This window comes from Wolffia australiana, chromosome 5 (assembly GCF_029677425.1).
Source record: "Wolffia australiana isolate 7733 chromosome 5, ASM2967742v1".
Taxonomy (NCBI): Eukaryota; Viridiplantae; Streptophyta; class Magnoliopsida; order Alismatales; family Araceae; genus Wolffia; species Wolffia australiana.
The window spans coordinates 14,292,173-14,364,046 of record NC_135839.1 but is presented as its reverse complement, the minus strand read 5'-3'; the positions used below and the strand labels follow the sequence as shown (position 1 = coordinate 14,364,046).

General features: G+C 40.4%; 5 protein-coding genes across 10 annotated transcripts; 3 read left to right on the top strand and 2 right to left on the bottom strand.

Moving 5' to 3' along the window:
• Positions 1-7,987: 7,987 nt before the first annotated feature.
• Positions 7,988-11,252, bottom strand: LOC144703337 (endoglucanase 19-like). Its single transcript, XM_078575490.1, has 8 exons — positions 10,874-11,252; positions 10,243-10,455; positions 9,928-10,128; positions 9,744-9,833; positions 9,511-9,675; positions 8,793-9,429; positions 8,650-8,724; positions 7,988-8,577 (listed from the first exon to the last, which is right to left on the bottom strand). Exons 1-8 carry the CDS (start codon positions 11,066-11,068, stop codon positions 8,282-8,284), a joined length of 1,872 nt encoding a protein of 623 aa, XP_078431616.1. The 5' UTR covers positions 11,069-11,252; the 3' UTR covers positions 7,988-8,281.
• A 19,054-nt stretch (positions 11,253-30,306) lies between these two features.
• On the bottom strand, positions 30,307-35,352 carry LOC144703336 (uncharacterized). Of its 6 annotated transcripts, none has more exons than XM_078575486.1 (11): positions 35,214-35,352; positions 34,685-34,887; positions 34,366-34,608; positions 34,196-34,255; positions 33,077-33,244; positions 32,796-32,901; positions 32,198-32,380; positions 31,433-31,592; positions 30,839-31,089; positions 30,657-30,740; positions 30,307-30,508 (listed from the first exon to the last, which is right to left on the bottom strand). In XM_078575486.1, the coding sequence occupies exons 4-11, from the start codon at positions 34,208-34,210 to the stop codon at positions 30,444-30,446; spliced, it is 1,032 nt and encodes a 343-aa protein (XP_078431612.1). In that variant the 5' UTR covers positions 34,211-34,255; positions 34,366-34,608; positions 34,685-34,887; positions 35,214-35,352; the 3' UTR covers positions 30,307-30,443. The 6 variants fall into 6 exon arrangements, with proteins under 6 accessions (XP_078431612.1, XP_078431610.1, XP_078431611.1 ...); XM_078575484.1 differs by lacking the exon at positions 35,214-35,352 and adding an exon at positions 34,936-35,115; XM_078575485.1 differs by lacking the exon at positions 35,214-35,352 and adding an exon at positions 34,936-35,115 and having other exon boundaries at positions 34,685-34,866.
• On the top strand, positions 35,324-37,606 carry LOC144703335 (inactive leucine-rich repeat receptor-like serine/threonine-protein kinase At1g60630). Its single transcript, XM_078575482.1, has 2 exons — positions 35,324-36,659; positions 36,722-37,606. Exons 1-2 carry the CDS (start codon positions 35,324-35,326, stop codon positions 37,333-37,335), a joined length of 1,950 nt encoding a protein of 649 aa, XP_078431608.1. The 3' UTR covers positions 37,336-37,606.
• A 4,797-nt stretch (positions 37,607-42,403) lies between these two features.
• LOC144703334 (Zinc finger (CCCH-type/C3HC4-type RING finger) family protein) lies at positions 42,404-44,129 on the top strand. Its single transcript, XM_078575481.1, has 3 exons — positions 42,404-42,490; positions 42,616-43,484; positions 43,929-44,129. Exons 1-3 carry the CDS (start codon positions 42,454-42,456, stop codon positions 44,028-44,030), a joined length of 1,008 nt encoding a protein of 335 aa, XP_078431607.1. The 5' UTR covers positions 42,404-42,453; the 3' UTR covers positions 44,031-44,129.
• A 14-nt stretch (positions 44,130-44,143) lies between these two features.
• Positions 44,144-47,185, top strand: LOC144703333 (Pectin lyase-like superfamily protein). Its single transcript, XM_078575480.1, has 6 exons — positions 44,144-44,430; positions 44,527-44,885; positions 45,386-45,506; positions 45,587-45,761; positions 45,899-45,969; positions 46,389-47,185. Exons 2-6 carry the CDS (start codon positions 44,556-44,558, stop codon positions 47,024-47,026), a joined length of 1,335 nt encoding a protein of 444 aa, XP_078431606.1. The 5' UTR covers positions 44,144-44,430; positions 44,527-44,555; the 3' UTR covers positions 47,027-47,185.
• Positions 47,186-71,874: the final 24,689 nt, after the last annotated feature.

Below are 71,874 nucleotides of genomic sequence, written 5' to 3'. Positions count from 1 at the left end.
GGATGCACAAGCACTTTACCATGTTAGATGTGCCTACCATAAAACTAATCTTCAAAGCATTAACAAGCTAACATGAGGCCTTCTCATACATAGTATGTAAAAACATGATTCTTATAATATATTGTTTATATCCATCAAGGAAGATGATCAAATCATGCATGAACTAAAAGTGTGAGATAACCAACTAAACCCCTTTTGAATAATTTGGCTGGATGAGATCCAAGAGGATCATTCATGTGACATATTGGCAAAAGATCTCTTCCATTAAAATAAAAAGGGTGGGTAGATAAAATCACCTAGCTATATTTGGTAGTGATGAACCAAGTGGAGTTTCCATTCACCAAGGGAACAAATTATATCTCTCTAACGCAAACATCGAGAAGGGCGATGAACTTGTTTGTTGAGGAAAATCCAGTTTATTCTATCAAAGGCCTTCCATATATCAATTTGGATTATGATGTTTCACCTAGGAAGTGATTGAGTTAGTTCATGAATTATCATAATATCACCATGGATTGACCAACCCTTGACAAAACTGAACCACTTAGGGGAGACGAGTCTATCAACAAATATATTAGGTCAGTTTTAATAATTTTATATATCATTTTATATGAAACAATGGAAAGACAGATGACTCAAAAGTTTAAAAAATAAGCTGGGTTATCCACTTGCTAGATAAGTGTAAGGAAAGTGGTTTTCCATATTTTTCTAAATACTTTGTGAATTAATATTTCCTTGATATATTATACTAAGTATGGATGATATCGGAATAAGCTTTAAAGAAGTTTGTGAAGAACCCATCAAGATGTGGTGCCTTGCTCTTCCTGATCAACAATAATATACCCCTTATCTTGACTCATGTAGGAATTTCCATTAGAATGGTGTTTCCTATTCTAACACCAAGTATGGGATAGATGATAATATATCCACGGTCATCATGATTGGGTGGATGTAAGAAGGATAAGTAATGAATACCAGCCTCCACCAACCTATCAAGATGATGATTTTACAAATCTAAGAGGGATGTATACTTATTTCTAGATCTATGTCAAATCGAGGCATAAAATAAAGAGGTAATTCCATTACCCTCTTGAGAGATAGTGTATATCATATCCTCCCCTACTATACACAATTCTTGGAGCTACTCGATGATCCTAATATTTTTCTTACAATATGTTTATCCTTAGCTGTCCTAACGTTGGTGGTCTACCCTATCAACCTTTGTCTTCAAGGCCTTTACTTATGTGTGTGATTCCCTAAATACATTCTTGTTTCACTATTTTAAGTGCAGTTTTTTATTTGATAACTAAAGTTCTCCATATGTAAAGTACAAGTCTCGCAGTGCTAGTGGTGATGCACATGGCTATGAAAAGCTTCATGCCAGACCCATATTCTCTAAAACCAGAAAGGAATTCTGGGGACTTTAAAGCTCTTGTCAAGAATAATTAGGATTTTTTAGTGATTAGAGTAATAATGATGCACAACATAACAATAGTTTAGCATCACACCATATCTAAGTCGTGCTAGTAGTATGCAGATCCACAAATGGTGTATGATTTTTAAAGTCATTAAGTGGTGTGGGGATGTAAGGCTGAGGGTGTTTAAGATGAGGGCCGAAGGGAGGGGGATAGTGGTACAAGAAGGTAGGTAGTGATCAGTGGGTTATCAAGTGGTGATGGAAGTCTGCCTATTCCAATCATTCTCATCCTCAACGCACACTCCAATTTTTGTCCCATTTAATGCATCCAAGAGTGAGAATGCATTAGATGTCCAGGTAGGGAGAAAAGCCTCTTTTATGCTTACACAATGGTGAGGAAAGAGGTGAAGTATCTTTACCCTTTAACAGGTGTTTTGAAGTGCTTTCATATCCATTCTCACCCACTTTTGAGATGTATATGAGGGTCTGAGAGAGATGGAAGCTACCTTGGGCTGAGCAGGGTCATGTGAGCAGGTGATAGGGTTGTTCATTTTTCTTGACACAGGTGTAAATCAAGCAATAATCAAAGGGCGCTGAGTGGAGTAGAAACCATGTCCCACATTCTGTGCCTATAGAACATTCTCATTACAATGCAGGCAAACGAGGAATACTGATAATCACAAATGACATACTATTATAATTTTAACCTCTTATATTTTATTTGAATAGTATCATTTAAACGAACGTAAATACATGTTACTATTAATTTAAATAAATTATTGCAACTGTTTAAAAATATTTTATGATTCTTCTTGATTTTATGACACGTTAGTGTAACTATGTGATATTTCAAATAATTTAAATTCCAAATCTAGATAGATAAAGTGGGAGAGTGACCTAGAGAGAGAAAGTGGAGCGAATTGGGGGAAGATTTGTTTTAAATGGAAGTTGAATTGTACGTGGAAATCTAAGACAGTAGGTGAAATGCAAAATATGATAGGATTATGTTTTTTGTATTTTTCTCTTGAACTGGAATGAAATGCAATGCTCTTCACCATTCAAAAACCTCCAAGGTCATGTAAATTTGTCCCATGCCTTGGCATTTTGGAAACATTCAAGAAAGAGTTCAAAGATAAATAATAAACTTAAAAGATAAACCCAAGAATTACCTCCAGAAGCAGCTGTTACGTCCTTTCTGGCCAACTAGGTTGGGGAGAGCTTCCTCTGTCTTTTTCTCCCTCTTTCTGATGTTTTATATAATCCAACCATATGGATGCAAAGCGGGTCAAATACGAACCTGCCCTCCAAATTATTTATCTCCACTGTTGGATACCTTCTCTCTCCTCCACAGGAGCATCAGCCGGATAAAAATCCATTTTCCGCATCATCAACGGCCCTTTTCTTGTTTTCTTCACCAATGAACCATGTGCTACCACCTGTCCTAAGAGTTAGAAGAAAATTAGTCATAAATTGTTAATAGACTAAATGAATATACCTAATTGATGGCTGGGAGCGTGCCACATACCGTGATCTGCATGGGTGTCACAGCACCATTCATGCAAAAAGGCAATTCCGAATTTCCTATTCAACCTTGTTATCATTCTTTTGTGTGCATTTATTGGGTGAAAATAAGAACATTTTTTTATTGGACCATGTCACCTTAATTATTGCATTTAATAATAATAAGATGGATCTCATGCCACACAATACATCTAAAAAATGCTAAGCATTTATCGAATAATTATGGCATCGCGAAATCACAATGCCATAGTTATTTTTTGCCCATGATTGGCAGGGCCAAACATTAGCCAAAAAATTGGTGAAGTTATGCAGGACACGTAGCGGGAAAGATTTAAACCCCTAAAAATACTTATTAAATGAATTTAATAAATGTGAAATACATTTTCTGACTTTAAAAAACCCTGGTCAGAAAATTCTGAAAAAATACATGATTACTTCCAAAAAAAATTCTGACATGAAAATGTTGTTTCTCGATGAAGCTTAAGTCAAAAAAATATGTAAAAGTACCTTAAAATCTGCAAAATTCATGAAGTCGCAATCAATGATATTTTAATCACTTTAAATCATCCTAACTTGTAAATATGGACATTAATACACAGATATTTATGTATGTACATGAGTTTTCAAAGTTATTTTGCATGTTATCATGTACCACGCTGGCCATCCGCCACATGGATTGGAGTGAGATAATCAGATGGCTCAGATTGCTCTGACTTTAGGTGATAATATCTAACAATCTGGAATGAGTTTTAGGCTGAAATTATGCGAGTAGTTCACTCATAACCTCCTCTGTCCATCCATCTTTGATCTATAGATAGACTATCCATTCTCTTAAGAAAAGTGCCCTTGGATTTTGTTCCTAAGTGTAATTAGTTGTGTGACTTTCTCATTAAAAATCTCAATTGAGTCTGTCCTTGCATTCCAAGAACAAGTATTGAAGGAGTAACCTTCATGTCACGACTCACGTAGAGAAATATCCACTACGCCTGTTGGGTACGTGATGACAAGGTTAGTATGATCTTTGCCTTTTTCAATTATAACTTCTTTCATCAACTCATGACTTCTTTTACCAGAATTTGATTTACTACCTTCAAAATTAACCATAACTTTGATTTTATCAACTACATTTATAATTTCCCTTCTAAAATTTTGGATCCCCTACGCCCATTTCAATTGATATCACAATACTCAAAACTTTGAATCTCAATCTAACTCTCAACCCCAATTTTAATCCACACGTGAATAACAAAAACTTGAATGAATCTACAATGAAAATGATGAAAGAAATGGAGCATAAATCAAGGATGATGATGATGAATCAGAATGAAAAAACTTCTGAATTAGCCCCAACATGATCAAGCAAGAGGTCAGGGAGCTAAGATAAACTCCCAATATTTTCAATTTATATTCTACATTTAATTAATCCTAGGACTATATTTCATCTTGAATCATTTTTTATGTCATTCAATGAGAATAAAAATGAGGAATGTGGTCTTATCGTGCTAGGTAAAATGGTCAAAAGAATTATTTGTGTATCTTATGAAAAATCTTGAGAATGAGGTTCAAGGAGATCGGAATGAGCATGATGAAGTTCTGGAAGAAAAACCAAGTAATTAAACATCTCCAAATCCATTCTGAATCTATTAATAATAATTTGTTTGAACATAAAATTATCTCAGATATTCATTCGTTGTTTTTATAAAAACATGATGCCAATATTTTTAGATATTTAATTAAGTTAAGTATTTCCCTAAATATTAGTCACTATCTATCATTAGCGTCTCTATTATAGTGGCCACAATATCAATGATTCTTATTGCATAAGGATGATCCTCCAGTGTTATTCTTTTAGGATAGTTCGATTTTTGTCTCGAGTATCCATCAAACATGAAATTTTAGAATGCATATTTAAATATTAGTGATCAATGTATTATGATCTCATTACAATTCACTAAGTCATTGTATCTATTTAGGGATTTTTTTATAAACATCAAATAAGGATGACAATGAGGAAAGATTTACATGAAGGGTGATGGCTTGACGGCCAAATACTATCCACAATTTTATATGAATATCATCTTATGCCTTTATTGCAGTATTTTCTTATTAGAACTCAATGCTGATAATTATCTATGGGCTGATTAACTCCATGGAAGCTACATGTAATTATTGTTCTGTTTTAAAAAGGGTATTTTGGTTTTGGGCATTAAAGGGGGAAGTTATTGGGGTGTGGTCCACATCCTGGCTCCATCCACTAGCCGCTCAAATATCCCTCTTAAAGACAAGCAAATAATTCAAACTATGGATCTCTCTAACAATGATAAAAGAGAAAGAAATGGCACAGAGATAAATTAAGAACTAGACGAAGGGTATTTCAGTTATCATGCCTTACGTATAAATACTATTTTCTTCTCACTTTCTATTCATTTTGGATGTGCTATAGAACACATGGACTAGAGCCCAAGGTGTTTTCTAGGATCCAGGTTGTTACACTTGATTGGAGTTTTTTATTGTAGATCTCCAAGATCCAACAGGCCAAGTGCTTTATTGTTGGAGGAAAACACATTTTTTGGGCAAAATACACAGACCCAAGGTAGGCCTTCTAGATTCTAAATTCCTTGATTCATATATCCTATATTCAATAATAATACCAAAAAATATTCCCTTTAGCTCTTCCTAATCCTCAAAATACAAACCCTAATTGAAGCATTTTCCTTAGATTTGGACTTCTTTATTTTGCAATAAAATCAAGATCTCCTTAATCTGTCCACATTTCCTCATATTTTCATTTCTCATATCATACCTCTAAACCCTAAGTACCCAACTATACATTTTATCTCCCAACTTTAATAGTGTTTCCCCTTAGATCTTTGAAATCTTGGTTGTCACATATAAAACCAATATATCTTTGATCCTCTCAAATTTATCAATATTTTCTCTCCTCCTAAATTACTGATATATTCATAATCATGATAATGTAGAATTTCTCCATTTATAGAACTGGAATCTTGATTTTCTTGAAATAACATGTCTTCAAAATCAAGAATTTTCTTCTATCTTTTATCCTGAGGATCAATTGTTCATCTTTTAGTTCTACGGCACAACTTCAATTTGGGCTTCAATCATTGCTTAACCTGATATTTCCATATGATTATTATGCATTACATCCACATATTAATTTTTTTGGGGGAAATGCTGTGTAACGTAGTGTGGGATTTTTGTAGTATGGATCAAATGGGCTTTGAATTGATGACTTTTGGTTTAGGACAAAAATATGGATGAAATTTTTTACTCATGAACCTACTTTATGTTCTTTACCTATCCGTCATCCATATGCACCCTACAACAGCCAACGTGCCCTTGTCATTCTTGCCGTTTGTCACATTTGATGCACACTACAATCTCTGCACTTTGGTGTTACACCTTCACTGCGACCACTATTCACTGTCATCTCAGCTTCCCACTGTCACCACCATTTCTAAGTCAATTTTCATTCCAGGTGTTACAAAAAATAATATATGTTCCAATAAGTGACTGATGGTAGATGGAAAAATTAATTTTGTAATTCAAACAAACCTCTTGCCTTTCAGAGAGATTTTGTGAGGAACATTTTTTCTAATTACTGAAAAGGATATCAAAATTTGTGAAAAACGAGAATACTCAGTAGTAGAAATTATATTCTGAATTTGCTAGGGTATTACACTAGGATTGAATTGGTGATAACAACCGATTCATATTCTACCCTTAAATATCATCGTTTAGATATGTGGCCTAGTAGAAATATCTGGCAAGGTGGTAATTACAGATTTTATTCTACGCGTCACAATAATTTATTGTTAGTTAGGTTAGTATTCTCAGCCTCAACCTTATTTAAATATAATTCATTAACTACCACAGTTTCTGACGACCACTTTCTTATCTTTTTGCTGAAACTTCCACGCCCCATTCCATCGTGAATCTTTAATCTGGTAAATGTTACGATCCATTTTTCTTGATTATTCGTGATACAGCACGTTGTTTTTCACTACCCACTGTTCCATTCCATGTTGAATCTTCCAGTCTTTCATTTGTATTTTCGTGCGCTAAATCTTAGCATGCTTATGCTCGATCCTAATTTTTTCACAGTTTCATCTATTACTCACATTCATGTCGCCCCTTGAGAAGTTTGCCAAGGTGGATTATTTGATCTGAGATTGTTATCTGTTGGGAATGGAGTATTGATCTCTTTGGATCAGACTCGGTGAAAGAAAAATATAGGCCTCCATTCGAGTTAGCAACTCAAGAAAGTTTCTTTCTTTTTTGCTGTAGTGTTCTTCCACTGGAGTGAATCCATGCTTTTTACTTGTGTTACTATTACATATTTAATCTCTAAGATTTTCAAGTCTCACGCGATATATTCTGAACTTTAAAGTCATCAACGCTAAAGAGATAATAACCATAGCGGTTAATATCCCGGGTGCTCCATCATTCTTGTTTCTCTACAACATTGAATCAGTTCTCCAAAGAAGAGCAATCATGTGCTCGATCCGAGGGAAGAAAAGGTAAAGGTTGTTGAAAAATAGTTTACAATGAATTTACTTTAAATATAGTCTACCCAAGATTCGTCCATTCCAAAAAAATCAAACACAGTTCATTCCATTGAGGAAATTTACTTAGTGAGGCTTGATGGGCCATCACGTCTCCCATCCCATTTCAACCCGTTTCGAAACCCTAGATGAGTGCAGGGAAAAAGCAACAACCAGTGACAGAAATGGGGTCAGAGGGCGATGAATCACTTAATCAATGGTGACTCCTACTCCGATGTTTCACTGTTTTATAGACGACTTTGTTTGGTGGACTACCCAAAGTTGTCCACCATTCTTAGCTTTTAGCTGGGCGACTCCTGTTTATGTTGAAGTTGGATTTTGTTGGCAGCAGCAGCAAGAATCCCACCAACCAGCCAACCCAATTAATCACTCACCAGCCTCATAATAAAGTGTTGTTAGAGTCGGTTAGATAAATTTTTCGAAAAGAGGAACACTTTCCGGTCCTCTTTCGGCTACAAAGAAATCAAAAGAAACAAGGCCACAATATAAAGTTTCAGAACAGTACCTCCAAAGCAACAACAGTAAACATAGAACAGAGAAACGGAAATCTTTGACCTAAACAGAGAGCAGGAAGAAAGAGGAGGAGCACCCTTCCCTTGTCGTCCCTTCACATCTTCCTTCCACACCCTCTTATTTCTCACGCTATACTAGTTATGACACAAAAAACGCAACGGGAAATTAAAAAACTGATCCCGGGGAGGAAGAGGCAGCAGGCCTGACCTCAGTGCTGACGTCATAATCCGGCGGCGGGCGTTTCTTACTCAAGGGTGTACCCGGAGACGCTCACAGCCGCGGGGGAGGCCGCGTGAATATACACGAACTCGAGGCTCTTCCCCTTTGGAATTGACTTCAGCCACCACGGCAAGCGGTATCCGCCTTCTTCCTCGTCTTTGGTCAAGCCCCACAGCGGGCCGTACAGTCCGGCTATTGTTAGCTTCAAATTCTTCGCTGACTTGGTAGATTTGTTAGAGATTTTCACAGAGTAGCGAGAAAGAGTCTTCCCCCTTTCCACCCACGACGCCGTCATCACTTGTTCTACTCCGAACACAGAATCTGCCGAAGGAAGTTGCAAACTTTCAAAGACTTATCCTTTTCTCAAAGAACCCACCACCGCCCCAAACTTACCGGAGTTCGAGCTGACTGATTTCTGTCCGGCGTGGTCTGCTCTCGCCGCCGGCTTACCGGCGTCGGGGAGGAGCACTGCAAACGCAGCCAAAACGATTGATTTCTTCCCATTTTTCTCAGCTAAAAAATAATGAATTACGTACCGGGGAGGAGCTGGTTGAAGCCGGCGTTACCGGCGTGGAGGCGAGCGAGAACTCCGAGCAGCGGCGCGCTGTTATAAGTGGCGGGCTCGGTCTGCTCGAAGTTGTCTCGCTGATCGACGAAGTTGTCATAAGCATCGGGGCCGCCGACGATAGCGCCGACGAGTAGATTGGGGTCGCTAGCAGGACGTCGGTACCAAGTGTCGTAACCTCCGCGGCAGCTGACGAAAGAAGGGTTCACCTTGATGGAGACGATAGACGAGCCGCGGTGGTGGACTTGCTGCGGATAAGTAGAGCCGTAGCCCACCATGTAGCTCGTGGCTCTGGGATTGTCCCCCAGAATGTAGTCCACCTGAGACTTAGCCAAAACGGCGAGCTCCGCCGGGGAAACGTCGCCACCGCTGCAGCGAATCTGGCGCTGACCCGCGGAGGAGAGATAATCGGCGTAGACGCTCAAAGAGAAGGCCGCCGTGGAGACAAACTGGAGATTATTCCACCTCTGACGGAACAGTAGTCCGCCGGGCGTCCTCCGCACGTTACGGCTCCATTTGCCCGCGCAGGCGCACATATAGAACTCCGCCTTCTGCTGGTACCGCTCGAAGACCGGCGCGCGGCTACCCGCCTTCCCCTGCAGCAAAAACTGAACCGAACCCAGAAGAGTAGAGCCAGAAGGGTCAGCGATGGTCAGCAGAGCGGACGTGGGTGTTGAGCAAGATCCGACCTTTGAGACCAGGAGCTGCGCGCCGACGTACTTAACGTCCCAGCCGAACTCGCCCATAGCCCAGCCCGTCCCGCCGAGGGAATCCCCGTTGCCCGCGAGGTAGTCCAGATAATACTCGTTGTTCGTCGCCTGGTACATCCACGCCGCCGCCCAGAGAAGCTCGTCCTGCGAAACCAGAGACCCCCGTTGAGTCGCGCTAGACACGAGCCCGTGCGTCGGATCGGCTCGCTTACAGCGTATCCGCTGACCGAGCCGTAGTACTTCTGGGCCACCCTGATGCTGCTATCGTACTTGCCCCGATACTTATCAGCAAATTGGAAAAGCTGCGAAGAAGATCGCAAGCATGTCGTCGTCAGGTGCAGTAATAAATGAAGGCAACGAGTAGAGAGAGAGAGAGAGTGGGTCGTATTTATTAACCTGGGTCGCGTGGCGGAGGAGCTCGTTAGAGTAGGTTGGGTCAGAGCGCCGGAACACGATAGCAGCGGCGGCCATGGCGGCGGCCGTCTCGCCTGCGAGGTCCGAGCCAGGGTTGTTCACGTCGACCCTGTACGCGTTTCGAGGCGTTGTCATGTCCTCCGGCCGCTGCCAGCAGTAGTGATCTGTGTTACCATCTCCCACCTGCAATTAGAAGAAATTACAGGCAGTTAAAACTCTTTACAGTTCTAGAGATGAAGTTAAACCGGAAAGGATGAAGCATTGATGATATTCTTGGGGATAAAGAAGACCCATTACCTCTCCGTAGAGAACGTTGGGCTCGGGATGTGCCTTAATGAGGTAATCGGTCCCCCACCTCACGGCTTTCATGGCGTGGCCGAGCTCTCCAACAGCGGCCATCTGCCTGCCGTATTCTATAATGCTCCATGCCGACATCGTGACCGTGAAGGCCATCGGCAACCCGAATTTCACGTTGTCTCCGGCGTCGTAATAACCACCGACGAGGTCCACCTACCCGTCCAGAATCACGGAAATTCCATACTTAATTCGGAGGATAAACGAGTGTCTGAATAAATAATTCGTTGTTGATCTTCCGGTATTAATATATTCTTAGAGTAAAAAGAATTGGGGATAGTCAAGTGGGCGGAGAGAATAGGAAAAGTTAAGAGGATTGGTTTTCATTTAAAGATTCATCTTCCCTCTTTTGAGAGGGAGACACGAGGACAATCGAGGAAAGGGACCGGATGATGGGACATGCGTTTCCGGGGACGAAGGGATGAGACCAGATATCCTTATTCCCCGACATCCGCTCAAGAAATTAGAGATGAAAGAGAAAACACTAACCGACCGTAACACTCAGAAGCCCAAAACACGCGAAAACCATCAAAATGAAGAGAGAAAATTAATCAGAGTTTTTCATGAAGCTTACTCCGCTAGATTTCCCGTCCTGCAAGCCAGAATGAGACCGCCAGTGAACTCTCTGGTCCGGAGGAAGATAGCCAGATCTCTGCGCTTCGAGGAACAGGAGGCTCTTGGTGAGAGCACCGGCGTAGTCGTGCCCAGCCATGGCAGACGGCACCAAGAGAAGCATTACCGCTAGAACAAACCGCATCGAACGCGCCATTGCTTCAGAAATCGAAGAAAACCAGTGAAATCGACCCGTTTAAAGGTTTCTTCTCCTCCTCCCTCGAGATGAACAAGGCAATGTAGCCGACTAAAGAAGCTATCTCGCAGACTGGAGAGAGGAGGGAAGAAGAAGGCCGCAAGCGGCGGCCACGGCAGAAGCTGAAGCCCAAAGAGAAGCGACGGCTATCTATCTATTTATCGGAGAAGCGGCCTTGCATACTAATTAAGGGAAACCAGTTAACCTACCAGTAACTACTAAAAAGTAGTAAATATTATTTAAAAAATTTGACAAAAAAGTAAGCGGGCCCCACCGCCCGTCGACGAATCTCAGCCGTTGAAAATCCGATCCGACACCGGCACGTGCCGCTCCAGTTCGCCCGTGTCGGCGCGGCGCGGAGTTTAATGCCCAGGAGAGCAGCCTTCACATGGCCTTTCGGCCATAAATGTATGAAATTAATTTGTTCTTGAACAAGTTAATCTTAATTATAATAACATATAATTCAAAACTTTATCAAACGATACATAAATCGTTTTTTTTTTACTTTCCCCGCATTGTTCTAGAGACTTCAAAGGGCCCTCGTTTTAGGGTTTGGATTAGGAAAGTGTCTGTATCATAATTAACTAGTATTTGGACCGCGATTTTATGTGCATGCATATGTGGCCTGTGTTTGTCATCTAAATTTATGCCCATTAACGGGGTGGCTATTTTGGAATATTTAGCATTCATTAGTGTATTGCATAAAATGAGAGTGGATATGAAAAGGGAGTAGTGTATTGTGTCATGTTTAACCTTAATTAGGGTGTGCAAAAAAATATCGTCCTCACTCCAGAGAGTGGCCGTTAAATGTCGTGTTAGATTTCTTTCTCCTGTGGTAGGTTATTATAAGGCGACTAGAATGGCAGGTTACCTGCAGCTCTTCTTCTTAGTCCAAGAGTTTCCACAATATCCACCTCGTTCATCTTGTGGCAACTCATGTTTTTGGTCTTAATATGTGCCCGAAGAATTCCTCAACACCTCAAATATCCTTGTTTTGGGAATGATTTCCACATAGGTTTGATCACACTAAGGGAGGGCATCCAAATGAGAGAAGGCAGAAGAAGGATGGGCATCAAAGGAAGTCATGGTTGGGTATCTGTTAGAGGCATTATCCTATTCATATTTTAGTGTATTTTTTTAGGGAAAATTATTTAATTTAATTAATATTCATGCGTCTAACAAACCTGTAATGTATCTCCATCAAAGCTCATGTACTAGTTTAGTTAATAACCTGATAGTGCGATAAAATTGTATTCATTGACATGATTAAGTAACCATGCCTAACGTCTATATTAATTAATCATATATTGGTATGCTTTACTTGAATATGTCGTAGTATTACATGCCATATATAATTCTATTTATTCAATCTTATGACATTAGTGAATTTTCAATTCTAAAAAACATAATATTCATGTCTTTTCCTCAAAAAAAAAATATTCATGTCTTCGAATTGATTCGTGTGATGTGATTGGTTAACATTTAGTTATTAAGAAAAAGTGTTATATACTAGTACGTCATTTACTCTCTTCCATAAAATACTGCCTTCACTATAAGATCCACTCAAGGAAGACTAATAGTTTTGAAATAAAGGGTATTTTATATTTTTTCTAAATGGATATTATGATTTGGTCATGAGTAATTATAGTTTTACCATTACCATGCCATGTCACTACATTTTAATTTTTGCATTAGTTTGAGGTTAATGTTTGACCTCTCTCAAGGTCTAACCATTTGAAGCTAACCATAATTATTGAGTTAAGTTATTTTAGGACTTAAATAAAGGGATAAGGAAACAAAGAGAAAAAGAATACAAAATGAGAAGAAACAAATTCAACTAATTTTAGGGGTATGCATTTAAAGATGACAAAATTTACAAATCAAAGGGAAACATTATTAAAAAGGGCCTCATAAATTAAAAATGAATGAACTTTCAAGGTTACGGTAATTTTATGGATGTTTAATGAATATTCAAGAACTAGTAAGGCCCAAAAGCAAAATGAGAGAGTGTTAAATCATATGTCCATACACGATGCCTATGTGGCACATAGGTAGCCCATATGTGGCCCCTAATGTAATAACAGATATTTCCATATGGGACTGCAATTTTTAAGTTCTATGAAGGTAAATGCGGAAGAAATGTGAGATATTGGATGAATCTCTAATGCTCAGGGCTTGTTCAAAGGGGAAATCATGATGGATCCCATGACATGCACTATGGGCTCACTCTTATGGTACTTAATGGCATCATCTTGCCAGTTTGCATTTTCTTTAAAGAAACAGATGGTTCAATCTCTCATGTTCTTATGAACTTATTAAGATTTTTTCCTCTTGATAAAATGTACCCTAGAAAGACTTTGTTCGTGTTTTAGTGTCTATTCATTTTGCTTTGGTCAGAAATAGTGTGATTTGCATTTTTGACTTGATAACATTCATGTTGGTGCGAAAGTATCATCAATACATCAAAGGAGGAGGGAGAATAATCACCTACAAACTAGAAGTCTCCAAAGGTGAAGAACAAGATAATAAGCAATCTTTGAACAAGATTTTAAGGCCTAGTTCATGAGAGTTCTGAGAATTAAGTATATAAGATTTGTTCATTTTACTTTAAAATGATCTGATTTCACAATTAGACCAGAAATCTACGAAATTAGATCCTACAACTACTACCTCTTCCAAATTAAAATTCATTTTTAAGTGGTTTAATCCATGGATTCGTTTTTATCAGAAATATATCATTTTCAAATTATTTTTTCATTTAATTTTTAAAAATTTCGTTGAGCTTTGCTCCCATGAATCTTTGTTTCACCACTACAGTCACGTGAGAGTTGAGATTTTTTTACTTTCGAGAGCCATATTTCAATACTCCAATATCTGTTTGGCATTATTTTTGTATATTTGTAATCATATATTCCTCATTTTTTCATTTGTATCTAAATCATCCATTCTGATATCAATCTATCATCCAATTCCTTGACTTTGATTGAATACCATAAATCGACTCAATTCTAAGGATTGACTTCGAAATCAATAGTAAACTTACATATTTTCTAAAAATTCCTATCTTTATAAGATAAGTATCATTCATATGTCTAGTTTCTTAAAAATGTATTGCCATTTTGACCCCGAATTTGATGGAAATACATGTAGTTGATAAGCAAATCATACATTCTATATCTCATTCCATGTTCATGAATGAAATGTATTAATTATAGCCTACTTGTGATGCTTATAATGAAGTCCACGAATACATGATAAGACATAGTGAATTATTATAAGATCATAATACAGATATGAATATTCCTAAAGATGAGTTCCAAAAATTCGAAGGATACTCATGAAATACATTGAATTATCTAGATAGAACAACATTGTCTAGCCTCACTCATATGATGAGTACAGCCGGTCCGATAGCCATAGCGTGGAGACACTAAGAATTGATAAGAATTGATAAATCACTAAATTGATATGTAAAAATCCCTAAATGGTTTTATAGAGAACGATCAATTAAGTTGGCTCACATTATGATTGTGTAAATGGTCCTTAGAATTGGGACACCAAAGAAGTATTGTGGATGAACAATTGTACTTTGCCAATAACCTATGGGTTCCTAATCAATGAATTCTAGATAGTCTTCCTTCGAGTACAATAAGAAGTTTACGAAGATGATTGAGTTGTCAAGATGGGATCATCTTCTCTTGGTATAAGAGGAGAAAACTCAAGGAGGATAATGTCAAGTTCTCCTTGGCCAAGCTAGTGAAATATCGTCGAAGAGTTCTCTGATGATTCCCGAATGCATCAGTACTAACTCGAATAACCAAATAAGGTTTGACAGTTGACCATATCCTAAGTTTCCCCAGGAGTATGATTAACCATAACTGTATTGTTTAATATTTCTGGTTAAATGTATTGTTTAATATTTCTGGTTTATTTTAAAATATTTATAATTTTCTTAAAATCATAGAGTAAGTAAGGGTCTAATATGATGGACAAAGTATTGAATAAGCTAATGATAACTTAAATGTCTATTTTTTAGTATTTTTAAACTTATTATAAATATGAATCTAATTTTAAAATAATAAACTAATGAAAAATTATTTTAAAATGACATCAAGGAATGTTGTAAAATATAAATTTTATTTAACCTAAATTATTAATATTTTATAGAATAATTTTTGGAACTCAATAGAAAATTTTAGTTTAAATACCTTCTTTAGCGCTTCCACAACAACGTGTGATAGTTGAGAGAGATGAAAGAGATACTCCGCTAGTCGCGATGAAGATTGATGGAGGACCATCCAGTCAAGCGTGTCCAAACTCATCACCAGCCACTTCGCGGAGACCCAGCCGACATGAAGAACCTAAAATTTCGCTACCAGTTTAATAATTTAGGTTAAATTTTATTTAACCTAAATTATTAATATTTTATAGAATAATTTTTGGAACTCAATAGAAAAATTTTAGTTTAAATACCTTCTTTAGCGCTTCCACAACAACGTGTGATAGTTGAGAGAGATGAAAGAGATACTCCGCTAGTCGCGATGAAGATTGATGGAGGACCATCCAGTCAAGCGTGTCCAAACTCATCACCAGCCACTTCGCGGAGACCCAGCCGACATGAAGAACCCACAATTTCCCTTTGTGTTATTTCCTTTTGAAGGGCTCACTCCTCGTGTATGGGCCCATCTTTGGTTGGGTTAGTTTCATTTCGTCGTCATTAGCCACCCCACAACTGCCTCTATTTTAATATAAGTAAATGGAGAGTGGTGGACGTGGGTGGTAAGGCATGTTGTTTGAAAAACCATATTGGAGAATCAGAAGTTGCAATTTTTTTTCCTTTGAGGGAGTTATCTTTTTGACAAAAGAAGAAGAAGAAGAAGGTGTTTCGCCTATCGCCCTAGAGCGACCGATTGACCGTTCTTCGCCTCTTTTCCAATGAGTTGTTCATCGAGCAACCTCTTGTGGGTCCACACTTCTGGGAACTCTATCATCGGTGTTGACCTGTGCCATGGAGAACAATTTTCTCGTGTGGATTTCCGTCAAAGCTTATCTCTTTCTTCCACATCGCACAACAGTACAATCGATGATCCGTCGATGGAAGTTGCCATCTCCAGCCAACGGAGGTTTTGAACCATCGCCAATCATTCACCGATGTCACTCCACTCGAGAGCTTACCCTCCATCCCCCCTACTTTCCCCTGTTGACCACCACTCCCTCTCGAAGACGGTTGGAACGTCCTGGACTTCTCCCCCCAGATGCAGCATTGGTAGTCTTTGCATGTGCGGGTCTTGTGATTCCTGCCAAGGTCCCCCTCTACTGAGTTGCGTCACTACAACATCCCCAACACTCTGTATCGATGGTGTCGTTCTTCCACCGGCTATGACTTGCTAATCTTGGAAATATTACATCGACGGCGACACACTATGTGAACGATGCCGGTGATGTTGGTCGATGCCGAATGATCTGTTGGGTTTGGTGCCTTGGTTCGGCCATGGAAATCACATTCCATGGATGCAGAAGTGTGTCGATTGATTCACAATTGATATTTAAAATATGACATTGAAAGTACCTTTTGGGGAACTCATTCCACCCTTGACTTTGCCACTCTGAGATCGTTATGAAGCCGTTCATGCGTCTGGCCTCTAGAAGTATCTACGTGATCTCTCGGTGATTGGATCTCCACGTCTTCTTCTTTTCCTCTTCTTGAAAATCTTGAAGATCTCCTCACTATGAAGACACTCTTCCTTGGATGAGTAGAGAAGAGAGTGGAGAAAGGGAAGGGCTCTCAAATCAAGCTTGCATGGGTGCTTAACATGAGACCCCTTTCCTTCTTTAGACTTTACTTAAGGTTTTTCTCAAAAACCCTACAAAGTAAAATATATCCACCAATGCCTTATGACCTTGTGCGTGTGAACCTCTTGGCCCATGTATTGTTCTAGTTAATAACTTTAATGTAAGGATCGATTTAACCCAATCGATAGGTTAAGTTTCCAGCCTGTAGGGTGCCAAGCTACACCTCGTGCTCTAGCAGATACCGAGTTGTCTCGAATTCTCTCATGGAACCTTTAGCGTTATCGGTTACCGTTTATGTATAATCCATCATCCGCACCTGATTCTCGAACGAATTAGGGTATGGTTTATCATCAAACTCTAATCTGTCATTCGATTAGTACTGATGCGTAACGGGGATCATTGGAGAACACCTTCTCTATATCCTCACCATCATGACCAGAGATTTTTCTGCATCGTCTTCCTTGAGTCTCAGTCTCCTTTTATACCAAGGGCGGATGATCCCATCTTGACTACTCAATCATCTCTGTAAGCTTTTTACTACATCCAATCTATAACTTATTTGAATCCCATGAATAGAGGCTCGAAAGTCATAGTCAAAACGTAATCGTCCACTCATGAGATGTCCTTGGTGTCTCAGGTAAGTGGATCACTTATACAACCTTGACTTGAATCAACATGATTGGAATTTAGGTATAATACCATTCGAGGATTCGTACTGATCAATTCAGTGAACTCTTTCTCTAAAGAGTACCCACTATATGTGCTTAGTGTCACCACACTAATAGCCATAGGATCAGATATACTTATCGTATAAGTAGGATCAGCTAGTGCTACTCTATCTGGATAATTTGATGTCCGTCTAGACTATTCATCGAATAGGAATATTTAGAATACATGTTTAAAGACTAGTGATCATTGTATTATGATATCATCATAATTAACTAAGTCATTGCATATATTCATGGACTTCATTATAAAAATCACACGGAATAATAATGAACGCAAATATTTTATTCAAAGAACATAAATAAACATAGTAGTGTGATTGGCTTGACGGCCACATAATATCTATCATGATCTTTGAAGAGACACATCCATAAAAGATCCATTGTGAATGCCGACACACTCCGACACTTAACCAAAGTTGAATTCCAATCACGTGGACGTCTGCTCTTGAACATAACCAGAAGGTATGTCTTCCCATTTCTGCCTTCCCCCATTAATTTACAATATTAATTGGATCTTTTAGTGCCGATTTACGAATTTCTCCGCTGCCATGAATGATTTTACACCTGTTTAGGAATAGCCATCATTTGTTTGTGATATAATTTATCATTGACAATTTTGGACTGGTATCACTCTTGGTGACTGTGTGGATGCTCACGAACAGTGAATGTCTCCTACCCATCAGCCGTGAGCCAAACACCGGGCCATTAGGAGCCCGTTCGTGCCTCGACTCCCCCTATCGCTTATTGCAATAGTGTCCAGATGACCATAGATCAAGTACTTCTCATAATTTTACTACACATTCATATGATTTGATCTTATTTTCACACGCTTACTTGTCTACCCCTGTGGTGTAACACAAGCCACTTAATCCCGGCTGTCGTGTTGCATCAAAGATGATGGCGAATATGCACCAATGAGCAACGAAGAGGGGCCAAATGATGATGATTTTTTTCATCGCCGATGTGATGGATATGGAAGTGCATATGCAGCAATGAGCATTAGAGTTGGAGCTTTCATGGATGATAGTAGAAACCTAGGTTGTCGGCGATGATAACCTTGGAAAAAGGATGAAGATTATAGTAACCATTTTGTCACATGCACAATAGGTCGAGTGGGTGCATTTTTCTTCTCATATATTAATATCAACATCACTCCTTTAATCATTTACAATTGGCGTGCAAGAATGAACCCAAATGAGATTTTGAATGAGCAAATTGCTCTATTAATCATATTTAGGAAAAAAATCCAAGGGTGTCTTTTCTACAATGATTGGGGGGGGGGGTGTTTATTTATAGGTCCAACATGGTGGATAGATAGAGGAGGCTAGTCTAAAAATATCCACAAAAGTTTAGAACAAAACTCCATGATCATTAAATATCATTCTTTCAACTTGGAGAAATCTAGCCATCTGATTTCTCCTCTGAATTGTATTGCATATTGCTAGCGTGGAAAAGACCTGAATTAACGGGAAAGTCAATTACTTCATTAGAAATACTTATAAAAATTCAGAATCATATTTTTCAACCTATAAAATTATTTGCTTTATGACTTTAACCTAAGAAAAATCCAAAAAATACTAAAAATCGAAAAAAATCAGAATATCACATTGAAAATATAAGATGCCCTTAAATTTTTTTAAAAAAATCTAAATAAATATTTTTTGACTTGTCAAATTATTTTTTCATAAAATTATGTTAATCATAAAATGAAGAAAAAGTAGAAATTCATTCTAAAAGTTAGACGAACTATTTAAATGAGAATCTTCATGGATTTATGATAAATAGTCTGCTTTAATAACACTGATTTATGATAATTTAAATTAGAATAAACACATCAGTAAATTAAATTACTACGAAAACTAGGATTTGATAAGTGATTATCAGATTGTCAAGTGGATGACGGATTATATGTACTCTATAACCAATACACAAAGTGATACAAACTCCTTTGTATCTTATAGAGCATGAGGTGTATCTTGGAACCTCACCGATGGAGACTTGACCTATCAATTGGGTTACATAAATTTGATATTAATTAGTTTATTTTATGATATGGTTAATTTGGAAGGCCCATAAATGTTATTGGGCTACTTGAATAATTAATTAGAGTTATGGGCCTTGAGGGTCACAAACAAATGGTCTATTAGACGTTGAAAGATATACTTAAATTTCAGGGGTTTTATGGAAAATACCTACGTGGTAAAAATAGGGGAAGGCCCTTAATGAAATTCACCCGAGCCAGAATTTTTCAGAGTTTGGTGGCGCACGCCATCAAGGATCATCGACAACGTTGTCTACGCCGCCCGCCACCATCATCGACAATCGGGTGAAAATATGCTCGTTATTGCATTTTCATTCGGATCGTTTTAGTCGTGTTTTGTGTTTTCCCATTCTAGTCATCCTATTTTTGTTGCACTACGATGCGTCCCATCTACGCCACATGTCTGTGCCGTGAGGGAGGTGGGTCCTCAGCAATTCGGACCCCTCCTCCCTCATTTCCCCTTTGTTTCTTTTTATGTTTTCTTTTTTCTTTATTTTGTAATGGGGGAGCCCATTATATAAGCCCCCTCCCTTTGTTGACCCACTTAAGGGCCCATTTCCTCGCCCTTTATAAGTGAAGGGAGGGATGACCTAAGAGGTAGACCAGGAAATAATGAAGTTGAATTTTGTGTTATTGTTCTTGGTCTCCCCCCTTCATTCAGAGAAGAAGATACATAAAGGGAAGGAAGAAGAGGAAGATCGAGAAGGGATAGGAGGAAGAGCTTACCTGCTTGTAGGGTATTCTGCAACCTATTCGCAGGGTGGACGTATTGGCTTCTCGCTGACTGACGGCCGTCACAATTGCAAGGGGAATTTTTTCAGCGATTGCTTGATCGACGCCATTGCAAGGGAAAATTCTTCACTGCTGTGCGCACTCAATCTGAATCAAACTCAGCAGCTTGTTCTGAGAATGTGCATGTCACAATTTGCTGGGTGTTCAAGAGCTTGAGCCGCCTACGAACGTGAACAAGCACACCGGAGATTCGTTCAGTCTAACGACCAATTCCCACTACGTCAGGGCAAACGATGGGAATAGGGGTTGTTGAACGATTCCCCCGTGTCTGTGAGGATGATGATCGCTGGCCTGAACGTGGCAAGCAAATTGGGATCGGTCCCGACGCCTCTCCTCGACTCAGCTGATTGCACAACCATTGAGTTGAGACTCATCCAAGAGTTAGCGATTGCCGACTCGAGGTGACCGTCATTCCACTCTTGGGCAGCCGAGCAGCCAATTCAACCATTCACACCTTGAAATCGGGCTTCCAACAAGGCACGTCGGAGGCTACTGGTACTCCGGGACCCCGATCTTAACCCTTCCCAAGCTGAGTACCTTCAAGTGACCACATTACACCGGGAGTCACTACCTTGAGGTTAGTGCTCCCTAGTGCCGTGTGAGCTCGGGTGACCGACCACACCACCCCGCCAGCCATCACGCCACCGGACGGGTATTCAACCTCGAAGGTGAATCAACCGTTGCCAGCCGCTCATCGAAGTTGCCCCACTATGTCAGTCTTGTGCTTCCACCACCGACACGCCGACTACGAACAGTTTTTGGCTGGAGCCGCGACTGTAGCCGCTCTCGCTTCCTCTCCTCCGCCCCCTTACCAAGCGCTCCAACAACACCATTGCCCGTCGAGCCGCCGTTAGCTCTCCGGCGCCTTTCCGCCAAACCCGTGATGGAAATATATGTGGCCGGCAAGCCAATCACACATTCCACATCTCGTTCAATGTTCATTGATAGAACATATTCAGTAGAGTGCACGTGTGATGCTTATAATGAAGTCCATGAATACATGATCGGACTAAGTGAGTTATGATGAGATCATAATACGGAGATCACTAGTCTTTAAGCATGCGTTCTAAACATTCCTATTCAAAGGATACGCGAGAAGGACATCGAAGTATCCGGATAGAATAACACTATCTAGCCACACTCATATGATGAGTATGGCCGTTCCCGTAGCCATTAGTGTGGAGACACTAAGGATAGATAGTGGGTGCTCTTTAGCGAAATGAGTTCACTGAATTGATATGTACAAATCCCTTAATGGTATTATACCGAACTGTCAATCAGGTTGATTCACTTTACAGTTGTGTAAGTGGTCCTTAGACATGAGACGCAAAGACGTCTTATAGATGGACGGTTGTACTTTGGCGATGGCCAACAAGTCTCTGATCATGGGATTCTAAAAAGTCTTAGTTCGAGTACATCAAGCAGTTCACGAAGACGATTGAGTGGAATAAATCAATCCAACATTAATTAATCAATATGATGATATAGTTAATTTATTTGGAAGTCCAATAAAGATTATTGGGCCACTGGATTCATTTACTAGATTGATACATGGGCCTAACAGGTCACACACAAATGGTCTTTTGGACGTCGGAAGATATACTTAAGTTTTGGGGGTTTTTATGAAAAATACCCACTTAGTATAAATAGGGGAATGCCCTGAATGAAATTCAACGAGGCCAGAATTGTTCAGGGGGCCTTCCCCTTCTTCTTCACTCTCCCCACATCCCCTCTCCATCCCTGATGTGATCGAGGCGATGTAAAGATGCCGATGGAGAAAGAACGGGGCTCGTCAACAAGGAGGAGATTCATTGTGCCGAGGATCGCGTGGATACGTCTAGAGGCTGCACACATGAGTAGCTTGACTCGTCTCACTCTGGGATCCAAGAAATCATGAATGCGATCTGTGGAAAGGTACTCATTTCAATGATTTTATTGATGTCATTCGATTCGTTCAAGTCTTCCACTGCGAATCGTTTTCATTTATTCATCCATGTCAAGGCCTCTAGAACCCAACAACCCGCTCCCACCGCCACCGACTGTCGATGAATTCTACACTACGGGCCACGAGTTGACGAGGTACGTCATCCTCTCATATAGCTCGTTTACTTATCTCTTGTAGTATGATTTTGATTTGACTCCACCGAGCTCTGACTAGGTAGGTGAGAGAGGAATAATTGAGAGAAACTACGACAATTTGAGCGTCTTACTTGTACGGTCGAGTTTGTTTGTTATGTGCGACCCCTACGGAGGCCACATAACAATGAGGTTTGGCCGTAGGCATCTTCCTCACTACAATGAGGTTCGAGAGGCCACAGTCACCGTCACCTGGCGACCCCGTCCAAGCTCGGAGCTCGGTGCCTCCCTCGAGTCAAAGCCTACACAAACGACATGTTGGATGCATCTTCATCACGTTGAAGTTACATCAACCCCTTAGCTTTTTCACCTGTCGGACAATGACACCGTCGACGTTCGATACCACTATCTATCTCGGTACCGAGCCATCATACTCGGTGCCAACCAGACGACGTCCGGCATCAGGGCTCTTCCCTTTTTCTCCCTTCTCCCCTTATATCCTCTCCATTCCTGATGTGATTGGGACAACAAAACAACAATGATAGAGAATGAAAGGAGATAATGAAGGTGGAGGAGGATATTTTATGTGCAAAATATCACATGGATACATCTAGAGGCTCCACACATGAGCCGCTCAACACATCTCACTTGAGGATCTAAGAAATCAGTATGTGATTCGTGCCTCGGGTATTTGATTCATCCTTTTGTAGTTTTCGTTGTAACTCTGTTTTACGTCTTGCACTTCAAGGAATCCAATTGATTCATTCAAATGAAGCACACAGAGCACAACACAATTCACCTAATGTCAATGGGTAGGCCGAAGTCAATACTTTAAAGTATGTATTGGTTATATTTTTATTTTATAAGTATAAAATTTAAAATAATTATGCTAATCTCGATACTATACTTTTTCAAAAAACAGAAAAAATAGAAAAAAACATCCCTAAAAAATAAAATAGTAGACTTGATCAACCTATACATATGAAATGGTTCACTCATTCATTTTTATATTATTTTTAGTTTGATTTGTATTTTTTTATTTAATTGGATTACATTATTACTTAGTAAGTTCATTATATAATTATTACTTATTCTTCATCCAATTTAACATATTTGACCCTATCAACTATATTAAAAGTCAAACCTAGCTCACTATGGATTCAACTTGTATTCATCATCTTACTCACATTTATACATCCTGAGTCAGTTCATTTTTTTTTCAACAAATCATGTGTTAAAATGAACACATCATTTCCTCCCATCAACCTACCAAGGATTTGAATGAACATCTACCTTACATCAACATTAATGGATGAGTTTTTAGCCTATTTTCTTTGTGGTCCAACTCAGAATCAATGTTTCCCTTTCGTTATGGCAGTTACAACAGAACTTTGGTTTGTGAGTGTGATGATTTTTCTAGTAGAAAAATTGTCATCTAGGAATATAAGAAATCATTCCATTGGCTAACAGAGGGTGACAAGAAGTGGTATGACATCGCTGTCAAGACTAAGATGTTGAAGACAATGTTTTCACATCATTCCAAGGTAAATATATTATTTTCACATCATTTTTTCTTATTAGATTTACTACATGACCAAAATGTATTAAAATTTAATTTGAAGAGTCAATTGATTATAAAATGTGACTCTCATTAATCATTTAATCCTTATTAGAGTCGATTTCTGCCCAGAGATTGATCCAGGTAAAAATTAAATTTTAATTAGTTTCTAGTTTAATACAAATCTAGATTAATTAAAGAATAATTAAGGACATAATTTGACTCTTATTAACTCATTAAAGGATTAAAGTCCATTTTTATCAGACTTGCATCCTTACTAGATTCACATTCTGTTCATACCATGACTATAAATAAAGTCTACTCATCATTAGAAGTCCAATGTGATCAAACTCACAATACGACCATATCGGGATCATCATGTGCTTGTTAATATGATGACACTTTTTCTTCGACCATCTTTGAACTGACCACCAGTTTTGTTTTCTTTATCTATTTTATGTTCAATGTGTGGGCAATGATCAACTCAATTAATACACCTAATGAAGTATTCTGTCATTCGAGAGTGTGGCATTCAAAACCATAGGGTATTCTCCTCCATTTTCAGATAGTTATATTTTCTTTTCTCTTTTATAGTTTCATACAAAAATACAAAATAATAATAATAAATGGATGTCATTACAACATAAATTTAACCATTTAAACTTGATAAGACACCAATTTAAAATCAGTTTAACCCAAATAAAATGGAAAATTCATATTATTCGTATTATAATGCTCTTGTTGTGAGATTGTCAACCTAAGCTAATAAATCCAACATTAGGCTGTGTTAAAATTTCAAACCCAAATCATTTGTCCGTGTTAATACCCACACACTTAGAAAATCGCCAGAAAATTCTTTTTTCTGATTTTTACACTACGATTGCTGAGGAACTTACAACCTCATCTTCCTATATTTGTATCCTCTTTTATTGAGGGCAAACAATTAAAATTGCATCCACACATTCATCTTCATAGATGTGTTGCTGCATCTAAGTAAATATTATTTGGAATTCTGTGATCAAGACTCAAAGGTCATAGTCAAAAACAACCATCTATCCACTCAATGTGTTTAGTATCTCATGTCTATGAACTACTTATACAATCTTGAGAGAAACTGATCTGATTCACATTTAAATCAATTTATTTGATAAATTTAGTGAACTATTTCCGCGAAGTGCACTCAAATATCTTTCCTCAGCTTCCCCGCAGTAATGGTCCTATATCCCCGTACAGGAGCAACTATAATCATCACATTAACTGGAAAAGTTAGTGCTCTTCTATCTATACTTTTAGATGTATATATTAAATATTCTATGAACTAGATTTTTCCCAATAGATGTTTAACGATAAGACATTACCTTGTTATAATGTCATATCAGGTTAACAATACTATGATGCAGAGATCATGGATGAAACCTTTTGTGTGAAAAATGGAGATTTAATTTGTAAACGATGTGGTTAGGTGTGTCAGACCTGGTAGCCAAAGAAAATTTTAAGATTAAAATGGCAAAAAATGTAATGGGAAAGTGAGATAGATGTCAACAGGATAAAATTTTGCCTTTAATCCATCTATTCAAAACACATGGTGATATATGATTCATAGGAATGGAATTTGGCGTGAAACATGAAGCTCCAATTTTGGAGTATCTAAGATAACTGTGACACATCAGATCACAATGATTTACTCATAAACAAGATAATATCTTTGAAATTTTTTAGGATTATGCTGACACGTGTGATCTGACACATGGATTATTGTAGGAGAGATAAAATGACCAACTTTTGAATGCCATATCTGACAAAAAAGATCCAGAAATAGTTTTTAGCTGAAATTTGAAGGAAATCATTGTGATCTGTCACTAAGCCCTTTCATATCATTATCTATCATTATTCCGCTATCCTCCCAATTCAGAAAATAAATTGTATATAGATTTATCATAATGTGTGTATATATTTTCCTCACCTTCTCATCTCACCGTCATTCTTATTGTTTTATATTTCTTAGCTTATAATTATCCATTATCATCCCATGAATACCATTTAAATTCGTTGATTCTCTAACCACAGTGATATGTGGAGACAACATTTGATCATCACGATCGAATAATTTTACTAAGAGTTAAGTTCTTATTTAATTTTTATTGATTAACTGAATTATCAATTATAAATTAAACACAAAAAATGGAGTTCATCACATGTGTGTGATAGTGAATAATATTTGTATTAATAGATGATTAATAAATAATTGAATGTGTGATTTCCTTTCAAGACTTATATAACTTCATCATGTAGTGCATGCACGCACAAATGGTTACGCATTGGATCAAGAAATGGTTGATGATAACCAATCTCCTAGTACCTCTGATTGCACAACCAAATTGTATTTTCATGGCACTAAGGTCATGCAAAATCCTAGCCACATATGTTCAAACCATAACCACTTTGCAGCTTGTCAAATGGCAACCACTATCACTTGGGCTCTTGCAGCTCAACATGAAAAGTGAAACTTGAGGGAACAAAGATTGACATGCACCACCATATTACATGGCCATATATGAAGCATCATATTAGATATCTCATATTTGTAAGATACCCAGACTACAAATGTAGATGAAACTCTGGAGCTTCGGATGGATATGATATGGCCTTCAAGTAAGTCACACTTCCATGTCTCATTTATGTTCATTAAATTAAACTCTATTTAATATTATTCTCTTGTGATGTTGAAAATGAAGTCCTCAAATATATCGATGAGTGAATTATGAGGAGATCATAATACACAGATCACCAGTCTTAATCATGTGTTAACAGTCTTAATATTCATATGCTAAGGATACTTGAAATAGACATCAAAATATCCAACTAGAATATCAATATGATGATTATGGTCGGTGTCGTAGGCATTAGTCTGGGAACACTAAAGATACTTAATGGATGCTCTTTATGGAGAAAGTTCACTGAGTTGATCCATAAGGATTAAATATATTATACATGGTTGATTCATGTCATTGCTGTGTAAGTGGTACGCAGACCTGTGAGACCAAATACATTGTGTGGATGGAAGATTGTATTTTGTCTATGACCTAGAAGTTCATATTCATGAAAATCCAAACCATCTTAGTGCAGGTGTAGGAAAAAGTTCATGAAGATGACTGAGCGGTAAAGATGGGTTTGTCAACCCTTGGTGTAAAAGGAGAAAGCTCAAGAAAGATAATTCGATGAAGTCCTTGACTAAGGTAGTATAATATTAGATAAATAGCCCTTCGATGATTTATCATATGATTAGGGTCTGAAAATTCACCATACCCTAGGTCTTCTTTGGAGTGTCAATCAGATGACGGTCTATATTTATGTGGTAACTGATGATAAGAAGGCTCAATGACAGAGTTATCACACTTCTTCATGTCATACTCCTTTCCATGAGAGCGTTGTTGATATACCCACTAAATCTTCACTAAATTTACTAAATTTCTCTTAGAGACAGGACTCCCGTGAAAAATTTCCAGGGAATTTTATGAAAATTTCTCGAATAATAGAAAATAAAGGGGGCACCCTCATTTAATGCCCATGCGAGTCACTGTTGAGTCCCCATTCTCTTTCCTTTCACTTTCTTCATAAGTGTTGTTTCTAATGAAATTGAATGGTTGCTCTCAAATTCCTTGCTGCTCATTTCAAAGGATTAAAAATAAGATTCAACACTTTGAATATCACATAGATACACCTAAAGGTCGAGCACTCACCCTCCCGCCTAACAGATGTCCCGACATGCTCCTCGACGATGCCACCTGGTGATAGCAGGAGAGCTCTACACACTCCATGCGTCATCACTACTACGGGTGGACCCAGTGAGACGTTGGCACGAGCCCCATCTTTGAACACCTGCCAGGTATCACTTATGTACCTTTTTCTTTCCTACACATGGCGTGGACAAGTAGGATTCGAGTCTAATTGGGATACTTATACGCTCTCCATGCATAAAAACGCTGATAAACAATCCACTTCATTTATAAAATATCCGTGGGTGGGGTCTACGGCATGATCGGATCGGTATACAGGTACAACCGCAGGGTTGAACGTACCCGACACCGTGTATTTTTTCAATGATAAAAAAACCAAGAGGTCGAGCATCTAAATGGCTTGAAGAAACTCGTCCGAAGAATCAAGTGATTACACATGCACTGATTGCACAATGTAATACTGAATAAAAAATTAGTCTTAAAAAAATGATCGTATAACCTAGCACAAGTCCCGACAAACATCCTTCGTGAGGATTCAGCCATTACGATCTCATCCTATAGTTGATGTGTTGTGCATGTTCATCTTTTCTCTCAGTCCTATAGAGTGTTTGGAAGGACATCATGATGTGTCTCATGTTCTTAAGTGGTATATGTCATCATCTTCATGAGCGGAACCAAGAAACCAACATACTCACCAATCATGCAGTCAGGTTTCAAACCTGGACACTTATTTTATCTTAACATGATCTACCTATAGAAGGATGTGAGCTATATCATCTCAAATGCCTCGGCATGCAGGCCATACGCATCTGTCACACACTCATTCCCAAAGCCTAAACAAGTGCTGAATCACATGGGCTTGTACATGGATAGTGTGAGTCAATTGCCATCCGATTAGATCATAGTAACAACATGGAACTACAGCATGAATATCTCTCCCTTCATCACTCAATGTTAGGACCTGGGGGAGGAGGAAAAAATACATTGGCATGTCCAATGTTAGATGCTTGATGATAACAAATCAAGGTAAGACAGCCAGTACTGCATTTCCTTTTGTGCTCGGCATGACAAGTGGCCCCACATATAGTTCGGGGTATTTAGGCTTATGCCATGCCTAAAACCATTATCTGAGTGTTCACCTTATCACAAATAAAAGTCGGCTGGGTGGTGGGCAGGGATAGCTGGATTAGCACCTGGCTCCCTATTTAAGGAATAGAGGCTTAGGAAGAAGAGAATTCCAGAGATGAAAGGAATTTCTCATGCCTTTTTACAGAATAGTGTCGAATTCCTTATCACCTACATCCATCCCTCAAGTAGGATTACATATGCTTGGTAAAATCTACAGTATACCTATTTCTTACTTATTAATATCGTTTCTAAATTTCAAATTTACACTCAATACCCAGGTTAGCAGTACTTTTATTTGTGATTATATTAGTGCCATAAATTAGACTAAGAACATCAGAATGTACTCTACATTGAAACACATTTAAGTGATGTCAGTTCTATAATGCTATACGCCCAATGGAAAAAACATGTAGACATCACCACTATAGCATTGACTGCAGACGCATTTCGTACCATTGATTCATGACTTGTCAAATAAAGATTCCGTATGATTCACGTGAAACGCATGTAACTTATGATTATGACCGAGTCTTCTCCGCTTTTTACTCGTGTTTCCATGAAACCTTTAATGCTTGTCAAATCAATTCGCAATTCTTGAGAAATTTGGGCTAACTTAGCTTACGTTTACCTTGATTGCAGTATAAGTTTTAATTAAAAGCTGAACATCGATAACGCGACCTCAAAAAATCCAGAAAAATACTAGAAAAAACTACGGAACTACGTTGAACTTGTGATTGAATTGAGAAATGAAATCGCGAAGCGTTGGAATTCAAATGGAGTTAGAGGCAGAGAGAAAATCATTCTAGTTAAAATTTTGACAAAGTTCTGGAGTTGTGATAGATGGGAAGTCAACGCTTATATCAAAGCGTTTCCAAAGTTAAAAACAGGGCACCCATTAAAATAATACAAACCTCTAGAAGCTTCGAGATTGTGAGACAATAAATTATCGTTTTGATTTGTGTATCCTATTTTGCCAAATTAAAAAGGGCTTAGGCCTTGGCGGAATATTGATAGGATATATAGTTCAGATAGAGAGAGAAAAAAAGTACATAAAACAAGATTAGAAGTCAACGTTACATAAAAATATTATATCAACATATGCCTAAATATAATCTATTTGGAGACTAGATTGAAGACGTGTTCCCCTACAATATAAAGCGCTGCCAGATCTGCTTGAGAAATTTAACTAAATAATCAAATTTAGTAACATTAAGCCGGTTGCTTTTCTTTCTAGCAGTTCCCTCCAACATCGGCAGGAAAGAGTAATGAAAACTTGCAGACATTCCTGTTCCATCTTCCTTAATGTTCTCTCCATTCGCGTTGGCAGTATTGTTTGACAAAAAATCGAAACACGCCATAAATGAAAAAAAATATATAAATTCAGTCAGAGAGGGAGCCAAAGACATAACGGACGTTGAAAATCCCACTAAACCTAGGCACATACCCCGGATAGAAGAATGGGAAAGCAGGGCTCACGGTCAATTTAAGTCTTCTCTTCGTCGGACTGGGAGGAAGGCTCGTTGATGTTATCCGCAAAGTAATCCTCAACTGTTTTGGGAGAAATTCATACAGTGAGAGACAGAAAGGGATATTCAAAGTTTGCCACGACTTTATTTATAAAAAATAGCCAATTGAAAATATTAATTATACTAAAACTTGCTGAGAGAAAAATTAAATAAATTAGCCAATTCAGTACCTATGTCATCGTGATCCCCGTCCAGCATGAGGTCAGCATCTGGCAAGAATGGGGAACCCGTGTAATTTGCCAACGGCCCAAGATCTACAACAATTTTGGAAAACAACCAAGATTTATGGAATTAAGACATTAAATTGTGGGATCTTCAAAAAAAAATTCAACAGTAAGGAGACAATCATGACCTTCAAGGTTGGTCAAATCCGCAGTTAAATCAGTGAGGCTGAGGGTCCAAGGAAGCTGGCCACCAGATCTGAGGGGGTCCTTGGACGTGCCCGGGCTGACATCCATTCCCATGTGAGATGAGAATGCAGAATCAAGGGCCGCAGAATCCATTCCAATCCCAGTCATGTCTGACGGTGTGAAGGGGAACGGTGCGCTTGATGCCACCGATGATGGGCTGACAGCCATCTCTGTCTTTGATGACATGGCAATACTGTTTGAATTGAATTTGAATTTATTTTTCTAAAAACACGATAAAAAAATATTCTTCATTTTGTCATCTACTGTGTCCCATGCTAACATGTCAAAAGAACGTGTTACAAAACTCAAAATGGATATTCTATTCCATTTTACCCCCAAAAAATCCTATTTAGGAAGTCATATAATTTATTCCCATGATGGGGTAGAATTTCCCATCATGTTATTTCAAACAACATAGCCTATGTTACATAGGAAATTACACGAAGACTGCGCGCTTTGATCAACATAAAATTATGGCAAATTTTTGAATGCCCATGAAAAAGTAAGTGTATGTTAAAAAAATGAGGGTATCATACCCGTTTCCCGAGTTCATACGAATCGGCTGGAAAGAAGTCTGAGCTGGCACACCGTTGACCACGTGACAAGCAGAGAGTCCAATCGGATCTAGATGAGGCTGAACAGCAGCTGGCATTGCAGGCTGCTGTAGAACTGGATACCCAATTGGTACGGTGTTAACTGCAAAAAATAACATAGTTTAATCATTTAAACGAAAGTATATTAAATTGAATAAAATTTTAACGAGCAGCTTCGGAGAAATAGGAGAAAAATCTGAAAGTTCCCGCTCTGGATTCGAATAATGCATTGTTTGAAGGAAAACTGATACAGATCATTGACCAGAGTTTGGTGTCGTTCGCCTAAACATCGATGGACTTGACCATGACAAACATATCATCAACCCCCAACCCTAGGTAGCCTGGCCTCACCAATGAAGATGGGAAGGGGATAATGGCATTAAAAACCAGAGTTTGGTTTCCTCACTGTCATTGTTATCCATTTCCCAAATTTGTCATTATAATAGTTATCGTTATCCAACACTAAACAAATTCCTATCATCATCCGTCATCCAAGCCGACCTATAGATGATGACGATGACAACTTTGACATTGTCTGCTGTACCCTAACATTGACTACTGGTTTTTAACTTGTTCATGCAAAAGGCCATGTAAATGGCATTCATAAAATAAAACATTTACCAAAAGAGAGGAAAAACGTGACAGGATAACATCACTGTCGTGTGTACGTTTAAAAATAGACGATATAAATGATGAGAGAAAAGTTACCAGCCATTAAATGGACACCATTCTGTGCGGGCACCAAAGGGGCTTTAGGAGTCGCAGGGTGATTAAGGAGATGGCATTGGTGTTCAAGCAGATTATTAAACAATATGATCTGCTTCTTCAGCAGCAGCCTCGTATAATACGCCCTGAAGAACTCCGAATTTTCCTCTTCAAGTTTCTGCCACACTGAATCCACGAAAAAAAAAAAGGTTCAGACTAATGATTCTTGCAATTACCATGAATACAATTCGGCTATATCCCTTTGAAAACTTACGGAGTTGAACTTACATCTGATCCACTAACTTCACACTTCTATAACTAGGTATGATAGGTAAAGCGGAATAGAGCATATTCGTTACAACAAATATAAGCTGTTCATCCTTTGGAAATTTCTTCGTAACTGATAAAGATATCTTTTGGTCAAACATGAAAATCGAAACATAATTTCATCACAAAAGCAATGACACTTTCATTACATTACCAAGAGCTTGAATGACTAGTCTTTTTCTGACAGTTCACCTGACATCTTACGTAAATTCATTTAAAGGAAAAAATTAAAATCCATTTGATAAGTGAATGTTTAGGAACATGAGATATAGACCTAGCGAGGTAAATCCTGGCTCTATTTTCGCTCGATTCCGCAAAATTTTCACAACTTCACTCCTGTTCATATACAGAAGCAGGCACCGTTCAATCAGGCTTTGGACCTGCAACCAAAATTTCAGTCTCAAGAAAACTGGAGGGAAGCGAAGATTCAATTCAATGACCTGGGCTGAAGTTGCAATCATTTACAAGAAAATACATTAAAATTGACGTTGCGCATCCTAAGAGGAAGCCCCATATTAAGTACCATTGACACCAAGAAAGTGATAATTTTCATACAAGTTCGATGTCTTCCCGAGAAACTTTCTTGTGGTTCTCATTGTTCTGCACTGAGGCTCCATCAGAATCTGCCATACGAGCATCAGGTCCAGGGCTGATTTGTGGACTAATTGAGCTGGGAGATGCATGAGAGGACAGCTTGACTTCATCACTTGTGGCTTGCATTTCCTATACATATTCAAAGATAGTTTACAACGAAATTCTCACCACCTACTGAATATTGTATCGTTTTACAATTACATTTTCTAAGTGACTAAACATAGACATTTCGAATGTTCAGAACTTTTAAGTTAAAACGATAGCCTAGGATAAGGTTCTCATCGTCTCAACATTTAGCCATTATCGTGTCAACATCTGCCGCTCTATAACCTAAAACAAAGCACAACCCATTACGTAAATATTTTATCGTGAAAATCCCCCCGACTGTAGAGCGACAGCCAGTTAAGATTCATATTTGATACTGATCAAGATTATTAGTGTACAATGGGACATTTGCCAATTCCCTATTCTATTGCGCAGAATATGAGAATTAAAAACTGCAGTTCGGTACAGAATTTATTTCGGCTAATCCTCTTATTCATCCCGGTATTCAAATGTGTGTGGTTATTAACTCTATAGATTTTGTCAAAAAAAATCAACTATATAGATTAATAGTACCATTTTCGGCGATCCAAAGGCATGATATTTTATACCAAATAATACATCACTTATAACCGTTGTCAGCGTGCGATTACGAACCAAAGACGCGCGAAATAAAAAAAAATAAAAAATAAAAAGTCAAGAGAACAGCGTAGAGTAGCGAGGTGACAGTGCGGATGTAAAAAGATGTAAAAAGATGGGGTAATCCAAAAGGAAAAACTGTTGGGCAAGGCTTCAAAATCAAGGATTAGCTCAACATTTCGCTGTTTATCCGAAATACAATAATTCGGCTACTACTGGCGGAGAAAAATGAAGACATGGGATCTGTCAACATAACATTAAACAACGAGGCAAAATAAGGTTCTGGGTGACGCAGAATGATTTATGAGATTACAATCACTGATAATGATCACTTTGGGACAGTCCGCCAAATGCTTGCAAGTCCTTCGACAGCTTTCTATCAGTATAAGAAACATATACCTGTTGGCTCTTCATTTCTCACTATTGCCCCTCTTTACAGGCAATCTCGCACGGTTTCCCCTGCAAAACGGCAAACGAGTTATTAATCGATCACGGAAAATCGACATAGAACAATTAAAAAATACAAAAACGAAAGAGGAATCCGAGAGTAAGCCGCCGCTGAAGATTACCTCGATGACTTCAGACTTGCGACAGAGTCGTTTCTACGGGGGACTCATCCATCAAAGGCATCCTCCTCGCCCGGAGGGAGATCATGCTGATACTTAGCGACTCAGACGAACCAACATCCAAGAACATCAACTACGATTTCGATAGAAAAACAGAACGATCAGGGTTCCTATTGTAGACTGTAATCCGACTCCGATCTCCGAAAAAAAGATCCCTTGTCGCTCCCCGACTACGCGATCATTGACCTTCATAGCTCACAGGGCAGAGAAAAAAAAAAGAATAAGAGACGTGGACAAGAGCAAAACGGCAGCAAAGACTTACCGCGATCGTCGACTTCTAGAAGGGGTAATCCACCAGCGGAGGGGCCCGCCGGAAGCACAAATTCTTCACAAGATGATATTTTTGGAAGATTCATCAGTTCGCAAATCGGCTCCGCGCCTCCAAATCCGTCATAGAACCAGATCCCTTCAATCTCCTCGCATCAGCAGGCAAGATCCAACCTTCTGCATCGACCTGACTAGCAACTAAAACCCAAAAAGTTTTCGCCATGAAGTCAAAAGTACTACCCAGACCTGTCCTCTTCTTCTCCCACCGCGACAAACAAATGGGCTAATCCAAAACGCTAGAACCGGATCACAGCCCAGCCCAAAAACTCGAATTTTCATTCATTTTCAAACACTTTCCCTCGCCGTCTTCAATCTTCACGAGGCGAGCAGAAAAAAAAGTCACTCCTTCACGGCGGTCACATGCTGCGAGTCCCCCTACCACCCCCTGACAGAAGCTAAGTCCTGACAAAAAAATGACTACCCTCTTCCCCTCTCGAATGAATTAACTACGAGTTAAGGCTCACCTTGGCGGGCAATAAATTTTCCCCGGATTTCGAACCCGGAGCATGGCGACGTAGAGCTACTGCGTCTACTTCCATTCTTCATTCCTGCGGAGAAGAAGGGGTTCCTGTAAATGAAGGAAAATCGCGGCCTTTACCTTCTTCTCGGGCTCGCCTTCGTCTACCTCTCGCCGGCGGGCGGCGCCGCCGGCGATGAAGACGCGCTGCTGGCACTGAAGGCGGCGACAGACGCCACCAACGCCCTCCCATGGCGGGCCGGCGGCGGCGCCGCCGTCTGCTCTTGGGTCGGCGTCAAGCAGTGCTCCAGAGACGGCAGAGTGACGAAGCTCGTCCTCGAGTTCTTCAATCTCACGGGGCAGCTCCCCTCCGACGCCTTGTCCTCTCTCGACCAGCTCCGCGTACTTAGTTTCAAATCCAACTTCCTCTTCGGCGAAATCCCCGATCTGTCCGCCATGACCGACCTCAAGTCTCTCTACCTCAACAACAACCAGTTCTCCGGCAGGATCCCTCCTTCTCTGGCGGCGCTCCACCGCCTCAAGATCATCGTCCTATCGAGGAACTCGATCACGGGGGAGATCCCCTCTTCTCTGGCGAAGCTCGGCCGGCTCTACGCCCTTCTTCTCCAGGATAATCTCCTCTCGGGAGAGATCCCTCCGTTTGAGCAGGCGGGCTTGAGACTGTTCAACGTCTCCGGGAACCACCTCTCCGGGGAGATACCGCGGACGGGGGCGCTGAGGAAGTTCGATCCTTCGTCTTTCTCGGCGAACCCGAATCTCTGCGGAGAGCAGGCGGAGAGGAAGTGTACCAGCAATGGCGAGGAACCCGTTTCTCCTTCGGAAGGCCCGGTCGCTTCCGTGGTGGTCTCGTCCTCGTACTCGCCTCCGAGCAGAGAGAAGAAGATGAGCGGGAAGAGGGTGGCGGCGATCGCGGCGAGCTCCGCCGGGGGCTTCCTCTTCGTCGCGGTCTTAACCGGGCTGGCCGCGGCCTTCTTCCTCGCGCCGTGGAGGAAGACGGCGGCGGCCGGCGGCGCTGGTAGCAAGTCCGCCGAGCCCGCCGAGCCCGCCGGCGGCGGAGAGTCCGCCGGGGATGGGAAGAGCAGCGAGGGGTTCTCTTGGGAAGCCGGGCGAGTCGGGAACTTGGTCTTCTGCGGGGGAGATAGCGAGGCGTACAGCTTGGAAGAGCTCCTCAAAGCCTCGGCAGAGACGCTGGGAAGAGGCACGGTGGGTAGCACTTACAAGGCGATCATGGAGTCCGGCTTCGTCGTGACTGTCAAGCGGCTCAAAGACTCTTCCAGACCGATCGAGGAGGAGTTCCGAAGGAGAATCGAAGCCCTCGGCCGGCTCCGCCACCCCAACCTCGTCCCACTCCGAGCTTACTTCATGGCCAGAGAAGAGCGCCTTCTCGTCTTCGACTACTTCCCCAACGGCAGCCTCTTCGCTCTCATCCACGGTACCTTCTTCCCTGCGACCTTCGCCCATGGCTATGGCGCTGAGGAGCTCCGACTCTCGCAGGATCGAGGCCCGGCGGAGGAGGGAAGCCGCTTCACTGGACCTCCTGCTTGAAGATCGCGGAGGACGTCGCCACGGGGCTGCTCTACCTCCACCAGAACGGCGTCGTCCACGGCAATCTCAAGTCTTCGAACGTCATCCTCGGGCCCGATTTCGAGTCCTGCCTCGCGGACTACGGCCTCGTTCCTCATCTATCCTCCTCCGACTTCGCCGGCGAGGGCGCGACGGAGAAGGCGGATCTGTACAGCTTCGGGATTCTCCTGCTGGAGCTGCTCACGGGGAAGACGCCGAGCCAGGGTCCGGCGGAGGGGGTGGAAGCGTGGGTGAGATCGGTGAGGGAGCAGGAGGCGGATTCCGGCTATGATCCGGCGTCGGGGAGCGACAATTCGGAGAAGCTCGGCGCGCTGGTGGCCGTCGCCGCGTCGTGCGTGGCGCCGGCGCCGGAGTCCAGGCCGAGCTCCGACGAGGTGGTGAGGATGATCAGGGAAGCTAGGGTTGAGATTCTCGCCTCCTCGAACAGCGGCGATCACTCTCCTGGCCGATGGTCCGACGGCGTTCATAGCTTGCCCCGGCGGGAATGTGCCTCCGATCGGCTGAATTTCGCCGCGAGAGATTGAAGAGATCGTCGTCTTCGTCGTCTCTGAGCTCTGATTCTTCTCCTCGCTCCATCGCTGTTCTTGGTGTTGAGGAATTCGCTCTCGCTCTCGCTCTCCCCCGCGACGACCAGCTCTCGTGCCGAGTTTGTGGGAAAGATGGCGTGCGGCAGTTTGTCCGAAATTTACTCGTTTCGGGGACTTGCTAATTTTTTCTTTTATATTCATAGAGGGCGAAACTATATTTTATAATTTTCTTATGGACCCAGCTACACGGGCAACCGGTTGCCCCAAAGGAATCTTGGTCAACCGGGACACGTGGAAAAAAACCACGTGTCTTCCAAGGATTGGACGTAATCCCCTCTCTCTAAAAACCAACTGGTTGCCTCATTTTTTTTGGTGCTCTCTCTCGCCCGTTTCATTTTCCTATATTCTCTCTCTTCCCGGCGATCCTCCAGCGATTCTCCGGCTTCCGGAAAGCCCCGCCACCAGTCACCGCTGCCGCTGCCACCGGCCTCTGCTCGTGCGCGCCACCCATACGCTAGCTGCCCTGTACGTGTCCGGCGGCTGCAACCCATCCCACATCTGTGCGCGCCTGGCACCCACCCTTGCCCAGTCGAGCGGCCCTCTCGCGCGCGCGCCCTGCCGACCGGCATCCGCGCGGCCCCCTCGCGTGCATCCTGGTGTCCGGCGCCCGCGCGGCCATCTCTCGTGCCCATCTGCGTGACCCAGCTGCGCGCGCGCCTGGTCATTCGGCGCCGTGCAGCATCCTTGCGGCCTCTCCGTGCGGCCCTCCCGCGTGCGCCCTGCTGTAACGCACCCACGCTGCCCCACGCTGCCGCCCCGACCATCAACGCCGAGACACAGCTACTAGGCTACGCGATGACGGACCGGTAGAAGAAGAAGAATAGGAAGATACGGTAGAAGAAGAATCAGGAATTGAAGTCCTGCTTGAGTTCAAGAAGAATGGCCGTGTGATTTGGAGAGACAGCATCGACTGTGAACTTGAAATTATCACTGAAATTGTATCGCGGTTGAGAGGAATCCCGTCAATGTACTTCTGGAATTCTCTTGTTCTTAGTTCTAAGTTTTTTGGCATCGAAGAGAAGTTGATCAAAAACTAGAAGAAGCCCTGCGCCAAAGCGTTTCTTCAACGGAGACTCTGATCAATGCCGTTGTGATTCCCCTGATCTAAATCGTCACCAGAGGTCGTAATCGATGAGAGCTTACACTGAATCTTCTCCATCTATTGTCGGCCTTAATGGGGCATCAGAACCAACTGCCGTTGATCTAAATTGACCCTAAATTTATTCCCGTTGATCGCTGGTGTGCCCATTCCCTTCTTCGTTCCGCTCCGGTTGCGGAACGCCAATATTGGTCCAAGTTTGTTTTCCTCCCAAATCTGTTCTGCACGTTTTCTTCCTCGATATTGGGTTGCATCAGAAACCTCTGCTGTGGCAAATGATCGGCTCCTTACTTGATCGACACCAACAACGTGGTTCTTCTGGCCTGATCGGGTTGGGCTCCTTCATACGAAAGTTGTCGCAGATTAAGATATATGAAGAGAATATTTACTATTCATGAGCAATTGACGATTCTACGAGGCTTTCCAGAAGCTGGAGAATCGCTGCAGGATCGCCGGGAAGAGAGAGAGAATATAGGAAAATGAAATGGGTGAGAGAGAGCGCGAAAGAAGAGCGCCAAAAAACATGAGGCAACCGGTTGGTTTTTAGAGAGAGAGAGGGGATTACGTCCAATCCTTGGAAGACACGTGGTTTTTTTCCACGTGTCCCGGTTGCCCAAGATTCCTTTGGGGCAACCAGTTGCCCGTGTAGTAGGGTCCTTTTCTTATATATTGCAGACCAAACATTTCACCGCATAGGGAACGCCACATACGGGACGTGACTCCCTGGACTTGACGCAACGGATGACGAATCATGATGGACAGTGAAGTTAGGAAACTTTTGTCAAGTCACCGTCCCGTGACGTGTCCCAGCGTATGCAAAAAAACTGTTATGTTTCCACAGTGGTGTTCGGTCACGTGCACGTCACTGTCCCAATCACAACCATACTTGAGCAGAGGGATATATCTCCAATTATTTATAGGCAGCGATTCTGTGAAAAATGGCAGGAAATCTAAATGGCCAAGTCACAGTGAAATCTCAGTCTGAAAGATTAAAAATAATGATTTTTATGTGTATTTTTTGTTCGTTTGAACTTTTCGAAAATTCCATCACAGCCGTCATCCTGGACGGCCATTCCGTCCAATCACGCGTCCTGGGCACCCCGTCACCGTCACGTCCCCGTCACAACCACTTCATCATCGCTCACCGTCATCGTCACGGACCCCTAAAACCATATCCATCACCGTCACGTCATCTGTCATGTGTCTATCACAGTGATACGTGATGTGACTGATGACGCGTGCAGTGACTAATTCTATTCAGCTACGGTAAAACGATATCATCTTGGTACCGTCATTTTTTTCCGGGGAAGGGAAAATACGACACCTTTTGCAACTATATGTTTTGGAGCCCAGGGAAGTTGCAAGGTGAAAGAAGACCCATCACCCTATCTGAAAAACTTACCATAGTGCTGCCACCATCTGTGAATGGAAACTTATTGTATATGCAAGGGCACGAGTTAGGAGTGGGGGAAAAATTCCTTTGTTCACAAACATGACGACGAACATGAACATAAATGTAGAAAATCCCCAATGAACAGTGTTTGCAAACGGTTCACAAACAATTGGCGGGAAAGGCAACAAAAATATATTGGGCGCCCCCCACCCCTCATTGGGCGGCTACCCAGAACCCTGCCTTTCAAAATGCAGTCTGTTTGAGAATGAACACAAATGAATCGAACATGAATTCGAACATAAATTTTCACCAAATCATTCGTCGACAAACATTGTTCATTCAAAAACAAGCAACAATCTTCCAATCCCTAGCAGTAACTCACCTGACATAGTATCTTGGCAAAAACAGATCTGACTGATATCATCATGATCCAACTGATCTAATTTGTCATGTAAACTTTCATGATTCATAGGCTAATATCAAGTACTGAAAAATACTATACCTCTTGCGACAATAAGATCTGGAACCCCAATTAGTCACTATGTTAAAAGATCCATCTCTAGGGGAGGCACCAGCAATAGTGCTGCCCTCACCAATGAATGAAAACTTATTATTATTCTAATATATAATAAGAGCAATTGTTCACCTATCATAGTACTTTGGTTAAACCGGATTGAACTGATACCATCGATTCATGATTATAGGATAAAACCAAAAGGTGGGTTCAGGATCGAGGGACTGAAAAATACTACACCTTTTGCAACTATAGAGCTTGGGACCCCAAAAAGTCACCGTGCACCTTTTGAAACTATAGAGTTTGGGATCCCAAGAAGTCACCGTGTTAAACAAGACTCTTCACTCTAGCTTAAACACCTACAATAATGCTCCCACCACCTATACATAAAACCCTTTATATGGGCAGTAGTTCAACAATGGCATTACATTGGTGAAAGTGGATCAAACTGATACCGTTGGTCTGTGATTCAAAGACTAATACTAAAAGTTCTGTTCATATTCAAATAACTGGAAAATACTATTGAGCTTGCAACTTTAGGGTTTGGATCTACAAGAAGTCATTGCGTTAAAGAAGACACATTACACTGGCTGAAACACCTACAATAATGCTGCCACCACCTCTGAATGAAAACCTATTTGTGGACAATGGTTCAACCATCACAGAACTCTGATGAAGCTGGATTAAATTGATACCGTTGGCTTGTGATTCGTAGGTTTATCCCAAAATTTTGGCCGGCATTTAAGCGAATGAAAAATACTATACCTTTTGCAACTTTAGGGTTTAGAACCCCAAGAAGCCACTGTGTTAAAGAAGACCTCTCACCCAAGCTGACACTACTGCAATAGTGCTGCCGCCACCTGTGAATGTAAACTTGATATATGCTACTTTTATTTTTTCATACATACAAGGTGTGCTATAATTTTCTTTGATTTAGTAATGAAAAAAAGGAAAAAATAGTGTATTTACCTAGTAAAGTTGTTTTCTTTGCTCATTTAATTAATAATTTGACAAATAATCCTTTGATTGTGAAATTTTCCTATACTAGTGACTAAATATGGTTGTTCGGTTCATTATGTGCAAATTTGTGCGATTTGTTCATTCTTTTCATAAAACCGAACAGAACATTAACAAATTTGCAAAGATCATTGCGCACACCCGCGTGCTGTTCGAATTGTTCGATTTATGCAAATTTTTATAATCTATTTTAAAGAATAAACATGTGTTTATTATTATATATATGTTTATTATTTAAAAACATATGAAAAATATAAATATGGGAATTGTTACTTTGTTAGGTTTCAAACTTTCAAAGGATGCTCTCCCTCGACGGTTCCTTTCTCGCTCCGCGATTTCCTCTCTTCCCCAGTTCCTCGACGATTTCCTCTCTCCCTCGGCGGCTCAGCAATTTCCTCTCTTCCTCAATTCATGTACAATTTCCTCTGCCCTTGGCGGCTTGGTGGTTTCCTCTCTTTTTTTTTCAAGAATCATCCAACTCAGCGATAAATTATTTATCGTCTTAACTTAATATTATTATTAAGATCATTCTAATACATCCACACTTAGTAAAAAAAATATACTACAAACATTTTTTATGAGAATTTCTGAGCATTTGTGTGAATTGTGCAAATTCCGTGCGACTTTGTAGCAATTTATGCAGAATTCACAAATTGTGCGAATTTTTTTTGAATCGTGCAAATTTTGTTCGAATCGTTCTAATTGTGCAAAAAGCTGTTCTAATTTTCGCACAAAAAAAGAATAGAACAAATAACAAGGCTCTGTGCAGTTCTTTTGTTCAATTTTTTTGTTAGTTTCAAAAGAACAAGAACAGAACAACCATGTCTTTGTAGTTACCTAACTCAACATTTGATTTTCATTAGTCCTGACCAGGATGACCATATTGGCTGCCAGTTTGAGGATGACGAAGACGAGTTTCGTCATCGGACAAACACTAGGCGCAGCATACATATAAAATTTTGCCTAGTGTTTCGAAGGCCGACAACTAAATTCTTCGCTTCAAAGGCAAAATTCAACCCTCTTACCTTCGCCATGGCAGACCAGGGCACTCCGGAAGCGTCTGATTCAGGTGAGAAATCATCGAATAAGTTTCTTAATGATCTAGGGCTATGTCGATTCCCGATGGGTGCAATCTTTGCTTCTCTCCCGATTTGCGTATTTTTCTAATTTTTCGTTTCTGCGTCGTTCGATCAGGCGCGCTTTGCAATTTCATCCGGAAGCCACCGAGGGGCAGAAACATCCGGAAAAGGAAGGATTTAGAGGAGGAGGACGAAGAAGAAGAGCCACAGCCTTCCTCTTTGCTACAAAAATCAAAGAAAACTGTCATCCACGACAACAAGCTTCACTTCTCCTCCGTATCCGCTTCGTCCCGGCGCCGCGCAACGGGCAAGCAGAACGACGACGACGACGGCGACGATGAAGAGGCAGCACAATCATCCACCTCTTTCCATTTTGAATCTTCCAAGGAGATCCAAGTCAACAACGACAGCCGCGCTACTGCAGTAATCGAAACGGAGACCGAGTTCACCCGCGACGCGCGGGCGATTCGCGAGAGAACTTTGAAACTTGCCGCGGAAAAACTCAAGGGAGGGCCAAGATCTTCGGGAGACGATAAGCTCTACCGAGGAATTCATGGTTATGTGGATCACAAGGCAGGTTTCCGCAGGGAGCAGACAGTTGCCAGCGAGAAGGCTGGAGGAGCGCATGGCCCTCTCAGAGCCCCAGTGCACATTAGGGTTTCTGCTAGATTCGATTACCAGCCGGATATTTGCAAGGATTATAAGGAAACTGGGTACTGTGGCTATGGCGATTCGTGCAAGTTTATGCATGATCGAGGAGATTACAAGATGGGTTGGCAGCTTGAGAGAGAGTGGGAGGAATCGGAGAAGGCAAGAAAGAGGGCTTTGGCTCTTGGTGGGGGAGAAGATGATGGGGGTGCAGACGAGGGAGATAGCGACGATGATGATTCTTTGCCCTTTGCCTGTTTTATTTGCCGGCAGCCGTTCGAGGATCCTGTTGTGACCAAGTGTAAGCACTACTTCTGCGAGCACTGTGCTCTAAAGGTAAGCGGCTTCTGTTCATAAAATCCTATTTTCCATTCTCTGAAGAGTAGAGACTTGGATAAATTGTTATGGATTTGGTTACTTATTTCTGATTAATTCGACATTGGTGCACCTTGCTAAACTGCATCTAGTGAAAATGGCTCCTTAAGATGATTGCTTCTCAGGGTACAGCGCCATATCTAGCCTTGCATTCTATATCTCTTTATCAAAAGAGACGATGTTTAGTAATTTTTATGTTCACTCTGAAAACTTAAGTGGGTCTTTCGGAAAACACATGAATTTTCTTACTCACCCTTTACGTAAAAATTCAGGAATGCTTCTTCCACTTGCTATGTTTTTTTCTCGAGGATGCTGTCTACTCTGATATTCTAACTTCATTTACCTTCTAGCATGTCCTTTTGTTTCTTGATACTGATGGAGGTTGTGTTATGTGGGTGATTGCAGCATTACCAGAAGAATAAGAAGTGCTTCGTCTGCAACAAGCCAACCTTGGGCATCTTCAACACCGCCCACGAGATTAAGAAGAGGATGGCCGAAAGCAAATAGACAGTCATCGACTTGGTCTTTCATCTTTATTTTTTCCATTTCTTTTACCCTAGCTGCTGCTCATCCAGTTTTCTATCAAGTATTTTACTGGGTCCATAATTTCCCTAAAAAAAAACCTTTTTTAGAAGAGCCAGAAAGAGAGACAGAGACCGTCAGAGAGAGGTAGAGATATTGAGAGAGCCAGACAGAGACCGTCAGTGAGAACTAGAGAGAGAGTGTGTGTCTGTGTTCGATTGAGAGAGAGATAGAGGAGAGAGAAAGACACACTGGTGCGGCCTTGTCTTCTTCCTACGCTGGCGGCTTCTGCAGGCGAAGCGGAAGCGGAACCGATAAAGACTCCTCTCTCGCCTTCTCATTTTCCTGTGAACCGATCGTCTTCAGATCTACCCTTCCTCTGGAGGTGGTCTGCTCTTCCTCTACCTGCCATTCTTTTAAACACTTCCGTCAACCCTTCTCTTCCATAGTTCAATAACATTCCATCCAATGTTCTATGCAGGAAGCGTGTTCTTCAGAGGAAAACTAGGAATGCCGCGTCGGTTATCCTTGGCGGGTTTCTTGCTCTGGGCGCTGTTGGTCCAATGTGGCGCGGCGGGGGCGCCGGCGACCTGCTCCGGCATTGTGAAAATGAGGGACAGGCCTGAAACGATATCGATTGAGGAGTTTGGCGGAGTTGGGGACGGCAAGACGCTTAACACTTGGGCTTTCCACAATGCGATTTACCGTATTCAGCACCAGCGTAAGCGCGGGGGCACGTTGCTGTACGTTCCACCTGGGGTTTGGCTCACCGGCAGCTTCAACCTCACCAGCCACATGACTTTGTTCCTAGCGCAGGGCGCAGTCATTCGGGCCACCCAGGTGCAGTTCTTCTCTCTCGATTTCTCTTGCTCCGCTCCGGCATTGGCATTTTTTACCCTTTTCCCCAATTTTAAACTTACCTAGATTATAAAATCAACCCGGATTTTTCCTTCTGGTTAGAATGAGAAACTGCGTGGAAACTCTCCTCAAACCTGATCAGATTCCTGTCGCCCGATTCCTAATTCGATTTAGAATCTTTGTGAAACCCTCTCGAACCCGGATCTAAGCCGGCAAAGATTCCATCTTTTCCCGTCGACAGAGAAGGGGATTACAAAATCAGATATAACATTTCTGTAGGAGCATATTCTCTACCCGCTTATATTGAAATTTCTCGACAACCCTAGATATGAGAGAGTCGATTCCTTCTTTTTACCGAGAAATGAAGAATTGATTGAAAGGGCTCATTTTAATGTCATTTATGTAATTCGTTCCCTCGTAAAATGCCCAAATTTCGACTCTGAGGATACTGTTTTCCATTTTTTTCGCATTTTTTCTCTCAGGACACGGCGAACTGGCCTTTGATCGATCCACTGCCATCTTACGGGAGGGGTCGGGAGCTGCCCGGAGGAAGATACGCGAGCCTAATTCACGGCGACGGCCTTCGCGACGTCATCATCACAGGTTCGATCTATCTATCTCTCTGTTCTTCTTCATTTATTCGCCAACCTGACGAGTAAATTCTTAAATCTTAATGTCGCCAGGCGACAACGGGACCATTGACGGACAGGGAGACGTCTGGTGGAACATGTGGCGCCAGAAATCTCTCCCATTCACGCGGCCCCATCTCGTGGAATTGATGCGCTCCAGGGACATCATCATCTCCAACATCGTCCTCCTCAACTCTCCCTTCTGGAACATTCACCCCGTCTACTGCAAGTGAGTTAAATACATACATACATACATACATACATACATACATACACATACATACATACCTGCATACATACATATATACATACATACCAGTCACATTCATCTTGTCTAGTGAGATAAATAAACTCTTTGGCTTGCAGCAACGTGGTGGTCAGATTCGTGACGGTTCTCGCCCCCCGCGACTCCCCCAACACTGATGGCGTTGACCCAGGTCAACATTCCTCCTTCCATGAAGTTTTTCTTAACGAGCTCTGCTGTTAATCATCCAAAAACACGTCATCGTCATCATCATAGGCTTGAATGACTATGACGAGGGACGATGACGATTTCATCTTGTGATCGGCATCCGATAGAGGAAGAATGATGGCAATGGTGACGACTCTCATTATCCTATGGTGCTTGTCGTTAAAGTTCATCCGTTCCATCCCTTACGAGTACTAGTCATCCTTCCTGACCGCATAACGTAAAAGCCTTCATGCCTTGCGTTTTCTCCTGCTCCGTCCCGTTTTATTAACTTCAGACTCTCTGCCGGATGACTGACAGAGTGGTCGTTCTGTCCGTCTTATGCCGTTGCCGTCGTCCGTCATCTGTCATCAGGCATAAATTAACGTACTGTTGTGTTGCATGCAGACTCGAGCAATGGGGTGTGCATCGAGGACTGTTATATATCGACGGGGGACGATCTGGTGGCGGTGAAGAGCGGGTGGGACGAGTATGGGATAGCCTACGGCCAGCCAAGCTCGGATATCACTGTCCGGCGAGTCGTGGGCTCGACGCCGTTTGCCGGGTTCGCAGTCGGCAGCGAGACCTCAGGCGGGGTGGAGAATGTGCTTGTGGAAAACGTGACATTCTTCGACGTGGGCGTGGGCATCCACTTGAAGACCAACATCGGCCGAGGAGGGTACATCCGCAATGTGACTGTGGATGGCGTGAGCATCAGCGGTGCCGCCGTGGGCCTGCGGATCGCGGGCGATGTCGGCGATCACCCGGATGATGGCTATGATCACACAGCCGTGCCGGAGGTGGATGGGGTGACAATCAGGGCAGTCCAGGGGGAGAGGGTGCAGCAGCCGGGGTCCATCCTCGGTATCAAGGCGGCGCCTTTCACCCGCATCTGCCTCGACGACGTTAAGCTCTTGAGGGCGGCGGGCAACGGGACTTGGAGGTGTGCTGATATCAGTGGCGGTGCCATCGCCGTTCAGCCCGGGCCTTGTTCTGATCTGTCCATTGCCGTCAACGGCACTGCCGCCTGCAGTAGCACCTTCTGATAGATGCCATGCAAAGCAGAAAAAAAATATGGGCGTTCTATTCTTTCAGTCTTTCCCATTCCCACTGGCATGTCTTCTGAGCAAGTCTCAGCCCAAGAATATTCAATTTGTACTGCGTTTACTGTGTTCATAATGCAGATCTCTGGGGTTTTTAACGAATGGTGGAGGGTGATTCAGATGAATTTTTTGGAGGGTTTTCTGCATGTCACGTGGAAAAAGGAATCACAGAGATTCAAAATAAAGGGAAAATGTTTGACGTCCTGTGGATGACTGAGGGAAAGGCGTGGCTAGTGGAGCAGCAGTGGAACAAAAGATAAAGTTGGATAGTACACTGCTCGAATAGGCTGTCGGCCTGTAATCATGCCTCTTCCTTTCGTTTCTAGTTCTAATTCCTTCTTGATGGAACAAAGGGAAAGGATTTTATTAGGTTAATGTATATTGAGTTTGGGTTTACATTTTAGGTTAATGCACTGACTCATGAAACGAGTGTCGTTGAGGATATGCGTGTTACGAACAGTCACGCTTATTCTTTCTTTTTTCTAAAAATGTATCTCTTTATGTCCTTTTTTTCAACCTTCTAACAAGTGGATACTGCCCGAAGCATATTGTAACACTAACGGTGGACCCGACTGAGTTTGAAAACTGATCGTGAGGTTATCTCTTGACCGACTCAAGGATTATGTTCTTGTGAAAGCTTTAACCATTCCAGATGCTGCCGCTATAACCCTTTCTAAAGAAGGATTCAATCTAGGGAGGATCATACATAGACTGACATGATTAAAGCTAGATAGGAATCATTATAACGTATCACAAATATAATATTTAATTCCTGTCATATCTCTCTTTCTCTCTCTGTTCCGCTTTCCCTTCTTGTTCTTCTTTCATTCTTTGATGGTATCAGAACCATACGGCTCCAATGTCTGACGAATCTTCTGCCATAAAATACTTTGAACATCTAACTATCATGGCTGCTGTAGCACAAGTTCCATCTATTGTTCCTACAGGACCCAATAAGTCTTTGACGCTGAAAATGACAGTTATCAATCTTGGAAAACCTCTATTCTACCTCTGGTGAAAGGGTATAGTTAGATTAAGTACACTAACGAAGTTTCTCCTCCAAGTTCTAAAGCTGACCCTCAAGGAAATATAATTGGGGACCCAAATTTCAAGATTTTCAAAAAGCTGATCAACAGGTTTATGATTTAATTCATTATAACTTATCAGAGTCTATCATTCCATTCATACGACAAAAATCATCCAAAGAAACTAGAGAAAAACTGGAGAACACATTCTCCAGAAGAAATCAGTCAAGAATAATTGAGCTACATTGTCAATTCCAAAACATGAATAAAGGTATCATGTCTATCGAAGAGTATGTGCAATATTTCACATCAATAATTGAGTATCTAGAATTATCCAGAACCTATATGATATTACCTCCCTTAGAGGCCTCGGAGCAGAATATTCAGTCGTGGTTTGTATTAATGCAAATATTATTCTTCTTTAAACTAGATCATGGTAAATCTAAAAGAATAAAATGCCATACCAAACATGTCAGCAAGGGATAAATGAAAATAACTTCCCTCAACTACCAAACAATGTTCAAAATCTACGATTATAAACACAAAGTTTTACCCACTACAGAGATGGATATCAAAACATGGGTTACTACAATAGACGTGGATGAGGAAGAGGCATAGATAATGGATTTCAATCTAGATGTCAAATCTGTTCACAATTTGAATTCATGGCTAAAGAATGACATGAGAGAGTCGCAATAAATTTCACAAATTAGCAACCTACTGACTCAATTCATTTTTCAAGAGCACCACCATCTCAGGCTTATCTGGTGGATCTTGGTACCCACACAATGGAGCAATTCAGCATGTCACTCCTGATCAAATTCTGATAAATATACCTAAAAAATTCTAAGGAAATGATCACTTAAAACTAGGTAACAGTATAAGCAAAAATTTTCATTTAACTACTCTTTTAAAATTATGTTAATGATAGAAATTTTTATTTAAAAGATGTGATATATGTTTTTTAAATAACCAAAACATTATTCTCAATTTATAAATTAAAATTATATAATGATTTTTTGTTGAATTTTTTTCTATTGATTGCTTTCTGAGGAAAACAAAAGAAATCGAGGTGTGACTTTTGGAGCGTGGATAAGGAATTCTTACTTTTGGCGCAACATTAGGAGCATTTATGAACGAGAGCAAAAGTTCTTGAATAATGTTCTTTAAGGGACAAGTTTACAAGTGGTTTACGAAGTTAATTAGTGAAGATGAATAAGAAAACATTATCCAGTGGATAAAGGCGTGACTATAGAAAAATAACCAAAAGAAAACACAAACTTATTACACAAATTGCGATTTGTTCGCTTCACCAATCTAGTATACATATGAAATTTTAGGTTGATGCTGGATAAGCTTTTATTTATCTCATCAAAAGAACAATAACCTATTATTAAGAACAAAAATCCATATGAAATGAATTTTAAAGTATCCCCCATTATGCCTTGTTAAATACCTTCTTAGGTCTATAGTTTCCATACTTCATACCATATGCACAGCACAAGATATATGACAGATGAGAAAAATGTGTATTCATGGGATATATATTAATATATATTGATTACATATTTGTTTATATACATACATGTAAGTCTTATGAGTAATGTATTTTTATAAATTAATATATATTGTTCACACAGGGGAGTATTTGAAGAATACAGCCTTTTGTTTTCACTTATTGTTAAATCTCAAGATTCTTCTAGTTTAATTGGACCTCATATAAATATTAAAGATGTCAACGCTCCAAAGATATTACCAATATTAGATACTCCCTTCACCATTATTGAAACAATGGTTTCAATCAGACCCTACTTCATTATTCTTCCATAAAAGTAACCAGTATTAGATACTCCCTTCACTATAATTGAAACACTCAATGGTTGCAATCAGTCCCCAATTCATTATATTTCCATAAAAGTAACCAATATTAGATACTCCCTTCACTATTATTGAAACACTCATTGGTTTCAATCAGACCCTGATTCATTATTCTTCCATAAGATGAAGAGTTTTCCAACGGCAAACTTCGATAACCTCAAATTTGACTACTGATCTTTCAATTCCTTAGAAATTGAAAGAATATATAAACCTCAATCATTCTTGATTAACAAATCTGACATGAAAAATCTTGATTTATAGTACACTAGATAGATTTCCAAAGTCACTTTGATTTAAAATGAATACTCTTGACGATAATTGCAGAAAATAAGGCATAAAACTAAAAATTTTCTAAGGGAATATGCAGAAAATTGTATTAAACATAAAAAATTAAAATGATCAAATAACCCATGCCACTATATCAATTTATGTAAACCTGACATTTTTACGTTTTTATCAATTAAAGCATTATTCTTTCAACCCGATGGAGTCATGTATTTTTATTTTGATTAATGTTGATGAATTATAATTTTTTTCCCAATTCTTGTAAAAATAATAATTTACTGAATTATTATAAAGATAAATTTGACATCCCAGATCTAGGACATGCACACTGTTTTTATTTAATTGAATTAGTTTCTCATGAAAATAATCATATGCTGTCCCAAATAAATATATTTATTTCTTGTCACAACATGCTTATATGGACAATAAGAAACCATTTTCCACGTTGTGTTCATTTCATCCTTTTCAGCTAACACAGTGACTTGGCAGATTACATAAGTATTGTGGGAGCTCTGCAATATGTCACACTTAAAAGATCATATGTGTCATACTTTTCCTGTATAAAAAGACTGTCTGAAAATGCATGACACAAACACAGATGATTGGATATCACAGAAAACTATGCTACACTATTAAAGCGGCAATTTTCATGAATGCTCCAGAACACAATTTCATGGGTGGTGTTATACACTTGTTAAATGTATGCACAATACCCATACCCTCATTTAAGGTTGGTGTGAAGTAAATACAAACATTTAATTCCAAATTTTGGATACACAAGATATATTGTTGGGAGAAATTTCTTAAAAGCTCCATTTCTTTAAGATATATGGGAAATAGCTTTCCTGGTCCACGAGTCCGCTTTTAAAACTATAGAAATTAAAGGTATGTTTGAATATCCATAATCACCTGAAGTTATCTGCAATTATCAGGTTCTTTATAGGCCACCTGAAAATTAAAATCCTGAAGAGAAGCAGCTGTATTTTATAATATTATGTCCACAGGTTTATATAAAGGTCGAACTTCTCATTTTATACCCTTTAAAACCTTATGATTAGTAGGAATAGGACCCTAAGATTTAAAGGGGCAGTAAGCCTAGCAAGAAGAGAGGAAAGTAGGAATTAGAGTATCAAACTGGCCCAATAAAACACATCCTCAGTTTCCAAAGTTATCAAATAGAAGCCTCCAAAAATCAATCCAACATGTCTCTCCAACTCAGCCAAAATAAAATACTTGATATGAGAAAACCCAAAGACAAATTTATGTGTATTGTTTCATGGTGGAAACTCCATGGTGAGAACATAATGAGAGAACATAGTTCAAATAAGTTTTGTGAAAGATGGAGTCTAAAAATGAAGTTCATATATAAAATATTGAAATATTATTAGTCTACTTAGTAAAAAAACAATATGATGCTGGTGGAGCTTTACCCTAAGTATAAACCTAATAAAGAATTAGAGTGGGATGAGACCAATTTGGTAGCCATGGGTGATAAAGTCCAATTTTTCATGTGTATTTTTTTTGTTGATATTAGATTTAATAAATGAAATTTATAACATGATTCATAAAATTATATGATTAGCTAGTGATAAGAAGGGTCATCTCCACATGGAACGTATATCAGAGATTTAATGCCTTTTTAATGATAATTAGGGGATGAGAAAATAAATTTTACAATATAATAAATATGGTGAGATGAGAATGTCATAATGCTAAGTAGATGTAATAATTATTTTTTATAAAATGTAGTAAAAATGGAATAAGGGTTAACAATAGATTTTTATACTCCACCTGCATCAAGGTGATTTGTGACAGACGGAGGGCCCGTTCACTTCTCTTACACCTTCTAACTTTGATCAATGATGGACACCTAGAAAAATTCATGGACATCAATACTACTTTATTTTACTTGGGCTACAAGTGTAGGAATGTTTCTAATATGATTTTGACAAAGATAGAGGGGTCTATTTATAGATCACAGGTGGATATAAGAGAGATGAAACTGCCCTTGACATTTATCTTGCAACTCCTTGTTGATTATCAGACATTGGATTTTGAAAATGGATCATTTTTATATATTCTCTCCTCATCGATCCACATCTTGGATCATATTAGAAGGTGAAAAGTATTTGAAAAGTATCCGATTTGAAAAGTATTTTTCCATAATTTCCCTTTCATAAATGGTGATTTGATGCATGACCATTATCAACAAATATGACCTTGTAATCTCCAAAATGTATGCTTCAGGATCTGCGTTGGGCCTGTTTCAACCAATAAACAACTCCATTTGTACACATTTTATTGATTTTCAAAATTCCATTTATTTATTTAAGTTTTTGGATTTTATGGCTGTGACATGTGTCATAATATTTTTATCTTCAAAATCACAGTCATTATGATGTAAATTGGTGGTTTTGGAGCACTAACTGGTGTCTGGTGCATCCATCCCTTACACCATGTATCCCTACACGTTTAAAAAGAACATGAATGTCAGTTCAATGGCCATTATGTCACTTCAATTTGCGATGCAAATAATAATTGGAAAAATAATTTATTTTCAGCATGTCATCCAATAAATCAGATGACTGGCTGAAAATAAAATTTGTACAATTCATAAACCCAATTCAATAATTCTACACAAATATTCTATTTCATAAAAATAATAAAAATTAATAAAAACTATGATTATAATGTCATAAAATCTCAAAATATTCATTATGGTGTACAAGATTAACTTATTTATCGAATATGATGTCATAAAATTATATACAAATACCAAAAAAACATAATATTAAAAATATTATTCGAATATTATTTTTCTAATACAAATATCAGTCAATAACTCATGGTATTAATATAATAATGAGTGTGTTATCAAAGGGACACACTGAAATATATGGCATAGGCAATGGAAAAAAACCTGAAGAATAGGATCCTGGCTTGTTGGTGTTAACAACTATAATTGTGGTCAAATTGATGTAAAGAATGATTTCCTACATGACAAATAGGAGGGAGAGAGTATGGGCTTTTTCCTACCTTAGAAATGAATAAAAAATATTTTTAAATAAAATAATGAATTATATGGAATCAACCACTCATCAAGAGCTTCCTTTGGTTAATTGATCAAATCAAATCAATTATATCAATGTAGTATTAAATTTAATGGTAATCACACTTAATTTATAAAGCATAAAATAAAGGCTATATCTCTGTCATGACTTGTTTTAATCCTATGGTTATAGACTCGTAAGTTGTAGTAAAAACATAGTTGACCATCCACAAGATGTTCTTGGTGCTTCAGATCAACGGATCACTTATACAAGCAGGACATCAACCTGATTGAAATTTAGGTAATTTACCATTCAGGGATTTGTTCGGATCAATTCGGCGAAATATATGAATGTCAATTCATGAATATACCTTTATTTTAAGGTAATCTTTCTCCAAAGAGCACCCCCATATGTCCTTAGTGTCTCCACACTAACAATTGGATGATCAACCATACTTATAGTATGACTAGAATCAAATAGAGCTTTTCTATCCATATAATTTGATGTCGACATCAACTGTCCATCGAATATGAATATTTCGAATAAGTATTTAAAGACTAACAATCAATGTACACTGATCTCATTATAATTCACTAGGTCATTGCACGTATTCGTGGGCTTCATTTGAAACATCATACTGGAATAATAATGAAAAAATTATTTCATTCAATGAACGTAAATAAAAACATGGTGGTGCAATTTGGCTTGACAGCTACATAATATCCATCACAGGTACGTACCGATCACTTTACAACTATGAGTTGTTATGGATGTTGGTAATCCCTATTAGCTTGACTCACACAATGGCTTGTATGTTACTACTGAGATGGCATCTGACATTGGCAGGAAATCATATGTGACTAGTGAGATGGGATATGAGAGATCTCAAGCTAAAGGTTAATGGTACACCAAGGTGTAACATGACCATATGGGGAACATTCTCTTAGGCATCTCTCATATTTTTGATCCCAAAAGTAATACAAAAAAGCAAACTAAAATTTAAATCACATAGAGAGAGATAAAGAGCAATTTGAGATGGCCTAATCCTCTTCAAGGAGTGGAATCTTCATGATATCATCCTAAAACTGGAATCAAATCTTAGAACGTCCTAATACTTTCCAAATATTTTAAGCACTAGTCAGCTTGTGATTGGAACTCACTGAGGCCTCCAGATCTCCATCGTGAAACTATAGCATAATTTGGTCCACTATTAGCTTAGAATCATTATGGACATCCTGACATGACATTACCTTATTATTCATCCTTCTAAGCCATATTTGTGCACACAAAGGGGCACCATCAGTCATCAAGGAAAGAGACATATTTTTTCCTCCCTTACCCTGCTTATCTATGTACATCCCCCATCTTCATTTTATTTCTTATTAAATATTACATACACTATATAATAATATAATATAAAATTTCTAACAAACTTATTCATCTCAGAAAAACATTTATCTACTAAATGTTTAATAAAACATATTCATCAAAATAAAATATCTTCTATAAACTTCCATCTAGTTCTTCTAAGTTATCTACTGATTTAAAAATAGATCATTGTGGATTCAGCCCTAAATGTGAACATAATTAGAAAATTAAGTAATGAGAGGTTTTATACTAAAAGTCCAAGGATACGTGAAGTGATTTGAGAATTATGATGATATCATAATGATCACATGATAAATGTACCATCAATTCCATGCATGTAAAAGGACTTCGACATGTAGCTCTTGAAGTTATAATAATATTTCCGAAATTCTTATAATAATTGGTTTTTTTATAAGACAAAAAAATTTAGAACCCTTCCTGCCTTTTTTATAGTCAATAATTTGTCAAATAATCTTTAGTTCATGTGTGCAGAGATTTATAGGATTTAATGGGATGTCAGAATTCCTTGGATGAGTGGGCTTAAAAGGATTTGGTTTCCACTTTGGATTTTAGATGGAGAAATTAGAGCGGTATGGGTCATGAAATGTGTTAGTTAGTTATCCCTCCATTGCCTCCTGAAGGAGTTAAAAAAGCTGAGATGGAGCTATCGACCAATGGGAAAAATGAAGTACGGAATGATAATAGATAATTGGCGTGATACATTTCAGTAAATGCTCTCTTTTATATATTTTTCACATTTTAGATGAGATCTAGAAGTGGCTATCTAAAATGATAAGTTCTCCAGGAATAAAAAAATTTCGACATGGTTGATATCCATGTTCTTTTCTACTAAGTTGGTTCATTTTATTTTGCCAAGACCATGAACTTTTAGCTTTGGTCATTTCCTTGGGAATTATATTTGGTTGTTTCCCCTTCATTTCTCAACTATTTCTAGCCATTTCAATAAATTTTCCCAATATTATTTTATTTTTCTCTCTGTTCGTCCATTCAACCACTCTCTCTCTCCCTCTCACTAAATTTACCTCTTTTTTCTAGTTTTTCTTGATCAAATTTAATAAATGAAAATTTTTATAATTCTTGATCTCTTTATCCACAGAAGTAAAAAATTTATATCTCTAATTGCCACTTCACCTATAGTTTCTATCTCTGTCGAAATCCATCACTTACCCCTACATAACTTGCGTTTCTACATCAACTGCCACAAGTGCTCATGTATGGGCTACACATGCAACTATATAGAGGTTGATGTGACCCATTGGCCAGCGGTGTGCGTAGGAACCATCAGTGTACCTGATGATCCATTAGGAGGATCTTCTAGGATTATCTAATTCAGGAAAATCCTTCTAGGAGCCATGGCACCCACCCACTTGTGACAGCTGATGGCTTACATTGCATGATTTTTGAGCTGGGATTTTGAGAGTAGTTCCATCTTAATCTCCTTTCTCCAATTACCATCTTGGATCTATAAATAGGCCCCCTCATTGCAAAAAGGCTACCCTAGGATTTTGTTCCTAATTTAATTAAGAAACATGAAGAAAAAGTACCACTAGATCAGTTGGGCACGTGGCGATGAGGTTAGTGTAATCTTTGTCTTTTTCAGACTCGTATCTTTTTGTTTTTCCGTTTACCATTGTTGATAGCCCAGATCTTCACCATACTGCATATCACCATTCACTCTGTTGCTTGTCTTCATGCATATGTCTCCATCTACGTCACCACCAATGATGGTAAATCTGCATCATTTTTCCCCCTTCTGCAGCTTGCTGACGCATAACCACAACCATCTCATGATAGTCAGAGGCAGTATTTCTTTAATTTTGTCCACTCCACTCAAGTCCAGGGTCCTTAGAGCTGCCAAAGCATTGACCAAGGTACCTAATTACAATTAATTAGGAATTCCCACTTAAAATTCAAGAAAATTCCTAAAATTTTGTATAACATTAAGAAAATTAGGTTGAATAACATAAATGTTTTCTCTGCTTCCAATAATTATGTTAAATTAATTTTTACTACCTTGATTTCATTAAATTATATTTAATTCTAAAAATAAATAAAAAGGGAAATTAAATTTCTAACTCACTTTTTCAATACTAGCTCCTTGTGCATTTGACCCTTGATATATACTTTTAAGGAAGATTATAATTATTTCTGCGGAAATAGAAGTCTTTAATTTGTAATTAATCCTAAATCTAGTTCGTCAATGTCCATCTCAAGTATCCTTCTTATAGGAACATTAAGAACACATGTTTAAAGACTAGTGATCTCGATGCTATGATCCCATCATAATATGCTAAGCATTACATGTATTCAATGACTTTGTTATAAACAATACACAATATAAATGAGGAATGATATTGTGATTAGATTGCATGCCACATAATATCCATAAATTTTAAGCTTAAAATGATTAATTCTTTTTTAGAATGATATACTAATTATGTGTATTTTGGATATTTCATTGAATTCCTTCACATAATATTTTGAAAGAAATAGTTTTATAGTTTTATGACATTAAATGCATCAAAATATAAAATATGAGTGAACATTATTTTTTATATTGACATAAATATATAAAAAATTTTAAAGTACTTTTTTAATTCATTGATTTAATTCACCTGTTTCCACATGTGACAATCATGTGCATAAATTTTTGCTAATCATTGGCGGTAGACAATGACAGCTGCAGCTAATGTTTGGCTGATGCGGAACGACAGGTCGGGATTGAATGACCATTCCAATGTCAATTGGGCAAGTGAAATGTAGATGGGAACCATTGCTAATGCGATGTTAAAATCAACGAGAAATATATACTCGGCATCAAAGGACATGGGCGACCAATAAATCACGGATAGGAGGCCCTGGGTCTGCAATGAGGCTCCCCATGATCTGAACGGTGGGTTGAAGACCGACAGTGTGGGCATGGATACTGTTGCTAGTGCGCACACCCTCGACGATCCAACCAAGTGTGCACCGTGAAGAAATCCTATCCTTTTGAACGATAATTGATGGGGGACCATCCAGCTGACGCAGGGATAAGACGCGTCCAACCACGCCGGGCTGCTCGCACCGATGTTTGCCAACAGGGGTTTAAGTACTCCGCGTAAGCATCCTCTATTTTCGTATTTTATTTGTTTTGTCTTGTTGTATTTTCTCGTTCTTGGATTTTACGGACTGGGCCGGTGTTTGGGCCTTGTCCATGTTATGTTTTCCTTTTACTTGTAACCATTGAGTAGAGGCCAAACCATGTCTCACGACAGTTCGTCCTCTACACGACTTCACTTGGCACCTATCCTCACTATATAAGGGGATAGCATGCCCAAGTGAATGCAGGCATTGTTGAAATTGAAAGCTTGTCTCTTAGTTCTATCTTGGTGTTAGAGAGGTAGTGTTAGATAGGGATATGAGTGTAGAGAGAAGTGGCTGTTCTCGCCCACGTCGAGACTACTCCGTGAGACGTCGTCAATCATCCTTGTCGAGACTACTCTGAGGTCGCCAAAAGATTCCAGACTCGTCATTTCTTGCAGCCTTAAAGCTTCATCGTCGAGACTACTCTGAGGTTGTCTTTGAGGATTCAAGATTTGCCGTTGCTGGAGATGTCGTCGCCAGCAGTTCCTTGTCGAGACCACTCCAGGAACGTGCCGTCGTCATCTTCCGCCGAGATCCAACCCTCCTATCAGCCAGGATTCCCCAACAGATCAAGAAATTGCCATTCCCATTGGGATTCTTGGGTGGTTATTCTACAAGAAATCCCTTTCTTGGAGTTTGCCCCTCCTTCTGCGCCATCGCCACCACCGACGCCCGCCGTCGTCACCCACCACCGCCGTCCACACCGCCGCCGGCATCTCGCACGCCCGCCACCAGCCCCAGCGCGCCCTCGCCCGTGAGCTCACGCCCGTGAGCCGCGTCAGTGGTCCTGCACCCGCGCGATTGTGTTCAGCACGCCCGCGCCTTAGCACGCTCACGCCCATGCGCGTGCGCCCGGCGCGCCCGCACCTCGGCGCGCTCACGCCCGGCACGCCGGCTCCTGCGCGCTCGCACTCCAGCACGTCCGCCCCGCGTGCGCGCGCCCTTGCGCGCCAGCACCGGCGCGCGCGTGCCTCGGCGCGCTTGCACTCATGCACGCCTGCACCCGTGCACGCCTGCACCCCACGCCGGTCATCGCCGTCGACCGTCCCATCGATGCCTTGTGGGGCCTCCGCCCCCCTCGAGCCAGCCCCCTTGGCGAGTCTCCTTCGACGGCCTGATCCTCAATCGACTACGCTGCCGTGGACTTTCGTCAACAAGGTACCTGCTTGTCTCCTCTCCTTTAATCACCAGTATTATTACGTCTTGCCGTTCTGTCTCCCGCTATCTCTTCCTCTGCCATGGATTATCACGAAATTGTTATAGGATAGCCAAAGTATCGAGAGATAGGACTTCTTTGTGGTGTATGATTACTCGTTGATCCTTAGACGTGGTACAACCCAGGGCCGTCAAACGCCCCTTACTCGCAGACATCTAATCGGTCTTAACGGATCATTGGGAGTCTAGCCTAATCAATATCTCCTCAGTGAGAGTCATAGACCGTCATTCCTCACCCGTAGTCGTCCACTATTGCTCAACAAGGGTTTTAGAGCCGGCATTCATTTCATATGACTTGATACGAATTCACTCATAATCGACCCTGTGACGTAATACGAGCCGTCCGATCCCGGCACTCTTTTCGTATTACATCAATAATCTTATATATTCCTATCCTAACCCCGGTGGTGGAGGCGGGCTTGGGAGGTACTTAAAAGAATAGGAGATGCTTAAAGGGTAACAGCGAGTGCACTTGCAGGTCGGTGAAGGCATGGCAACACATCATTGGAGATGCAATAGTGGCTTGGTGATGGCGAGGCCTTGCAGGTTGGCAAGAGATATTCCTCGCATACTTACATTCCTTGAAGTATAATTGATTTATTTTTAAGTCTTTTTCACTCATTCCTCTTAGGGTTCTCTTAAACTTTATGATCAAACTATAGGATTAACTGTTGGAAAATGATTTCCATTAAACTTTCAAACTATGTTCAGGTGTCACACAGTCAAATCTAGAGCTAAAAAAATACCTAGATCGGACATGTACCAGCCTCAACTCTTGGCAGGAGCATTGAGCAGCCTTCGCTTGTGCAGAGGAAGTCTATTTTGAACACTTTAGATTCCTTGGAAGTTAAGGAGAGAGGAAGGGCTTGGCCCTTAGTAAAATATCAAGACATTTCATTATAATAAGCAGAATGACATTATAGGCCGTAGTCCTTATCAAAGAGGCACAAGTCCACTATAGAAATAATGAGACATGGCATAATTCACGCTGGTGAGTAGTGGTGCTCTAGCGCCTTGAGACCCCCAGCCCCGCATGCAAGCTTGTGTACACTAGCGCTTCAAGCGTGCGCCCATGTCAGGAGCTGCGTGCCTGTGGGCTTTGGCCCTCAGCGCATTTGCTCGTCAATTTTACCACACGCCCTGATGTCCACCTGCCCACCTTGACGCTCAATGCTCCACCAGTACCCCTGTTGACATCTCTACCTCTTTGGTCCACATTGGCAGTGCTGTGCTCTATGCTTCAAGTTTGGCGCCTACCCACCGCTGTACTACCCCTAGGGACATGTCCTATGTCCTATGCCTTAGTTTGCATCCTCTTCCCTGAGTGAAGAGTACCTATGGGCTGTGCGGCCTGCACGAACAGCCTACATGGCTTGTGCATGCGCGGCTGGTACGGCCCTTGCCTGTACGTCCTCATCAGCCAACGCGTGCTACACATTTGGCCTTCCCTGATCCATCTCATGATGGAGGACCAACCAGCTGATTGCGTCCAGACTCGTCGCCAGCCCTTACATGGAGCCCGAGCGGACATGAAGAATCTACAGTTCCACTACCAAGCTTGAGAAGCGACATCATCTTATCGCTTCATGTCATGCATCTTTATGTTCTTTCTTTTTTCGTCGTCTTTGGATTATTGGGAGGCCCCTCCTGCGTGAGTACCGGCCTCCCCTGGTAAGTGTTTTGTTTTAATTAGGTTTAAGTGTCATCTTTAGGTGGAGGAAATCCATGTTGGGCTTCTTCTCCCCCTAAAGATCCCTCGTAAGGGGAAAGCCCAATAGGCTTTCTCCTTAAAAAGGGGGCCAATTGAGCCTCCACAACTGCCATTTTCCCCCTATAAAGAAGAGGGAGGAGTGGACGTGGAGGCCATGTCATTTGTTCAAGGAATTTTCAGATCTCGTTTTGTTGAAGGCAGTTATTTTTTTCTCTTCTCATCGTGATTGTTCTCTGAAGAAGAAGAAGCTACGGTAGCAGAAAAATCAAGAATTGAAGGAGAAAAAGCGTGTTGATTGAAGACTCAAGATCCCGTTGGAATTTTGCTCACTTTTCATTGAGGTGTTTTCTTGGCTTGAGGAATTCTCTCGGCGTTCTGGCAGTGTTCCCATTGGCAATTCGCTACGACAAGAGATTGTAGCTCCTACTTCCAACCAAGATCGTCTGGTTCTGATAATTATGGAGGGAATCGACTGGGAGAGAAGAACCTTGATGTTTATATCTCCAACTTGAGGCAGTTTAGTTAATTATTCTCCATTCAGAACTGGGTTCTCGGTTGTCGATATCTCTCCAGAAGGACCCCATTTGCCACATTTCTCCACGGTCGGTCACCGAAAGAAATCTACAGTGCTCCCCGCAGTCTTCTTCCGCAGATTTTCAGCGGGGTCTGACCGTGAATCGTGTTATCTCTGAGCTCCTAAATCTCTGACGGAATTAAACATTGTTCAGCATCGTATCAGTACTTTGTGGGAAAAACATAAATTGTTCCTGATATCACTGATTTCCCATCCAACATCTCGATCATTGAACGCGAGGAGAAACTTGCTGGAACATGTTGATTATGATATGCGGCGTCTTTGTTATTTGTCGGTGAACCCACGTGCGATCAGTGGAAGGGTTGCTGCTGTTGTTGAATCCCACGCCGACAGCTGAATTTGCTCCCGGCTTGACTTGATAAAAAAAAAGAGACGAGGTTCTGCTTCTTCACTCACCCCTTTCTTTTCTGGCAGTCTTATATTACTTTTTCCAGTGCCGATCACAGATTGCTTCGCTGCCTCGAGTGAACTATACGTGTTTAGGACTAGCCAATGTTTGTGTAATAGAGTTTCTTATTGATGGAGCCGGACTGGCATTGATCACGGTGATGGTGTGGACGTTCTTGGACGAAGTTTGTCCCCCACTACGTCGTCTCTTCGAGTTGGTCGCCTGGATCATTGGGAGCTTGATTGTGACAATACCCGTCACTTGTTGTATAGTTGATCTGTGTCTCGGATCATTTGATGATCAACTTACTTCTCGTTATTATTTCCTCGAATCAACTTGATATTCCACATCATTAACATTGCAATTTGTGTTTATCATCTTGATGTAACACGAGGTATCAATTCCGATCGTCGTGTTACATAATCTTTCTTGCTCACCTCTGTTACGTCTGATAAAGATATCTCTGATAAAGTCACTTAATCAAAAAATATTTTTAAAAATCATTTTGGAGATGAGGCGGGTCAAAAGTTATCTCTGATAAAGTTACTTTGTTCAAAAAATATTTTAAAAATCACTTTTTTCTAATCAATAACCTCTGATAAAGTCACTTTGTTCAAAAAATATTTTTAAAATTTAAAAATATTTTAAACTTCTGCCTCACCTCTGATACCTCTGATAAAGTCCCTTTGTTCAAAAAAATATTTTTTAAACTATTATTAAAAATCACTTTGTTCTAATCAAGATACCTCTGATAAAATCACTTTGTTCAAAAAATATTTTTAAAATTTAATATAAATTTATTTTGGAGACCCTTCAAAGAGTTTTGATTTATGGAAACTATTTAACTATAAATAACTTTGTTGCAAGGGCCATAAACTTGCTAATCATACTTTTGTACAGTTTGTGTAAATTGGATTATTTTTTGAATTGAGATTTGTTTGCAAAATCCAGAGATGGAAACTTTCAGAGGTTACGTGCAACATTGTGTACAAAATATTGAAATCCTATTGTCTACTTATTCGGGAAAAAATAGCCTTGACTTTGTTTAGAGCTTCTTCAAGATGAATCAGATCCATCTCCTATAAATACATCCAGGATTTAGAAATAATTTATGTCCTCAACTCATGCTCCAACAAGTTCACAAGAAAGGATCACTTTGATGGACACAGTTAATAGTTATAGTTGAGTTTGACCAACAGCCAAGTATTGAAGTATTGATAATGGAGGTTAGCCGGAGGCCAAGTGCTTTTACTTTTGTGTTTGCATAGGAAGGAATACCAGAGTGATTTTGTGTTTGTAAGACCCTATCAGTAGAGCTGACCGAGACTATTGATTGGGTGCTTAGTTAAGCTACGGGGAAGAAGAGTACCTAAGTTAGGATTAGGGTTTTCCCATAGACAACGTAAAGTATGTGATGTCATCTCTTTTTCTTTTACCAAATCAACTAGATAGGATTATTTAAACTAATGCAGCAGAGATAATAAAATCAGACCTATTTATCGATAACCTAATTCTTCCCCTGTTAGGCGATTCCCGTATAGATAAACTAACACAACTATCGATGAACTTTCGAACGAGTTGAATTTTCAAGCTGGGAAATCACAAATATGACTACATGGTGGATACATCTAGAAAATTAACAAGTTTGTCCTCAAATGGCATATGAATACGTGCTCCAAATTTGAGGCAGTTCGGAAGCTAGGGGATTTCTAGGGGATAGCCAAATAAATGACCAATCTTATATTTCATCCATACTCTCGGCGTGCACTTGTAAAAGACATGGTGACATATCTGTTCGGGCATCAATATGTTTTTTACACATCGAAAGGGTTTTAAATTTATGGTGGATCAACAACTATTTCCAGAATTTAATCAAAAACTGCTCATGATCATCATCTTCGGTTTTGCGATAAGATTCAAGGCCGGAAAAGGAAACACGGGTGGTGCACCCTCTAGACTCAATCAAGTTTTTCAATCTTTAACAAATTGCGAATAAGAGAGCAACTGGATTTTGCAAACGATTAAGGCAGAAGACGAGGCGGATCCCAAGTTTTAGCAAGTCATTAGAACCTTACAAAAAGGATCCCCAGATTGGCCTAATAATCACGACCATCTATTATGATCTCAGGAGAAGAATAGCAGACAGGGGAAACTGTGCAAAAACCCAGCTCGTGGAGATGCCGGCGCTTTCTAAGAAAGCAGTGTTCAATAAGAAAATGGGAGAAGTTGAAGGCGAGGAGACTTTTCTGTTCCTATCAGACTGTTGCAGTGTCATTTCCAAACCAGTTCTTGGTCTTGTTCTATAGAATTTTCTGTTCTAGTTCTTGTTCAAGTTGATATTAACACTGACTACCCCTAATAATTTCGGGCAAGCATCAAATAATTTAGGATTCGTGATACAGGTATCGGTGTTTTCTTCTATACTGATGGGGGCGGATGAATCTTGGAGGAAGAATGCGTAGACAAACTTTGGGGTTAATTTGTATTGACGCGTGTGCCTCCTAGCAGGTCTCATCGTGAGAAAATCCAATTTGTGACTATTTACTTTTCTGGATAGAATCTCTGATAATTACTCAAGAAACTCGGGCAAAACAAAAACTGTATTATATCGTTCAAACTGCCTTCGCCCGCAGATCCGAGAGCGCAGTTATTTATAAAAAGCACACCGCAAACGATGACAATGATTATGATGATGATGAGCTTGCGAATCCCAATCTATCTTGATTTGCGAGAGTTTAGGCTGTATGTAATTACTTACAGATGGGATTACGATGACGATGACGACGACGATGATGATGATGATGATGATGATGGCTCGCTTCAATGGAGTGATAAAGGTCGCGCAGGTTTCAAGGAAGCTCACCGTGCACGCGAGGACTGCGTGGGAATTAGGGATCGGCTTTGTCAGGACGGTCCGTGGTATCGGTGACGGAGACTTCGCCCCAGTCGATACCTCGATCGTTGAATCGGTGGACAGTGAACTTGCGGAGATGCTCGACGGGGACGACCATGTCCTCTCCAAAAGGAACGATTCTCCGGGCGCCGAAGCGTTGCAGGTCCGGTCGATCGGTCAGCCGCACGTCCGTTCGAGGGAATCCGGTGACCACGGGGATCAAATTCGCGTCAATAAACGGATCAGACGCGGTTCGTGGATCAAAGCTCGCTGTGGCCTCTTCGTTAGAAGTGCTCGAGCGCTGATCCATCGCCTGGATCGTTGTCACGAGCACGCAGAGGAAGAAGACGATGCCTCCGATCGTCTTCGCCATCGTTCTTGCAGAGAGAGAGAGAGAGAGAAGAGGAGAGGGGGAGAGACGCGACGGTCTTTGCCTTGAGAATGCAACAAGATGAGTCTTCATCGCGTCATGATTTATTAATGAATGAGTACCATCTACCATGGAAGCCATGGCGGTGGGGAGGCGTTGACTTGCCCCGAAGTGGGACAATTTTTTTTTTTTAATTGTCAAAAAACGACCAACCTAAAGGTTGTGCTCCTACACCAGATCCAGCCGTGCCCTTGACGCCACCAAGGGGAGTTTTATATATTTAAGCTGGAGTGAATTGGGGCAAATTTGGAATGGCCCACAGCCCACTTGTGAATTGAGGTTAAATTTGCCCTAACTTTAGCAGGACATCTGCCTAGATCAAGGAAAGGTCCTTTCGTGTGACCGGTGCGAAAAGAGTGTGATGTGTGATCTGGTTTGATTTTCCAGGTTCCACATCGAACACCTCCTTGGTAATTCGCACCGCGCAAGGCCCTGTGAGGTGTGAAGGTGCGATTTTGTGCGAAAATGTGATTCAAACAGTTTAAAGTTCCAAGGGGCTTCTCCACATCTCTAGTCCTCCTGACTCCTGAGCAGTGAGCACTTCAGTTCTTTATTGGCATTTCTCATGCACACTTCCACTCCAATATTTGATTTCTCTAGCAGACTGAACGGACTAGCGTACTATGCTTCATATGATTTTTTTTGAAAATATCACTTGAATTTCACTCCCCAACTAAAAATAAGCATGGTCTCTAATGCCTTGAAAAATAAATCAATATATCTTAAGCATGCATACGAGAGGCAATCTTCTTATTCTTCATGCATCATTCTTTGTTGGGAGGAATTTATTTTTATGAAAAGATATAGATGTTAAGAACCCCATCTTGAGAAATTCATTCCATCCTTGATCCAAAAAGAGTGAGTTGAGAAGTTACACTCCTTGAGTGCATCATTAGCTTTTCACAATGATACCAACCTTGATTTTAGACAACATGTATGATGCTTCCCAAATAGTAAGGATAACTAGTGGACTGAATTGGGGGCTTCAAAATCAAAGGGTGAAATTTCCATAGATATGAATGATAAGAGTGAGAGAAAGTAGTATAGGCAACAACACCATTTTCATTATTCCTAAATTCTTTCATCTTTTTAAATTTATTTGTACACGTGGCTTCCAAGTGTACAACAGGTCTGTAATAGTTGAACATCTGCAAGCACAGACATAGAAGCACAAAGCAACACAAAGCGATAAAATGAGAAGAAATAAAATATAATACTAATTCTTTCATTAATAGCATATGAAAAGGCAAATCCTAGAGAAATAAATTTGAAGGAATTTTTTTTCATGGATAAAAAGAGATGAGTAAAAAATTTTCAATATCAATATGAATAAACTTATATTTTAAAGTTGGTTTTGATTATCTTAGTCAAAACTTGACATTGGTAATATACTTGTGTTGGAGCAAGAAACATGACATCGATAGAGAATATATGTTTAATGCTAAAAAACTCATCAGAAAATTTTCCAATGCAGCTTAGAGCATCATTCCATGCAACATGAAAAATCATGTCACCATTGATCTAATGACATGATATATTATAATAACAAGATATTTTTATTTACTCCAAACCATATATTTTTTTTTCATTTCTGTAAAATTTTTAGGTCAATCAGAAAAAAATAAGTCTTTTAATATTGATAGTGGACATGAAATACTCAGCACAACTAGAAGATATGTGTAGCATGAATATATCATTATTGATCACAAAGTTAAAATATACTTTGTTACTGCAGAAAGCTAACTTGAAAGAAAAACTTGATGATACACAAGGTGATCATGCCATGCTATGTGATATATCTTTCTTTTTTTTTTCAACTAGGGCAACATATTCCAATCAAATATCATTTAAATTCATGAAATAACATACATATCCATAAGTTTTGGTAAAAATATGTGAAAACATAAAACAATTAAATCAGATAGGACTGAGAAAATGGGAAAAAAAACACTGTTGATGTAGTTGAGTGTCAAATAAATGGTCATGCCAATCAGTAACAATGATTTTAGGCAATTTTCCAAGGATTAACGTGTATTCAGCCTTTATGACTTCTCTCCCAAACCTTCATGATTGATCTTCCAAACATCTGTAATCCTCAATTCTCTCATAAAAATAACTTTCTTTTGAAACATCTTCTTTTATGTATTACAATATAGGTATTCATAGTTAAATTGGCATTCATATGCTTCAAAGAGCCATTGATGATATCCATTTTTAGTGCCTTAATCGGACCATATTTACATGTTTATTTGCATTAATTCAACTATATATGCATGTTATCTAGCTTAAAATGATTAAATTTATGTTTAGAGTGGTATTATGAATTTTTGGCATTTTTATGTGTTTTGTGGAGATTTATGTAACAACAGATTCAGGAAAGTATAATTTTATGAGTCAGAATATGATTCTTCTGGAATTTTTTGGCAACAAATTTGTAAAGATATGATTTTTGAAGTCAATATATATATTTATTTGTATGTTTTGGTCTTTATTTTTTCAAATAGGAAATTTGGATATATTTGAAGTCCTTTATTTTGGGACGCCATCTGTCGCTGTTCGATTACTCAAACAAAGACAAATCAAGATTAAGTAGAATGATTGGTGACAGCGAATCATTAAGCTCAGTTAATGATTGCAGTCACCCAATCATTTAACTAAGTTATTGCATTGCGATTATCGATGCCATAATGTGGCATTAAGATTAAAGAATCTTTTTTACTTTTTTTTCTAGTGCAGGGTGACGTGGACCAATAAAAAAGGGACTTCTCTTTTTGCACTAAATGCTAACGCTAATTGAAAAAGTAAAGTATAAAAAATTATAAAAACAGGTAAAAAAGTGGGGCGGTACACGTTGCGCGCACATGTACCACTGCAATCATTAAACAAAGGAGAAAAACAAGTATTGACGCGGAATATGGAAACACATGATGCGGCACACAGAAACACAAAAGGGGAATTTCCCCTTTTTCTTTGTTGTGAATGATGGACGTTAGTGCGTCATTCACTTAAAATGAGAAAAGGGAGAATATTCCATGACGTGGCACGTCAACGTGGTGCCACATCATGGATGAAACAATTAAGCAAATAAAAAAATTATAGCACTTTTTGCCCATTTCCACCTACAGGTACACGTGGTTGCTTTTAAAGGCATGAATATGGAAGATGAGGTGACATAAAATTTTTGCGATGTAACAACTCAACTGAAATGGAAAAGAGGAAGCGTTAGCACCCTTAATGAGGAGAGAGAAAAACCAAGGGCTAGGATTGGTCCAAATTCAAACCATGATATCGGACGATCCACATGTCTGATTGAGCTGAAATTTTCAGGGTTGCTTCGTCTCCCCTCCTCTTTCCATCCATACTCTGGTCTATAAATAGATATAGATCACAGTGAAGTTCATCTTGAACTTGCTTCCTACTAATGTGGGCTGATTGAGAGATAGTGAGTTTTGAGATCCATCAAGTGTGTTCTTGGTGTCTTGGGTGTGTGAGAAGAGGCACTAGATATGGAAGGGGGCTTACCAGCACTCGTAAGTCACTGTGATCCTAGCGGAACGTAAGGATCTACATTTAGTGTCTTTGCCTTATGTTGTTTTTTTTTTTCGACATCTTATTTAACATTATTAGAGTTTATTATCATCTTTTCACTATCACGTCACCTCCTTACGTACCCATCATCTCTTGTATCTACCATTATACCGTTCACTCACTCGATCATTATTGTATCCTACATGTTCTCTTACTCACACACGTAATGCTTCACATCATTCTACTTTCATTTCCTCTTCTCTATGCTAATTTCAAGTTTGAATTATAACTACTTACAACCTTTGACTCGATATCACTATCTCTCCTATTATCATCTCATTTTCTGATATCGATAAGCACTATAGTAAAATTTGTTTCCTTAATCATCATTCTCTATGGAGACAGTCCGTACTTATTACTAGCTAAATATTCCTTAATAGTAAAGATATTTTTATTGAACAATCTCAATTATTGACCACGAGTTAAAATCCTAAAATTGAGATTATCAGACGTCATTATCATTATGGATCAAAGATTGCCAGTACATTCATAAAAATATAATTTTCAATATCATAAAAAGGTGTATCAATATCAGAAATAATTTCATGTTATTTAAAGATGCTCAAATAGAGAGCACTTACTATTTATGTTTCTTCAACCATAAATAACATATCAATATCTGAAATGATTTCTTCAAACAACTCTTTGATAAGCCAAAAATAGGTGTGAATTTTATAAAATTTTAAACCCTTGTCATTTTCAATTTTAGGTTGTACAATAAAATTTATAAAAACCATACTTAATATGTGTAGTGATAAGTAAAGGGTGTCGTCAAAGGGAAGCTAGTAAGGACTCCAATTGATGATCTGCTTGAGTAATTTGAGCCTAATTAGAGTCACCTTGATCTTCAATTAAATCAAACTACCCTAATTAGATGATGAATTTAGAAAGGGGAGTAGAAGAGATGCAAGGAATAGAAGAAATATGGGCTCTAAATTGAATTATTTGATCCAATTGCAAGGATCAAAGTAGTCAATTAGAGAGGTTGAGAGGGAAATTTTGATTTGGTTTGGTTTGATTTGTAGGTTTGATGATTCAGAAATAACTACACTATTAGATAATAAAAAGGGAAATTTAATCTCCTAGAAATTGAAGTTTTCTTATAGTCTTTTTAATGTGCACTTGGAATAGCTAGGTAAATCTCTCAATCTCAGTAAGGGCTCCTACATTTTGCTCAAGCCTAGCGATTTAGAAGTACAGACCAAGATCAAGAAGAACGAAGAAGAAATTTAACTAAAACATCATCCAAAATACACTAAAAGTTCAAATACAAAGAAGAACAAAGGTACCAAATAGGTTGATCCAAGCTGGAACTCCTCTCTGTCTTGCAGCTGTGATAGAGAAACATCCAGAATGAACCCCTCCTCTTAAAATTTGGCTTTTATACATGGGTTAAATGGTGAAAATTACTATTTTACCCCTGTTCAATAATTAATTTTTATCCATCAATGTAGGCTGGACTGAATGATCCAACCGTACAGATAGATATAGGAGGTCAATACGAGCAAATCCATAAAAGAATCATATCATTCGGCTTTAGGATCAAAAGTGATTAATAAATGAAAATTGACCAATCATAGCCGTTGGATCAATTTCCATTTATTTAATTTAATTTATTTTACGCACGCAATGTCGTGTCGTTCCCTGATTGGCTGACTCATTTAAACTTTAAAAATCGGGTTCAACCTCATGGTGCCACGTACCCCTGTCTTGAAATAAAAAATAAACAATAAAAATAAACGTAACATATAGCAATTTTCATTTACTTGTGCGCCCTTCATACTTCAACCCAATCACAGAGCGCCACGTCATCTACCATGCGTGCGCTTTATATGCACAACACGGGAGGTGAACTTACCTCCCGGAGAGAGAATGTCCTACAAGTTTGCAAAACAACCCCTAATTAAATACACACTCACAAGACCACGCCGCCCGAAAAATAATTATTGATGGCGACGACGTCAACACGACTTCTGCAGACACGCCACTACCGTCAACCACGTGATCCAACCGGCATCAAGCACGTCTCCATCTACACATGCCCCATCAAGCACGTGTCCACCTACGCACGCCCCGTCACGCATCATGACATGTCATCAACACCAGATCAAGAACTACCCTCTGACGTGACATTATATCATGTCGCCTATCTTTACTTTTATTTTTATCTTTCGCATTTTCTCTGTCCTCTAAGGCCTATATATATAGGCCAATGGTGCAAGAAACATTTAGGCAAGTTATTTTCAGGAATTGAGTTATCTTCTTGAAAGACTTGCCCCAACCCTAGCCTTGCCGGATCATCAGCACTGCCACCGCCACCATCAACGAGGAGATCCCTCACTCCGCCACCGCATGCTCCTGGCCACCCGTGCACGCTGCGTACCGGTCGCCAATGCCCGCCAGCCTCACGCGCGCTCGTCAGCCTGCGTGTTCCCTATGTCGGCCGCCAATGCACGCCACGCGCCGGCCCGCCAGCGTCCGCGCACGCCAGTGCGTGCCGGCCGCCAGCGCCCGCCTGCCGCCAGCCCTGCGCGCCCGGCGCGAGCACGCAGCGCGCGCCGGCGCCGAGCACTCTGCGCGCCGCGCCGCGCGCCGCACGCCGCGCGCCGGCGCCAGCACGCCGCGCGCCGGCCGCGAAACACGCGCGCCGCGCCGGCGCGCGCGCCGGCCGCCAGAGCACGCCGCGCGCCCGGCCGCCCGAGCACGCCGCGCGCCCGGCCTCCGCGCGCGCGCGCGCCGGCCTCCGCGCCGCGCCGCGTGCCCGGCCGCGCCCGCACACGCCGCCCGCCTGGCCGCCTACACACTACCCGCCAGCCCCGCGCGCGCGTGGCCGCCCACGCACGTTGCGTGCCTGACCGCCCGCGCATGCTGCGCGCACGAACGTCCGCACACGCTGCACGCCCGACAGCCAATGCCCTCTGCTCGTCCGCCACGCCTAGTCACCCCGGGCCATCGAGTGACCTGGCCTAGTCAGGTCACCCCACTGCCAGGGCCACTCAACGCCCAATTCGTCAAGCGTCCTGGGCCATCAAGCGACCAACCCTAGCCCGGCCACTCCACCGCCACGGCCATTCGACGCTTGGATCGTCAAGCGCCCCTTGCTCGTCAGCGATACGCCGAGAATTCCCCGCACCCTCGACACGCACTCGGGTGCTGAGGTACTCCTGAACTCTTTGGTGTTGTGTGTTCTTCGTCCAGTGTTCCACGAGAAGTCTTCC

Bases quoted from the DNA above. Each gene is read 5' to 3' on its own strand.
- LOC144703337 (XM_078575490.1), bottom strand. From the start codon at position 11,068: ATGGCGCGTTCGATGCGGTTTGTTCTAGCGGTAATGCTTCTCTTGGTG. The intron at 10,456-10,873 runs GTAAGCTTCATG...CTGGACGGGTAG, and splicing joins AGGACGGGAAATCTAGCGGA to GTGGACCTCGTCGGTGGTTA. The intron at 9,430-9,510 runs GTCGGATCTTGC...GGTTCGGTTCAG, and splicing joins CGCAGCTCCTGGTCTCAAAG to TTTTTGCTGCAGGGGAAGGC.
- LOC144703336 (XM_078575486.1), bottom strand. The intron at 32,902-33,076 runs GTATGAAAATTA...TTTTGGTTGCAG, and splicing joins CTCGGGAAGACATCGAACTT to GTCCAAAGCCTGATTGAACG. The intron at 30,509-30,656 runs GTACTGAATTGG...CTCCCAAAACAG, and splicing joins CGGGGATCACGATGACATAG to TTGAGGATTACTTTGCGGAT.
- LOC144703335 (XM_078575482.1), top strand. From the start codon at position 35,324: ATGAAGGAAAATCGCGGCCTTTACCTTCTTCTCGGGCTCGCCTTCGTC. The intron at 36,660-36,721 runs GTACCTTCTTCC...CGACTCTCGCAG, and splicing joins CCTCTTCGCTCTCATCCACG to GATCGAGGCCCGGCGGAGGA.
- LOC144703334 (XM_078575481.1), top strand. From the start codon at position 42,454: ATGGCAGACCAGGGCACTCCGGAAGCGTCTGATTCAG. The intron at 42,491-42,615 runs GTGAGAAATCAT...TCGTTCGATCAG, and splicing joins TCCGGAAGCGTCTGATTCAG to GCGCGCTTTGCAATTTCATC. The intron at 43,485-43,928 runs GTAAGCGGCTTC...GGGTGATTGCAG, and splicing joins GCGAGCACTGTGCTCTAAAG to CATTACCAGAAGAATAAGAA.
- LOC144703333 (XM_078575480.1), top strand. From the start codon at position 44,556: ATGCCGCGTCGGTTATCCTTGGCGGGTTTCTTGCTCTGGGCGCTGTTG. The intron at 45,507-45,586 runs GTTCGATCTATC...TAATGTCGCCAG, and splicing joins TCGCGACGTCATCATCACAG to GCGACAACGGGACCATTGAC. The intron at 45,970-46,388 runs GTCAACATTCCT...TGTTGCATGCAG, and splicing joins CACTGATGGCGTTGACCCAG to ACTCGAGCAATGGGGTGTGC.